The 72,089-nt window shown below is 41.4% G+C and overlaps 2 protein-coding genes and 1 long non-coding RNA gene across 8 annotated transcripts in view; 1 reads left to right on the top strand and 2 right to left on the bottom strand.

Moving 5' to 3' along the window:
- Positions 1-372: 372 nt before the first annotated feature.
- Positions 373-33,919, bottom strand: LOC124868071 (zinc finger protein 638-like). 3 transcript variants are annotated; one of them, XM_047364873.1, is made up of 26 exons: positions 33,852-33,919; positions 29,548-31,171; positions 25,429-25,490; positions 25,190-25,219; positions 24,251-24,348; positions 23,915-24,031; positions 18,435-18,613; positions 18,030-18,245; positions 17,846-17,944; positions 15,853-15,887; positions 15,732-15,778; positions 15,376-15,407; positions 15,142-15,261; positions 14,019-14,150; positions 13,878-13,919; positions 13,193-13,330; positions 11,282-11,446; positions 10,847-11,188; positions 10,308-10,769; positions 10,054-10,221; positions 9,616-9,847; positions 9,315-9,545; positions 6,479-6,541; positions 6,266-6,349; positions 6,017-6,138; positions 373-657 (listed from the first exon to the last, which is right to left on the bottom strand). In XM_047364873.1, exons 1-26 carry the CDS (start codon positions 33,902-33,904, stop codon positions 601-603), a joined length of 4,950 nt encoding a protein of 1,649 aa, XP_047220829.1. In that variant the 5' UTR covers positions 33,905-33,919; the 3' UTR covers positions 373-600. The 3 variants fall into 3 exon arrangements, with proteins under 3 accessions (XP_047220829.1, XP_047220828.1, XP_047220827.1); XM_047364872.1 differs by having other exon boundaries at positions 10,320-10,769; positions 24,251-24,441; XM_047364871.1 differs by having other exon boundaries at positions 24,251-24,441.
- A 2,772-nt stretch (positions 33,920-36,691) lies between these two features.
- On the top strand, positions 36,692-51,250 carry LOC124868963. Its single transcript, XR_007038440.1, has 3 exons — positions 36,692-36,838; positions 50,848-50,992; positions 51,096-51,250. It is a non-coding gene; the product is annotated as an uncharacterized LOC124868963 (long non-coding RNA).
- An 18,989-nt stretch (positions 51,251-70,239) lies between these two features.
- Positions 70,240-72,089, bottom strand: part of naf1 (nuclear assembly factor 1 homolog (S. cerevisiae)) — a 13,270-nt gene continuing 11,420 nt past the window's right edge. For all 4 annotated transcript variants that reach the window (XM_047364348.1, XM_047364345.1, XM_047364347.1 and 1 more), the window contains one exon: positions 70,240-71,868. In XM_047364348.1, coding sequence (XP_047220304.1) covers positions 71,428-71,868 — 441 coding nt within the window. In that variant the 3' untranslated portion in view covers positions 70,240-71,427. The remainder of the gene's footprint in view (positions 71,869-72,089) is intronic.

Here is a 72,089-nt window from a genome sequence, read left to right on the forward strand (position 1 = left end):
GGTTTGACAAATCTGCAGCATGTGTGTGATGCTATCATGTCAAGATGGACCAAACTCTGCGGAATGTTTCCAGTACCTTGTTGAATTTATGCCATGAAGGATTAAGGCAGTTCTGAAGGCAAAAGGGGGTACAACCCGGTACTAGCAAGATGTACCTAATAAAGTGGCCGGTGAGTGTATAGTAAAAGACTAAATGATTCAGCCAAACTGCTTCTGATGACTCTTTACCTCCTGAAATAAATAAAAAGTAGCATTTGACCACAAACATCCTGATTATTAGGGCCGGGGTAGATTTCTGACCACAGACAATAAATAACTTTGGCTTCCTTTAAATTTTTATTCTTACAACCTGAAATAACTGGAGGTAAACCGTTTGGTAAAAAAAAACTATTTATTATTTGTGCACAGTTCCTGCTGGAAGCAATAACACAATCTGCACATTTTCCTTTCTTCGTGTTACATAAAAGTAAAGTTAACACATTTCAATTAAGAAATAACATGGAACTACTCCATGACAAAATGTAAATCTGGACCCTAAGCATAAAATGAAACCACACAAGGAGACAAACTAAATGAAACTACAGATTTTCAGAACCATGTTCAGCTGGAGTCCGTTTTCACAGCCATGCTCGAGGATTCTGGATTCTGCAGGAATTTCTGAAAAAGAACGAAGTTAAATCAGACATGAAGATGCCAGTGTGCCTTTGTCCTGTGTTTTTGCTCGCTTCAATGTCTTATTTTACAAGACCAACTAACCAGCAACTTCCTTCCCACTGGTAGGCAAACTGTTTCAGACAAGCATGATGTGTGGGACACATTGGCTTTTTCAGCGTTTTTAAAACTTCCACGTTCTGCCACCCGAAACGCCCCAGGGAACTGTCTGCTCAGTGCAGCATCAGCAGCACAGAAATACATTCGAAGACTTAAGACAGAATTCACAACATGCTTTTGGGACTTTCAGGACAATCAATGTTTTCTTCTCTGATCAAACCAGAAAGCTTCAATGATCAGATGGATTTGTCTCCTTTAACTGGCTGCATCTAGAGGACACAGAGAAGCAGCTGATTGAACTGAAGAGCTCTACTCTGTGGGGGAGTTGGCAGAACTATGGCAGCAGCTGAAATCCACAGCTGTGCGTGATTATGGAGTGTGTATTGACCTGATAACAGAACTGGCAAACACAGAGCAGGGGCAGGGATCTCATTACCAGTTATCTCTGTGTAGTACATCATGGTGGCCCAGTTTATTTTTATATCATTAGTGTGAGGAGAGCATAAAAATGATTTGTTTTTTCTGTTGTATGGTTCCTTTGCTATTATGGGGGTCTTTATCTGCCAGCATCTGTAAGTAAATATAGTTCAATAAGTTTTCATCTATAGTGGATAACTGTTGATCTGCAGTGTAATTAAATGTATTGTTAATGTAACAATTAATATGGCTTACTGAAATATTAAATTGCACTCCTCATCACAGAGGTTGCAGAACCCTGGAATAGAAAGCCCAGGATCAAACAGAGAGTCTTTAAAAGCAGTGTTGTTTTTGGCAGCCATCTTAGTTTCAGTCTTACAATAATATTTTTTGATAGCTTATTACCACATGACTTGCATGCACCCTGTACTTAAGCCCTCTGACATTTCCCTAGTAAGTAGTGGCCAATATTAAAATGTGTCTGTACTGTTGAGTGTGAGTGTGTGTGCTGCAATACATTTGGTTTTTCTTTCAGATGAATCAAATTTAAAGTATGTCCACAGATCCTTTCATGAACTCAAGGAAAGCTCACACACGTCTCGTCATGTTTTAGTCAAAGTCACGTTTAATTCAAGCTGACTTTAAAGTTATCTAGATACCAAACAGATACTGAAAAGGCCTATTTTGTGTGTATTCAGAAAGTACAGTGGGGAGAACAAGTATTTGATACACTGCCTATTTTGCAGGTTTTCCCACTTGCAAAGCACGTAGAAGTCTTTAATTTTTATCATAAGTACTCTTCAACTGTGAGCGACGGAATCTTAAACAGAAATCCAGAAAATCACATTGTGTGATTTTTAAGTAATTAATTAGCATTTTATTGTATGAAATAAGTCTTTGATCAACCAGTAAGAATCCCTGGTCTGTTAGTTCTTCTTTAAGATCCCTGTTCTCCACTCAGTACCTGTATTAACTGTACCTGTTTGAACTCGTTATCTGTATTAAAGACAGCTGTCCACACACTTGGATCCATCTCTCTTGGTCTGGGCCTTCATGCAAGATCTCACCTTGTGGGGCATCAATGATCATGAGGAAGGTGAGGGATCAGGCCAGAACTACACAGCAGAACCTCAATGACCTGAAGAGAGCTGGGACCACAGTCTCAAAGAAGACCATTAGTAACACACTACGCCATCATGGATTGAAACCCTCCAGCGCACGCAAGGTCCCCCTGTTCAAACCAGCGCATGTCCAGGCCCGTCTGAAGTTTGCTCATGACCATCTGAATGATCCAGAGGAGGAATGGGAGAAGGCCATGTGGTCTGATGAGACATAAATAGAGCTGTTTGGTCTAAACTCAACTCACCATGTTTGGGGGAAGAAGAAGGATGAGTACAACCCCAAGAACACCATCCCTACCGTGAAGTATGGAGTAGAGGCTGACATTTTTTCGGGAATCCCAGGGGTCACGGGAATCCCGCGGGACGGGAGACAGCATTAGTAAAGATCACGTGATTGGGACGGTACAGGATAAAAAATGAACGAGAGCGGGAGCTAACCAATAGGAGGGAAAATAAACTAGGATCAATTGTTTTTGGAAATGTACAACTGAGACTTTGTTATAAACTTTAAGAAAAAAAAACTTGGATCGACGCCACCATTGTGTAGTTTTTGTCCAAAAAGCCTATACTATAATGCGAGTCAAACGAACTACACGACCCACAAGCCAACAGTGTTTCTGATCGATGTTTTCCACCTGCGTAGAGAATGGAGGGAGCAAACGCAGGTGGAGAACTGGACGTGGTAAAATTGGATTTGTAACGTAAAGTCAGAAGTAAGGACTTATCTATTAAACTCATAGAGCTGACAGGAAAGTCGCAAATATTACCGAACTTCAGGAGAGTTGAATGCAGCGGTGTTAACACGCAGTCAGCTGCTTGTAAAACGTGTTTAGTCGTAATTAAGTTCACCAGTGATTAATGCACACTTGTTTGGCAAATTCTGGATTAAATCAGACCTGCATCTCTTCATTCATCAAACCAAAAGTACCATCATGTGAAAAGTCTCATCTGACCAACAAAATTGCTCGCATGTGCACTAAAGATTTAAGAGCCTCTGCCACAGTAGAGGGGAAAGGCTTCATCAAGGGAAGATATTAAATAAATATGTTGTGAAATAGAAAAAACATTGAATGTACCATTAAATGTACAATTTATTTTAATACATCATTAAATATTAAGTGTACCACTAATTACGTCATGTCTTTAAAATTATACTTAATTATTTAGTGGCACATTTAATTGCATAATAGTCCATTTCATGATATAATGGTACATTTATTGTTTCTAATGATGTATTAAATAAATAAATGGTACCTTTAATTTAATGGCACATTTAATGTTATATTTCTTTCATGTTACATTTACTTCACTTATGGGACATTCACAACATTTATTTATTTAATGATGATTTTATTGTATTAATATTGTCCAGTTTGACCCTCCATTCTTGATGCCTGTATAGGAGGTCATGTCAGAATTTGAATCAGGTGTTCTGGAGCAGACACACATCTAAAACTTGCAGGGAAGGGGTCCCTGAGGACCAGGGCTGTGAACTATTGAGGTACAGTTTCTAAATTGTGAAGGTAATGCCTTTTTGGCCTTTTGTTCACCAAGTACAGTACTCTTGCTAGGTGCATTTTTCTTTTGTTTCAGCAATTTGAAACATAAAAGTAATGTCATTGTTCAAAGGAAACAATCACTTAATAAATGAGTAAAATACAATTATGTACATTTTATTTATTCAGCTAAGATAGGCATGGTCTGTTTCCTTGTTTGATATTTTATTATTTCTTCATAATTATTCTTTTTACTTTAACTGGCCTTTACTACAGCTAAAAACAGGGACCTAACTGGTCCTTCAAACAAAGAAATTGCCAAAAGACTAAATCAAGAAAACAAAAATGGGAGTGGCACAGGAGTGGGAGTCAATTCACCAGGAGTGGGACGGGACAGGATTTTTTTTGTTATGCTGGCCTGGGATTGGGATGGGACAGGACATTTTTCTGTGGGAGCGGGATGGGACAGGAGAGAAAATCCACTCCCGTGTCACCCTCTAGTATGGAGGTGGAAACATTATTCTTTGGGGATGCTTTTCTGCAAAGCGGACAGGACGACTGCACTGTATTGAGGGCAGGATGGACAGCGCCATGTATCAGGAGATCTTAACCAACAACCTCCTTCCCTCAGTAAAGGCATTGAAGATGAGTCGTGGCTGGGTCTTCCATCATGACAACAACCCAAAGCACACAGCCAGGAGATCGCTTACCGGACTTGCGGTGCTGCTGCCCAGGCGAGGGCAGTGTGGAGATAGTGCTGGGCCCGGGGCTGAATAGTTGGCAGAACTAGCTGAAGGCTGTCGTTGCTGAAAACTCTTCACAGCACTTAGATGCTTTTCACTCTGAACATGACTCCAACGCCCGTACACCCACCGTTCCAAGTTTAATTATTTTTTTGCATAAGAAGCAGCAGGCTTCAAATACGTTGTCCGAAACTGGTTTTAACCAAGCCTTAAATTAATTTTTTTCCAGCTAAGAATGGCTAAACTTACACTTCCCCATAGCCGACGAAGTTGTACGTCTGTGGTATAAACCCAACGAGATTCGCGCCAATTACACAAAATGCATGTTGGTCTTTGTAGTCTTAATACAGCAAAATTATATGTGGACTAGCAAAAGAAAGAACTACAACTCCACGGGGAGTAAAAAAATCTATAGCACCATCTAGAGCAATACAGGTAGTGTTACATGGATGTAGGAAAATTAAGACCTGTTTAAACATTATTTAAGACCTAGAACACAAACTTCAGTGAATTTAAGACTTTTTAAGGCCTTAAATTTCGATTTTAAAATTTAAGACTTTTTAAGACCCCGCGGAAACTCTGTTTTAGATTCCATCACTCAGTTGAAGAGAACCTATGATAAAAATTAAAGACTTCTACATGCATTGCAAGTGAGAAAACCTGCAACATCTGCAATGTATCAAATACTTGTGTCTCTCACTGTAACTTAAAAATAATTTAATCGGGCACGGCGCTGGCGGTGTAGGGGTTCAGCGCGCGACCACATATAGAGGCTATAGTCCTCGAAGCGGCCGTCCCGGGTTCGAGTCCCGGATCTGGTGACCTTTGCCAAATGTATCCCCCTCTTTGCCCCTCCTTCCTGTCTGCCTACTGTCAAAAATAAAGGCCTCTAGTGCCGAAACAAATTCTTAAAAAAAAATAAATAAATAAATTTATCCTTGTGGTAACGGAAGGAGGAAAAAAAGTCTAGAAACATTTTTCAACACCATTTTTTCTCTCCATACCTAATCAGCCCTGGAAACATAAAAGCAAATTCCAGACCTTTGCGAACTTTCAAAGACTGCACAACCCTGTATTTAAATATGAATCAATATAAAAAGACTAAGTTTATTTGATATTCAGATTTTAAACTTGTACTTCGTGAAATAAGGAAAATAATGTCTTGAAATAAACAGATTTCTGTGAAAAATCTTCTTTTTCCCAATGAATCCATCATATTTAAGCAGAGCTAAGTAAATGTTTTATAGACTTTATATTTGTACACATTTCTAACATTTACAGGTGCCTGCTGTGGACTGTATGTAATTCATAGATGACTGATACATTACCAGACAACTGGATCGATGATGTCACTGTAGTTATGGAAAATAAGCACTTTAGACTCTGATGTGTGTGTTTCTAACTGATCATCTTCGTGGGTGGTACCACCTTTACTGCTTCAACACTAACTGACGAGTTGTCAGCTCACCTGCAGGTTCTCATAGTGTTTCAGAGTTTTGCAGTGGCAGATCTCCGCAACCTTGGCTCCAGTGAAGAATCGACTGCACACCTTACAGAAGAAGCCAGTCTTTGGGAACAAGTACTCCATACCTGTAGAAAGACAAACCATGAAGTGTAAATGTTCTGCATCAGTCTCCACAGGTACTAGGTCTTTACAGTAGCATTAGTGACATGCAATCAATAACACATCGCTGGTGTATTATGGAAGGTTCCATACCAACAGCTTTACTCGGGTCATAAGGAGGCAGGAGCTTCTTCACATTCTCCCCTGTGTTGTCGGTGTTGTCTTCAGAACTTTTTTCTGTGTGAGACACAAATCTCTTTGTGAGAAAGAAAAAATAATTCCTTTTCCTCAAAAGGCAGATTTACTAACAGTAATATTTCACATGGAGGTTCAATTCACTCCAGCTGACCAGCTGAGTTCCCTTACCTGTCTGCAGGACAACTGGCAGCCCCCCCACTGCTCCACTGTGCACAGGTGAAGTCTCTGGTTCTACCAAATAAAAAAATAAATCACAAAGAATAATGACCTCAATGAGTCACTTCTAGAAAGTCTCCAAACCAGCCTGCAACTGTAGCTGTGCCACCCTATCATCCTGCATGGCCACTTGCAGAAAGAGGAGCCTCATGTACGAAAGAGTGCACAGCTTTCATACTAACATGTTTGTGGTAAGGAGAAATTCTGCAACTTGCGGCAGAGCACAAAAAAATTCAGATGTACGAAACCGTGCGTAGACATGTCACCGCACACATACATACACTTCATACATCCCAATTTGCAGAGAATTTGGTGCAGCAGCACATGGCGCTCGGACTGCCTGGTCTCCGCTCCTAAATACATTTGCAAAGTAGTATAAATAACCGGAAGACCACATGTCCAAATAACCATGGTAACGTTGCTGTGACAGTCAAAGAATCAAACCAGTTCCTTTCTGTGGAAAAAACACTAAGAGAGACTTTGTCTACATTCCATGAGGGATGTTTGTATTTAATTACAGCAAACCAACAACTTCTTGAAAGACATCTGTGACTAAAACCTGGCGGAAAATTAAACGTTTGTCGGCCTGAACCCTTTTAGTTCTACATTGTCTGCTTTAGATGCCGTCTAGCTGCTGCCCTGAGCTCAACCATAGCTCAATGCTGATCATCATGACGTGAATATGCCTCCCATATTTCTATTAGGAAAACTCACCACACCCACTATTTGAAGTATTTTAAATCTTTAAAACGATTCAGGACGTCACATAAATAATGACTTAGAAGCAGCCATTACTACACAGAGCCCGCTGAAGGTTTATTTCCAACACAACTAATATAACTGGCATAATCATAATCATTATAGCATAAAGGAATCATGAGTTAAGGACACCAATGTGCCATTGCATTAGTGAGGCACATCACACATAGGTTGCACATATATTCAATGAAAATGATTTCTATTCACTAAAGCATATTCACTTCCAGGTGGGGCCCTTATAGGAGCATGAGTGCAGTCCATTGCTCTAAATACATTCAGAAATCATTTCCTCGCTGCAAATGAGAGCCACAATTTAGGGGAACCTTCAGAGCAACATACGGATGAGGTCATCCCATATGGCTCAGGGATGACTTGAACTGGCACCAACAACACACCATATCTCTTGGTTTCCCTCCAACACTGGGGCCAGCTCTGTGCAGAGCTCTTGTTCTTGCCAGTTCCTGCCCTGGGTAATCTAAACCAGCTGATAAGCCATGCGTCATCATGTGCCAGCAGGTCACTATGATCTCAGAATTCCTTCATCGGGGATGTCCTTTAGCTCTGCCAAAGCTGCCATCGTTCCACAATTAGGAGTAACCTTACCGGGTTATGGATGTGTGACTGTCTCCATCTTGTCCACCTTAGGAATTCACAACAGGCTTGTTGGAATTATTCTGCTGATCTGACACAGTTTTCTTTATCAGTAAGAATGAAAGTGCTTAGATGATTCACATGCATTGAATGCTCATCAGCGTACAGACCGATCCGCATTTCCATCCAAGTTGGCAAAAACAGAAATGTTTTACAGTTTAGATCCGACTGAGGTTGTTGCCATTATTTTCTGACATGTGTTGCGTTATTGTATGAGGCTAGTTTCATTGCTCTGGTTTAAACCATAAAAGCAGAAACTCATGAAGAAACGCCAGGTTTGATTCTCAGTGAATGAAATAAAACTGAATGGAGTCATTTTTAAGTGGATTTAGGTGAGTTTTAGTTCTCTGTAGTTAATTATTGTCGTTATATATAGTTATTAGTTTGCGTGGCTTCCGCCCATTTTCACGAAAGGTATTTCCATATATTTCCGCAAACTTTTATGCAACATTCATTTTTGTACATCTAAAGTTGTGCTGCAAGGTTTTTGTGAATATGCACGCTTTGTACATGAGGTCTCAGAGCTCCTAATTTAACCATAAGAGGACACAATGTAGCATGAAGGCAAAACCTGAGTTCCTGTTTTCCTAAAACCATTAGTTGATCCTTACAAGTGTGAAATTAAAAAGAATATCTTTTAGAGATCTTACAAACCATAAACCTCTTAGAACCAAAACAAACAAATAAAGAAGTGGTATTTCTGACTCCTGGAGCTGCTGCTGCTTCCCCAGATGACTCTGCTAAAGTTCTTGTAGAAACCAGCTTTAACATGTTTCCATTTAAACACCTGCAGACCAGCGATTTTCAACTTGCAGTTGTATTTTCAACCACAAATGAGAAGAACTCATTACTAACAGTGACAAATATTGTGTCAGTCAACACCAGTAGTTCTCAGTACCACCATCCCTGCAAGGACATTAAAACAGTGCTAGAGCTGAACTTTTTCAATAATAAAACATTAACAATAAAAAATTAACTGACAATTTAAGCTTCACAATAAACTGAATTAAAATGGTGATCGCAATATTAATTGGAGGAATATCATAGTCACAGAGGACTGTTTGGATGTGATATTTGCCATGCAGTCAGCCAGTTAAAGGGCATTTAATGACCGAGATGCTAACTGTCAGAGAGAGTGATTTGGAGATTTTCATGATTAAAAGGAGATTAAGGAAAAATTGGGGTTAACTTGTTTGTCAGTCAGTCAGTCATTGTCTATACCGCTTCTTCCATAGTGGGTCATGGGGAAGCTGGTGCCTATCTCCAGCAGTCTATGGGCGGGAGGCAGGGTACACCCTGGACAGGTCGACAGTCCATCACAGGGCAAAAGAGATTAAGGAAAAATTGGGGTTAACTTGTTTGTTCTCATTTTTATTACCTAGAGCTTGATCTGTCTTCTCTTCATCCTGCATGGGCTGCTCCACCTGTTTGTTTGACGCCTTCATCAGCCCCTCATTCTGAGCCTCCCTGTGGTCAACAGCCCTGCTCTTCCTCTCATCACTCTCTGCAGTCGCTGCACCAGCTGGGCTATTTGAGGTGGACTGAGCTGGAACTGCAGGAGGAGAGCTGGAAATGGGCTCAGCATCTGGGTTTGAAGCCAGCAGGATGTCTGAGGAGCAACAGCAGAGGTCAAAAAACAATACGGAGCCATAATACTAACCGTGTTCCTTTAGTTGTACCTGGCTCAGCGTTTATGTTATCCTTGGATGCCTCTGGTTGTGGTTGGCCCTCTGTTTCACTCGGAGCCATGTGAATGTGTGAAGCTGCTGTAGGGGGTTCTGCAGCATTTAGGTCCTGACCAGACTCCAAGCTGTTTAAAGTCTGAGGTGTTTGACTGCTCCCATGTTTGGATTCTGGGACTTTCTCGTCAGATTCTGCCTCCTGAGTCACTGTGCTCTCCCCAGATGTGTCCTGGAGGTAGGAGAGTTGTGTTATTACAAAGAGGAAATCAAAGCCTTGCACATTTCCAGAACCATGCTGTGGCTCCGAGGCTGGAGGATTGTGACCTAAACTCGGCGATTTTTATTTAAGTTAGTAAAAACAAAATCTTTGTCTCAAGACATTCTTGTAAGCAAGGAAATTAATGAAGGTTAAAAGGTCTAAAAGCTAAGTTGTACCTTGTAGACCTCCTGTTGTTCAGTCTGGGGAGCTGCATCCCTTTTATCTGAGGTTTCCATGGGAACAGCAAGATCAGGAAGGTCAGTCACATCTCCTAGTTCATCAACTGTGACAAAGTCACTCATGTTGAAAGGGAACTCATCAGAGTGGTCCTCCTCCAGCTGATCCTGACAGGACAAAGAGCAGAGGGGTTTTTCCCAGATGAAAATGAGCTTGGAGCTTTCTGTAGCAGCTCGTCTAGGACAGCTCTAACCTTTCTTCTTACAGATGCTCCTCTGTAGCGGTCATCCCTCCAGCTCGGCCTGTGTCCTTCTTGCCTGTAGGACGATCTTGACCCAGTTGACCTCTCATCGTAACCTCTCCTCCTCTCTCTCCTCTCCCACTCCCTCCTCTCAATATCTTTCCTGGCTTTCTCATCCCTCTCCCTCCTCTCCCTCTCCCTCCTCTCCCTCTCTCTCCTCTCCCTCTCTCTCCTCTCCTCTTTCTTTGCCTCCCTTTCTTTTCTCTCTTTGTCCTGTTTTTTTGCCTCCTCGTCTTTTTCTTCCGTGGTGTTCTTAGCCAAGTCTTTTGTACTGTCTGCTGTTTTTTCCTGATCTTCCTTCTCCTGTTTTGCTTGACCCTGGTCGCCACTGGGGGGCGCTGCTGTCCTGTTGAGACTATTAGCAGTTCTTGTTCTACACTCGACCAGCAGAGCGTTAACCATAGCTTGAGTCATCTGTTTGAAACCAAAGAGAGGACGTTACTAAACCTTATTTCCACCAGACACGAAGCTACAGCTTCAGGATGTTTTACCTTGGGAAGCTCTGGCATAGCCGTCTCTGCATTGGGGCCGGGGGTTTTGGTCTCCACAACATTTCCTAATTCCGACGCACTGACATCTTTGTTTACTTCTGCAATTTCAGCATCATCTTTGTCTGGTTTATAATCTGGTGCCGGTGAAGACACAGAGACACAGAGCTCCTCCTCCTTCACACGGTCGTTTTTACTCTCCTTCTCCGTCAGATTTTCTGCCTCTGTTTTCTTTACAGTTTCTGTCTTTTCATCAGAATGTTTCTCTTCACGATAATCTTGATGTGATACCCCATCTTGTTTTAAATGTTTTGCAGCTGCACAGCTGTTATCTGCAGGTTTATTCTACAACACAAACACAGAGGAAACTACGTCAAAACAGCACATTTGTACATTTTCATCCAGAAGGATTCTTCCAGCTTCTACCAAGTTACTGACCTCAGATGAATCACAGTATGCAGGAATGACTTTGGTCTGTGTGTGAGCTTTGGGGTCGGCTTTGCGGTAGAAGAGCAGGGGATTGTTTTGGATGATGCACGGGAACATCAGGAAGCGTTTGTATACAGACAAGGCCATGGCTGTGGTGGCCATCTCACAAATGATCTAATCAGAACAACAGAACATGACATTTGTTCACCTGATCAGTCAAAAGGTTACAGATATATGGAGAGTTAAATTTTGGAAATACAGGTCCTTCTCAAAATATTAGCATATTGTGATAAAGTTCATTATTTTCCATAATGTCATGATGAAAATTTTACATTTATATATTTTAGATTCATTGCACACTAACTGAAATATTTCAGGTCTTTTATTGTCTTAATACGGATATTTTTGGCATACAGCTCATGAAAACCCAAAATTCCTATCTCACAAAATTAGCATATTTCATCCGACCAATAAAAGAAAAGTGTTTTTAATACAAAAAACGTCAACCTTCAAATAATTATGTACAGTTATGCACTCAATACTTGGTCGGGAATCCTTTGGCAGAAATGACTGATTCAATGCAGCGTGGCATGGAGGCAATCAGCCTGTGGCACTGCTGAGGTCTTATGAAGGCCCAGGATTCTTCGATAGCGGCCTTTAGCTCATCCAGAGTGTTGGGTCTTGAGTCTCTCAACGTTCTCTTCACAATATCCCACAGATTCTCTATGGGTTCAGGTCAGGAGAGTTGGCAGGCCAATTGAGCACAGTGATACCATGGTCAGTAAACCATTTACCAGTGGTTTTGGCACTGTGAGCAGGTGCCAGGTTGTGCTAAAAAATGAAATCTTCATCTCCATAAAGCTTTTCAGCAGATGGAAGCATGAAGTGCTCCAAAATCTCCTGATAGCTAGCTGCATTGACCCTGCCCTTGATAAAACACAGTGGACCAACACCAGCAACTGACACGGCACCCCAGACCATCACTGACTATGGGTACTTGACACTGGACTTCTGGCATTTTGGCATTTCCTTCTCCCCAGTCTTCCTCCAGACTCTGGCACCTTGATTTCCGAATGACATGCAGAATTTGCTTTCATCTGAAAAAAGTACTTTGGACCACTGAGCAACAGTCCAGTGCTGCTTCTCTGTAGCCCAGGTCAGGCGCTTCTGCCGCTGTTTCTGGTTCAAAAGTGGCTTGACCTGGGGAATGCGGCACCTGTAGCCCATTTCCTGCACACGCCTGTCCACGGTGGCTCTGGATGTTTCTACTCCAGACTCAGTCCACTGCTTCCGCAGGTCCCCCAAGGTCTGGAATCGGCCCTTCTCCACAATCTTCCTCAGGGTCCGGTCACCTCTTCTCGTTGTGCAGCGTTTTCTGCCACACTTTTTCCTTCCCACAGACTTCCCACTGAGGTGCCTTGATACAGCACTCTGGGAACAGCCTATTCGTTCAGAAATTTCTTTCTGTGTCTTACCCTCTTGCTTGAGGGTGTCAATAGTGGCCTTCTGGACAGCAGTCAGGTCGGCAGTCTTACCCATGATTGGGGTTTTGAGTGATGAACCAGGCTGGGAGTTTTAAAGGCCTCAGGAATCTTTTGCAGGTGTTTAGAATTAACTCGTTGATTCAGATGATTAGGTTCATAGCTCGTTTAGAGACCCTTTTAATGATATGCTAATTTAGTGAGATAGGATTTTTGGGTTTTCATGAGCTGTATGCCAAAATTATCCGTATTAAGACAATAAAAGACCTGAAATATTTCAGTTAGTGTGCAATAAATCTAAAATATATGAATGTTAAGTTTTCATCATGACATTATGGAAAATAATGAACTTTATCACAATATGCTAATATTTTGAGAAGGACCTGTATGTAGTCCCAGGAGAGGACCTGAGCGTTCTCAGGTCCTAACCAGCCCTTACCATGTTGTTGACCACAAGAGACTTGATGACTGTCCCAAAGCGACGCATCAGTTTCAGGACCTCGGTGGAGTCAGCAGGTGTGTCTGGAACATTTCTGATCACAACCAAACTGCTCCACCCGACTAGAGCTGGACTCTCCTGCGTGACAGACAGCAAGTTCATAAAAGGCTGCTCCACCTCAGTGGAACACAAACTGAGCAAGCCAGACAGTCCTTGATGGAAGACCAATGTAGTAATGATTCTGATTCTGTCAGTCAATCATTTTCTACCGCTTCTTCCATAGTGGGTCACGGGGGAGCTGGTGCCTATCTCCAGGAGTCTATGGGCGAGAGGCAGGGTACACCCTGGACAGGTTGACAGTCCATCGCAGGGCAACACACAAACAACCATGCACACACTCATTCATACACCTAAGGGCAATTTAGAGAGACCAATTAACCTAACAGGCATGTCTTTGGAATGGGGGAGGAAGCCGGAGTACCCGGTGAGAACCCACGCATGCATGAGGAGAACATGCAAACTCCATGCAGAAAGACCCCCGGCCAGGAATCGAACCCAAGACCTTCTTGCTGCAAGGCAACAGTACTACACTACCAACTGCACCACCGTGCTGGTTGGTAGTACCAGCATGGTCCATCTGATTCTCAATGGAAAAAATAATTACTTACAGCCCAACAATACTCACCAATGGATCCAGTGATCCCATAAAGAGATTATAAAGAGCCACCTGCGAAGGACAGAATTCCATTAGTTTTAGTTCACCGAAAAACACAAAAATCTCTTTAAAATGAACACAAAATCTAATAGAAAAGAACAGATTTACTACCGGAGTGTTGAGTCCGATCTGCTGTTTGACCAGGCTCATTTTCACCTCGATGTTCTTAAACATGGCCGGCTTAAAGCTGTGGACCTTCACGATCTCCTCTGCAAGTTCCAGGTCAGGAAACGACACAAGAGCCTGACATGCAAACACAACATGTAAAACATTCCTTAGGAGCAGGAATAAAAATCCCTTTTTCGATGCCGACAGCAGCATTCGGAATCCATTAAGAAAAATCAAACTTGACTATATTAATGTTTACGGTTAACCTAGTTTTAAGGAATGTAAAAAGGCAGACCTAGGAAGAATGTATCTACAGTACCCAAACAGTTTCTAGTGAACACACGTAATAGTCAAAAGGAGATGGCTGAGCAAGAAATTCAACCTGCAACTTTGGCACAACAGGGACAACACCACACCATATGCAAGCTGCGTAAAACTGAAAGGAAATATAATGAAACACAACAAACATAGACAACCATATCACACTGTTCTACCCGGAGACTGAAAGAAAACCAGCTGATTGTTCTGCTGTCATAAACCTGAGGACCATGGATCAAGCGATGTCCAAGTTCCCTACTAACTCAGAAAAGGCAAAGTTTATTGACCCCAGGGCTTTTACACTAAAGAGCACAGCATCGCATCTTGAAGATATTTCACTGACACAATGTTCTCTACCCTCCAAAACAAAGTCACATTTCTGTTAAAATCATCCACACAAAGACTCTGTCCACACTCTTATAAACGCACATTCAGTGGGATCAGCCAGTGGAATTCTTGGAACTTATGAGTCAGTTTTCAATTAATAAACACACAAAAACAACAAAAAACAAAAACAAAAAAACAAAAGCTGCCTTTTAGGTCAGTTTGAAGCATCAGAAAAAATGGCTGTCTTCTATGGAAACATTTCATTCGAAGATGTGTAAATGTAAAAGCATCCATGTGGAAGGGATGCTAAGGGTTTTAGAATCAAATGAAAATGATTTCAAAGATCCTCCATGTTGTCGATCAAGGAATTCAGAAAGTCTCTCAGTACATCTCTACTGGTTAATAATGTAGAATAATAAATATAGCTCAATTACAGACATTACTTTTGTTTTTAAGATGCAAAAGACTGCAATATGCTAACCTTTCCCATGTGAATTGCCAGGATGATGTCAGAGGGTGTCCCAAAGGACTGTACAAGGTGAATGATGTCACACTCAGACCAGCCACTGTCAGGAAGTCCGGTGATCAACACCTTCCACTTCTGCTTGGGACAGCATTAGGAGATCATGGGGGTCAGGATCAAATAGGGCTTAAAGTGATGCAAGTTTAAAATTGGACTGGTGTCCAGTCAAGAATCAGTATTTGGGTAGTGTACCTGATCCAAAATCTTCAGGTCAGTTTCACCTCCTGCAGGAAAAAGTCAGACAGTGAGGAAATGGGAAAAAGTCAGAACTGATTCATCAAAGCAATCTGCTCCAGAGACAGAAGTAGCAAATGAACCAAATTACAGAACTATTGTTTTAATGTTCACATGTGCATCAAACAAATGTGCAAAGTTGAAGGAAGAAGGGGGGTGGGGGCTAACACTCTGACTCTTAACCCAAACAAAGCTTTACACAAATGGGTTTGGGGCAGAAGCTACTTGATCACCAGTTCTATTTACTGACAAACTCAGTTGCTACTGTGTGAAGAATGGCTGATTCAAACGGAGACCATGCACAGGTTTCCCACCTGAGTTGTCCTCTGCTGCCTCTTTGTCCTTTTCTGTATCGGGCTTACTGTGAGGAGAAGAACAGTTCAGTCAATGCTGCCTGTTCAGTTTGCAAAGTTAGAAACTAAAAGGGTGCCCAACCTGTTAGCATCAGAAATCAATCCATCCTCAGGTTTCTGGGAGAACAAAAACAAAAGGGATTCTAGAATAAGTGACATTATTTCGATGTGAAATTACTGGGTTAGAAGCTTCATGGACATGGTAAAGGCTACACAGTTTCATTAACCTGTGTAGGTATTTTATAGTTAAAACCAACCAACAACCTGCTTTTAAACTCAAAACTTATTTACCCAACAAGTTCACAACACACACACATCCCCCACGCACACCCACCCACCCATACGGACATTGATAGGTAACGTGGACTAGGTGCCCTGCTCAGAAGCACATCAAAATGTGGCAAGGGAAGCTAGAGTCGAACTCACAGCTTCTTATTTGCCCGATGACTACTCTTTATATACACTGTTCAAAAAAATAAAGGGAACACTCAAATAACACATCCTAGATCTGAATGAATGAAATATTCTCATTGAATACTTTGTTCTGTAAAAAGTTGAATGTGCCGACAACAAAATCACACAAAAATCATCAATGGAAATCAAATTTATTAACCAATGGAGGCCTGGATTTGGAGTCACACACAAAATGAAAGTGGAAAAACACACTACAGGCTGATCCAACTTTGATGTAATGTCCTTAAAACAAGTCAAAATGAGGCTCAGTATTGTGTGTGGCCTCCACATTCCTGTATGACCTTCCTACAACACCTGGACATGCTCCTGATGAGACGGTGGATGGTCTCCTGAGGGATCTCCTCCCAGACCTGGACTAAAGCATCCAACTCCTGGACAGTCTGTGGTGCAACGTGACGTTGGTGGATGGAGCGAGACATGATGTCCCAGATGTTCTCAATCAGATTCAGGTCTGGGGAACGGGCGGGCCAGTCCATAGCTTCAATGTCTTCATCTTGCAGGAACCACTGACACATGAGGTCTAGCATTGTCCTGCATTAGGAGGAACCCAGGACCAACCGCTCCAGCATATGGTCTCACAAGGGGTCTGAGGATCTCATCTTGGTACCTAATGGCAGTCAGGCTACCTCTGGCGAGCACATGGACGGCCATGCGGCCCTCCAAAGAAATGCCACCCCACACCATTACTGACCCACTGTCAAACCGGTCATGGTGAAGGACACTGGACACTGAAGGGCTCTGGACACTACGCTGACAGACACTTGTATGGGTTGTAGAGTCCGTCTCATGCTACCATGAGTGTGAAAGCACCACCAACATTCAAGTGACCAAAACATCAGCCAGAAAGCATAGGTACTGAAGAGTGGTCTGTGGTCCCCACCTGCAGAACCACTCCTTTATTGAGTGTGTCTTGCTAATCGCCAAAGATTTCCCCCTGTTGTCAATTTCATTTGCACAACAGCATGTGAAATTGATTGTCAGTCAATGTTGCTTCCTAAGTGGACAGTTTAATTTCACAGACGTTTGATTTACTTGGAGTTATATTGAGTTGTTTAAGTGTTCCCTTTATTTTTTTGAGCAGTGTATATTAAGCCAGTCACATCAATAATCATATGAAAAAAAATTATAAAACAGATTTCAAAACAAGCAGACTGTAGAGTACAAAAAAACAAGTATTAGCAGGAAAAAAATCAAATCCAAAATATGACAAAATGACCTAGAGAGTGAAATCAATTAATTCTTAAAACAAGACAGTTTTAATGGGTATCAATAAAAGAAGAACTGTTCAATAAGTGAAGGGTTGCTCCAGTCTAATAAAATGGCTGTTTTTACAGCATCGTAATGGAGTAGGGGCATCTTCATAGGGCAAGCCAAGAGAAGCTTTAAAAACAAACCAAACAACTGCAAAATCACGTATAGATTTCAGAGACAGAGAGTGAGGATGTGGATTGAAACATCTGAGTTAAAAACCAAAATATTCTCTTCTCTCAGATGGCAAAGCAGGATCCACAAGAGAACATCTGATTAAAGATCAACAGAATTTCTCCCGCTGTAACTCCAACATCTCAGGTTTGTTGCCTCTTTTCCTGCTGTGTATTTACCTTGGCGGCTGAGGCAGCAACGGCATGGTCTCTGATGCCGAGCTTTGAAGCAGAAGACAGAGCCCGAGCATCCTCTGCCTTCATCATACACACAGACGCCTGCAAACAGATCAGAGTATCAGTCGGAATGTGTCAACCACAGAGTATGGCACGTTTCCTGTTTCTTTCTTACACTGAAGCTGACCTTTTGTCCTTGGCCCTTCTCACTCTCTTCCTCGGCGCACGGCAGGAGAATTACATTATTGATCTTTCCAAAAGAACTAACTAAGTCAGTCACTTCCTGCTCTGTTGCATCAACTGGAATGCCTGTCAGATAAACCAGGCGATCTGCAAAAGACGTGCTCTGAGAGGATGGAGCCAGCACCTTTTTCCTCTTCTTGACTGGTAGACTTTTAACAGCCTGGAAAAAAAATGAAATCCAGCTATGTTTGCTTTTAACATCTCTAGCTAACGGGTATACAATCATTTAAAATAAAAACTGTTGATTTAAAACAAACCGTATTTTTTCTATAAAACACAGAACATTTAGGTTTTAGTCATTTCCTTGCAGAGCAAAGTACGTTTGCATAATTAACCAGAAAGAACTTGCCATCTTGGTTGTTTTAACTGCAGGTTTTGGTGCAGCCTTGGTGCTTTTAACAGAGGCCTTTGGGGGCCCACGTTTGGATCCATGTCCCATTGCAGGGGAGGAAGGATGTTGGGTGGTGTCAGCAGAGCCTTTGGTTAAAGCATCATGAGGACGCTTAACACCGCGGTGAGAGTAACCTCCTGTACAAAAGCAGCAAAAACCATATAAGATGTAAAACTGCTAAACTTTAAAGGGAAAGGTAAAATGGTAAATGGCTTGAACTTGTATTGCGTTTTATCAAGTCCCCAGAGACCCCAAAGCGCTTTATACGACAATCAGTCATCCACCTATTCATAGCCACATTCACACACTGACAGTGGTGAGCTACAATGTAACCACAGCTGCCCTTGGGCAGCCTGACAGAAGTGAGGCTGCCATATACAGGCACCACCGACATAATTTTATAGATAAAAGAAGGCTAGCCAAAATTAAGTTATTTCCAAGTCCAGGTCAATTCTTAAGTCTTTAACCCTAATTCCAAGTCAAGTATCAAGTCTGTAATGACTGAAAGGCATTTTCCCATCAAATACATGACATGTAGGTCACCTCTAACCTTGCATCCTGTTGATTAGGATTCCAAACATGTACCGTTTCTTCTTGGGCATTAATGGCCACATGAACATTTTCTAATTATCTTTCAGTCTTGTATTATTTATTAACAGTTATTCTTTAATTATTTAACATTTCATTGGGGCCTGCCATAGCAATGCACGGAGGCCTGCAATACATTGCGAAGCAATGCGTTCCATGCCCTATGCAAAGCATAGAGGAATCTACTTTTACATACTTTCAGCTAGAAACACTATTCAACTTTTAAAATGTTCACAAGCCAATAATCTACACTGCTCAAAAAAATAAAGGGAACACTCAAATAACACATCCTAGATCTGAATGAATGAAATATTCTCATTGAATACTTTGTTCTGTAAAAAGTTGAATGTGCTGACAAGAAAATCACAAAAATCATCAATGGAAATCAGATTTATTAACCAATAGAGGCCTGGATTTGGAGTCACACACAAAATGAAAGTGGAAAAACACACTACAGGCTGATCCAACTTTGATGTAATGTCCTTAAAACAAGTCAAAATGAGGCTCAGTATTGTGTGTGGCCTCCACGTGCCTGTATGACCTCCCTACAATGCCTGGACATGCTCCTGATGAGACGCCGGATGGTCTCCTAAGGGATCTTCTCCCAGACCTGGACTAAAGCATCCACCAACTTCTGGACAGTCTGTGGATGGAGCGAGACATGATGTCCCAGATGTGCTCAATCGGATTCAGGTCTGGGGAACGGGCGGGCCAGTCCATAGCTTCAATGTCTTCATCTTGCAGGAACTGCTGACACACTCCAGTCACATGAGGTCTAGCATTGTCCTGCATTAGGAGGAACCCAGGGCCAACCGCACCAGCATATGGTCTCACAAGGGGTCTGAGGATCTCATCTTGGTACCTAATGGCAGTCAGGCTACCTCTGGCGAGCACATGGACGGCCATGCGGCCCTCCAAAGATATACCACGCCACACCATTACTGACCCACTCCCAAACTGCTCATGCAGAAGGATGTTGCAGGCAGCAGATCGCTCTCCACGGTGTCTCCAGACTCTGTCACGTCTGTCACATGTGCTCAGTGTGAACCTGCTTTCATCTGTGAAGACCACAGGGTGCCAGTGGCGAATTTGCCAATCCTGATGTTCTCTGGCAAATGCCAAGCATCCTGCACGGTGTTGGGCTGTGACCACAACCCCCATTTGTAGACGTTAGGCCCTCATACCATCCTCATGGAGTCGGTTTCTAACCATTTGTGCAGACACATGCACATTTGTGGCCTGCTGGAGGTCATTTTGCAGGGCTCTGACAGTGCTCCTCCTGTTCCTCCTTCCACAAAGGCGGAGGTAGCGGTCCTGTTGCTGGGTTGTTGCCCTCCTACGGCCTCCTCCACGTCTCCTGGTGTACTGGCCTGTCTCCTGGTAGCGCCTCCAGGCTCTGGACACTACGCTGACAGACACTTGTGTGGGTTGTAGAGTCCGTCTCATGCTACCACGAGTGTGAAAGCACCACCAACATTCAAAAGTGACCAAAACATCAGCCAGAAAGCATAGGTACTGAAGAGTGGTCGGTGGTCCCCACCTGCAGTACCACTCCTTCATTTAGTGTGTCTTGCTAATCGCCAAAGATTTCCCCCTGTTGTCTATTTCATTTGTACAACATGTGAAATTGATTGTCAATCAGTGTTGCTTCGTAAGTGGACAGTTTAATTTCACAGACGTTTGATTTACTTGGAGTTATATTGAGTTGTTTAAGTGTTCCCTTTATTTTTTTGAGCAGTGTATTTTCAAATAATTCAGCTTTTTTTTTTCTGTTACGGTTCTTCTACAAAGTCAACGTTTTTTGACGTTTTTGAGTTTATAATGTAGTCCAAAAAATCAGAGCAGAAAATCCTTAAACTCACATCTTTTCCCATCGTCGCCTCTCGTAAACCATTCGAGGCAGAGACATGAGCTTTGCACCAATTACTCTTCAGACATTGCTGGCACTTAAAGTGAAGAAATTATTTTGATACCTTTCACCGTTTTGTCATAAAATAGGGCTGTTTCAGAGTACCAAATCTGTCCTTCCTCAAAAAGCTTGAAATTTAAACATTTCTAAATCATTGACTTTTTTACACGGTCAAATCTCCTACACCTATTGGCTCCTATTGCACAAACGTGAAATTCTCCAGGACTGTTCACCGATGTCTGCTGATGTCTACGGTTCAAAAAATTATTTGGATACCTTTTACCATTAGGTAGGTTTGTTTTTAGAGTGACAAATCCACCTTCAACCAGGTTAAAAATTTACAATTATGATCCACTTTTTCACAGGCTCAACCCTCCTTGACAGATTTTTGAATAAACTTCAAAAGCCTCATGATGGTTCAGCAACACCTGCTGATTCATACGGTGCATGAATCAAATCGACAGCCCTTATATTTTCTGAGTTATTAGACGTTCGAGAGCATGTTCAGGCAGTGTTGTTTTTTTCTCCGTTTGCCTTTCTTTTCACCTAGTGTTGTGTCTTTATTATTATAGTTTCAACAGAAAATTGATGATATTATCGTTCCCCTGTCCGTTCTGATAAAAATGGTCCAAGAATGACGTAAACAGCCCCTATGGTTTCCGAGTTGCGGGATCATGCGCCTCCATGTTAAAAAGCAAGGCCAGGATGAGACACAGTGTCGTGCTGCGTGAGTGAGAAACACGAGGTGTCAAGTTACACTGACAGTCTTTGCTGATTGGCTGATTCATTCCACACAGTTCTATTTATATCTCTGTGTATCTCCCACTGTATATGTATGTCTGTGATTCTGTCTTTCTTTCTACCTCTATTCCCTCAGTGTCTCACACTGACACACACAAATGCAAACACACATTCATAGATTACTATCTTTTTGAGGACTTTGCATTGAATTCTATTCATTTTCATTCAGTCCTATGGCCTAAACCTTACCCTGCCACTAACCCTTTGACCATCTTCATAGGAGGCAACTACATGGTGGCCATTTTGTGTTAGGCACTAAAATAGCGTGTACTGCTGTTCCAACACTAAGACAACAGTAATTAATCTTATAGGGCGATTTCAGACATATAGGTTGTTGTAAGCACTATAGATGGACTACATTTATGTTAGGCAACATGCTGGTGATAGCCCATACACTATTGTTAGCATTTAAGCTAGCATCAGCATTTAGTCTAATTTTCACTTATAGACCTAAATTACCATATTAAATTGAGTACGTTAATTATAGCAAACATGCTAGTGTTAGCCAACATGCTAATGTTAACATAATGCTAACATTAGCAATTAGGATAATTTTAACTTATAATGCTGAATTAACATATTGAATATATATATATATATATATATATATATATATATATATATATATATATGTTGCCCTGTGATGGACTGGCGACCTGTCCAGGGTGTACCCCGCCTCTCGCCCATAGACTGCTGGAGATAGGCACCAGCTCCCCCGCGACCCACTATGGAATAAGCGGTAGAAAATGACTGACTGACTGACTGACTGACTATATATATATATATATATATATATATATATATATATATATATATAGTGAGATAATGTTAGCCAACATGCTAGTGTTAGCCAAAATGCTAATGTTGGCATTTAAGCTAACATCCGCATTTTGGCTAAAATACACTTACAATGCTAAATTAAAACCTGTTGATGTTGAATTTCTGAATAAATCAAACGGAGTGCTTTTTTGTCTTTGTAATGACTATCTTAACACCCGTTTAACCCTGTCTTCATATTGTCCACTCTATATGATATGATATATGATGCTCTACATATGGTTTGGAGAGCTTTTTTCTTCTCACTGTCAGCTGGAGAAGTTTTAATAATATTGGCAAACTATTTTCAACATTTAAAACTAAGTAATAGTAAAGATGTATTCAAGGTATAAACTACAACGTAATGAAAGAGTGTAAGAAGAAAATAAATGAGTGTTACACTTCTAAATGAACAGAACAGGAAGTGCTTTTATTTTAAAAAAATTCTAGAAGGAAGTATCCTCGTACAGTTGACCCTAGCTTAGCAGTGAGAGAAAGTAGGAGGCAAGTTAATGAAATTAAATCATCCAAAGCCATTTAATACAACATTCATTTTGCACAGACATTCATGTGGTCATTTTTATGAAGATACAACTGACATGAACATATTGTTATGAGTCATTAAACATCCCATAATAATCTACCTTCGTCACTGGCTAATCATCCAGCAGTTTCATGACACACATGTGGGTGTCATGAAACAGAAGTGCGAGTGTCTAAGTTGTACATTAAAATTGGGGCCCAGGCTGCCATGGGACCACGGAGATGGAAAACCCTTGAGGCACTCCAATGACATACCCGCACCCCAAGGCCCTACATGAGTGATAGTGTGATGGAATGGGAGGAGGGAGGTGTCTGGGGATGGGAAGGACTGGGGGGCAAAATGCTCTCCCAGGGAGCCAGCTTTCCACCTGACTCCAGTAGGCACCCCCGTTTGCCAAATTCCAACAAAGGAGGGAGGCACAGGCACATCCACCAAGCATAAGGCTAGGGACACGAACCAGGCCCTCAGTGTTCTTGCCAGCGCATTTCAGTGTAGAGCATGCGCTGAGCCTGCTCCCACTTCCTTTCACCCTATGCGACTGATAACGGTAAAGCTTTCTAAAATCATGTCAGCTTTCAAGGGTGGGTATAAACGGCGTTATATCATGAGGTGCCTGCAGAAGAAAATCCCTGCATGCAGCAACTAGATATTACCCCCTAAGAGCCACCAAAACCCCACTCCAGTGTCCTGCATTTTAACCCGAGAAACCACATTTTGAAGAATAGACCATGAAACAGGCTGGAGTCAGCAGCAGGAAGAAATTGAAATACAGAGACTAACCTGATGATTCCCTGTTTCTCTTGTCAGGCCAAGATTCTCTGGAAGGTGGCATTGTCCGGTGGGAGTAAGGAGGGGTGTTTGAACCAGAGTGGTGGTGGTGTTCAAACCGACCATGTTCTTAAGATTGGCAGAAACAGTCAGCGGCACATACACAACAGATCACGTGAATTCAGTGTCTTAGCAGAGGATCTTCTAGGTCCATAAGATAATATATTGCAAATCTCGTCAGTTTAGAACCTAAACAACAAATATCGAATTGCTTCACATTTACGCTTTTAATTACATACTCTATGCACAGAGTTTTTACTGACGTGTTAAACATGAAATGAGGTATACCTGTGTGGTAGTGGAGCTGTGAGGGCTGGTGAGAAGAATAAGTCCTCCCATGTGGCCGGTGGACGTAGGCCTCTCTCCGGTATTTGCCTTGAGGAGAACTTGGAGAGCGAGACAGGGATCGAGATGAGGAATCAAATGGATTGCCGTCTTTAGGATCCCACAGAGCACGGGTGCTGTATCGCCCACTCCGACTAGAAAACAATACCAGAACCTTCCCAATTATCCTGCTGAAAAGCCTCAATGCTATTCTCATTCGGGATTGGATACAAAACATAAAAATGTTTAACAGATAAATGCAATTTGACTCAACATTCTGTGACATTATTCAGAAAAAACAAACATTCTCTACATTAAAGGCTCAAGACAGAGTCATGGAAAACCAGGAATATATGCTGAATTCCACTCCAAGGTTTTATGCCATTTCATATGGTTGTGCACAAATGCACAACCATATGAAATGTGCCTGTCTGTTTATGCCGGCATCTGAATAACATGATAAAACCAGAGAAGGTTCATTTACAGCAACCAAACTGACAATAAATGAGGGACATAAACCAATAAGGTTCCACAGGTATAAAGAATAACCTTTCTGTGTCTCTTTTTCTGGTGCTATTTATGCTATGTAGTTATGACCTAAGCAGCAACACAAAATTGCAAAGAGTTTGAAGCATCTAAAGAGGTGGAAAAACTTATGTTTATCCTTTCACTACCTGGCAGCAGGAAAAATCTGAGTAAAACTTTATTTAGACAATTTGAGGTTAAGCGCCTTGCCCAGGGGCACATCGACAAGTGGCAGGAGGAAACCGGAATCGAACCCACAACCCTCAGACTGCAAGACAACCACTCTTCTCACTGAGCCACAGTTGCAACCTATACTACCCATTTTGGACTGGCTAAGCGACCCCAACAGGCTTCATGTGCAGTGGAAGCCTTACTAACCTTGGTAGATTTGGGTTCCAGTCAGGGTACCTTCAAACAAACACACACAAGATCTGTTTTTAGGATGTTGTGGGATGAATCTGAATGAAGGTACAGATTGTGAACATACAATACAATGCTATCAACTCTCAAACTGCTTAAATGATAATCACAAATACTGTTAGAACAAATCTAGTGCTTGTTGCTACTGCTTGCTGATACTACAGATATACGTCAGGGATACGTTAAAATGTCCTCACTTGTTGCGCAGGTCTCTGCAGGCGGCTGTGTGATCAACAGTGTTAATATGGCCAACCCAGTCCTGGAGGTAAAAAAACAAGGCAGATAAGAATATGACTGTTACAAACAGAGACACAGAGAAAACAGCCAAAAGTCACATATATGAAGATAAATGTTGTGTCCTCTTTACAGAATCGGACATATATCAGCACATTTCTGTCAGGTTCTAATGGATCATGTCCACAGACAAACAACAAACTTAGTTTTGCTGTTGTTGGTCACATCCATTCATCTCTCCATTTTCTGTAGTAATGTATAACATTCGGTCTATTTTCCACCTCAGCTTAGAATGATTGTGATTTGTCATCAAGGTGTCACAATTATTTCCATGCAACATTACTAGCCCACAATTGACAAGAATCACAGGAAATCCTTCTGATCCCCTGTTAAGCTTCTGACCAAATAACTTTTAACAAATAAAAAACCTTTTAACAGATAACATTTTGTATTTTCTCTGTTCTATTTTCAAGTAAGTGAGCAAGACAAAGGTCGGTTTGGCCAGCACAAATACACAACTCACAAAAAGTTACAGATTTTCAACTTCCTGATCAAATATCAGAACGCACCTAAAAACACCAGAGCTAATTTAATTAGACCTTTTAAATGGATGTGTCCAACTGTTCAATGTTTATTCGTAACACGCGGCTCCATAACAAACTTCACACTGTACACATTTAGAAATCATAAACTAAGATGACACAAAGGATCAACAGAACAGGGCCACTGGGGGGGGCTTCAAATAGGACGTTCTCAGAGGAAAGTTGCCACTGAGCAAAGAGCGTCTCAGAGTATCATCAGCAAGTTGGAACAGAGAAACAGAGACTGGAAGAGCTGCAGAAAGGCCCAGTAGTGGACGTCCTTTAGCCACATCACATGCTGATGACAACTTCATTGTGAATGGTGCCTTGCGGAATTGGATGGTGATTAACACTCAGCTCAAAGCATGCTTAAGGGAGGTAAACAGCACCCGAGTGTCCCACCAGACCATTCAAGACCGCTTACATCAGCATGATCTACGCTGGACAAGGAAGCAGGGGTTTTACTGCTGTTCTTGGTTCAAAGTAGATTCAAACTGAGCAGAAATGATGGCTGCCAATGTTGTTGGAGAGGAAGGATGATGACACTGTTCTACCCAGATGAGCTTTAGCAGGTGGTGGTGCTACAATCTGGCCAAGTTGGGTCCAGTCCATACAGAACTTCCCTAAACTTTTTGAATGGTACTGCGATAGCCAAAACCTCATGTCTTCTTCATAACCTGTGGATATTGCTTTAAGAAGAGTGAAATGCCATGCCTCAGCAGACAAGTGACACGTCAACAACATAAGTTGTGCTTATCAAGCTGTAATTGATGCTCAAGAACATAGGTTATTGAAATTTGTTGTTGCAGTTTACTCACCCAATGTTGGTGGCTTTTGTTTCAGTACATAGTTTGATGAAGAAATCAATCACCATTACATAAGTCTAAATAAATGCTTAAATTTCAAGATATAACATCACTCTAGTATGAATTGTTTTACATTTTTCAATAACCTTCCATGAAACTCAAAACCTTTAACTTTTTGTGAGTAGTGTATGTTACAGGATTGTTCTTTTCTCATGTTAGCAACTTTATCCAACATAGTCAACTGTCCATTCTACAGTCAATGTTTACATGATAACAGCATATAAAATGTAGAGGTATAAATCAGGAACCAAAACAAAATGTATTCCTTAGAGCTGGGGTTGTGTTGAGTATTTATGAGCAGTCATTTTACCAGCAATAGACAGCAGTCACAGCAATCTCCTGTTGGATAATCAGGGCAAGAGGAAGCTGCTTTGAGAAGGGCCTATTTATTTGTTTGTCTTTTTTTCTTTTAAAATGACTAACTCGAAACTGTAGCAGTAGTTTGAATGAAACCAATTTTGTAAATGTTTACATATTATGAATTTAGCATTGTGCTATTTTTTGTTGCTACATTAATTATGATTACTCTGCGTAACAATACTACCCAACTGTAGAGATATAAATCAGGAACCGAATGAAACTAGCCTAGTTTCCCCACAGAAAAAAAGTGCTTTTCACCATCACTACAATGTTCAAAGTTGTTTTAGGAATAAACAACTGTGAGCTTGGAGACTCAGTGTAGGAAATAGGCATCAATAGGCATATCAACACGTACAGTACTTAGTTAAGGAAATGAAAGCAATAAGATGTAAAAATACCCCAAAATGTGTTTGGTCAAACTTGCATAGTCTTGGTTTGACTTGTTTTAGACCATAGAAATGTACTAATATTAATAGTCTTAATACTCGTGACATTCCATGTCCCTAGAGCCAGCCTAAGCATCCGGGGATCGGGCCGCTGAGGTCTCCACCTTCGTCCGCCACCTTCGTCCGCCACCCAATCCTCTTTCCACCGGTCCCTCATGGTTCCCCCTGCAGGTGGTGGGCCCACTGGGGGATGGCCTCGCGTCTCTCGTTCGGGCTTGGCCCGGCCGGGTCCCACGAGGAGCAACCCGGCCACCAGGCGCTCTCCGACGAGTCCCGACCCCAGGCCTGGCTCCAGGGTGGGACCCCGGCTCCGCCGTATCGGGCGACGTCACGTGCCTCGATATTTTATTCTTCATGAGGGATTCTTATACCCTTATTAGGAATTTCCCATGATTCTCTAAACTTAATTTCTCACATTGCTGTCTACTGGAGGAAAGAGACTGACAGTCCATAACCATTTAACACAACCCTGATTAAACATAAAAGACAAAAGAATAAAAATATATTTTTTTAAGATTTTGAATAATTCAGATATTTCAGCTACCCATAATTCCTTAATAAACCAGACCATAAAAACACTTCTACAAAATTATGCCATGCGAACAAAGGTTTTTTTTCATGTATACCTTGATCTAACCTATTAAAAACACAACCCAGACTGTGAAATTAAATAAATCATATATTTTACATGCATGGGCCTTTAAAAAGTCACACAAAGTTAAATGCAACTAAACAGTCTCACTTTAATGATAACATGTGAAAACAATTTTAGAACACAAGAAATCATATCTTTTTTGTTATTCATTTTAAGGGCCCTTAAAATGCCAAAATAAAACAAGAACTGAATGACCAACTTAAACAAATAACAGCGTAAAATAGTAACACACCAGAACTGTCAAACATCGGAATAGGTAACATTTTCACCTTGACCTTACCTTTTTAGAACACATTAAGCCAACTGATGCTTTTTTTAATACTAAAAACATTCTTTATTATATGTCTGAAGGGAGCTTCAGACAGCCACAACGTCATTGTGACCCAGGTCAAACTCGGCTTGTTTTATTTAAAACAGAAATCCGCCAAGGCAGTCTTGGGGCAATGAAACATATTTCACCATTTAGGAAAGGACTATTTCTCTGCCTTGTCTTGATGTTTTTAACGTCTTATTTTAATTAATCATACTATTGGTATCCGAGTTAAAAACATAAGAACTAAGCACCAGAATCCATTAAAAAAGTAGAAAGTGGTTTTGTGGCTGAAAACATCCCATCTTAACTTCGGATATATCATGGCAGATTCATCAAAGGGGCCTTTTTTATTAAATTATACCTCATCCTGTCCGGATATCTAAACAGCCAAGATTGTCTACTGACAGACTTGAGAAAATTGTTTCTTGAAGTCGTATCACCTCTCATCCAAAAGGCTTCTTCAATTCTGAACATGGCTGGAAATAACAGGCTTACACGTTATAGTCAGAACAATCACACTAATATGGCCATTAAGATCATTTAAAGATTAATGGCCTGTTAAATCATGTGAGTCAATGGCCTTGCTTTATTCTGTTTAATGTTTAGCACAATGTGACTTAATGAGCCAAACACATCGCTAATCAGTCGTTTTGGTCACATGGCATAAGGTGTGAATGGCTGTTATTTAATCCCCTATCTCGCACCAAATTATTTACATAAACAAGAAAGCATTTCGTAGAACACAAATGAGATCTAGCCAAATCACTTCTGAAGAGTTTGTAAAAGAAAACCAATTGCATTTAAACTTTTTTTTAAAAAGGACTAATGTGGACATTATTATGATGACATGTTAACACTCACCTTTTCCTGGTCACATTGAATGTGACACAGGGAGCAGGTATGGGGATACACCTTTGGGAGCACCGCTGCGAAATCGCTTATCATGGTAGGGGTAGGTAACTTCTTGCTACTGCCAGGTTGTCTTGAAGCAGATGAAGAAGAGAGAGATCGTCTTGAGGAAGGCTCATTCCTGGTTTCAGATGGCGTCCTTGGTTTAGATTCCACTTGCCGATAGTCTTTGTCTAAATTACGAGATTTAGGCAATGGTGCAAATTCTCTCGCTGGTGATTGGCTATTCTTGCGTTTTTCGCAGCTTTTGTTGCGATAGTCCCTGTCTCCATGTTTGCTTGGCTCCTTGTGCTCTACACGAACTTGACGTCTTTCAGTTTTATCCACCTTTGATACTGACAAGGATGTCGCAGTTGGGAACATTTTAACAGTCCTTTCACTAGAAAGCAACTCCCTTTTAAATGTCTCTCTGGTACCACTCTCTTCGGTTCCACGACTAGCATGTCCATAGTCAATGACTTTCCCAACTGTCTGTGTAACAGTAAGAAGACTGGGTACTTCCGGTGAGTTTGAAGAATGAGAAGGAGGTACACTGTGAGAATATGAAGAAGAGGAAGCAGAAGTCACAGCTGTCTGCTTGCCTGATTTGTTGAGTTGGATGTCACGGAGTATGAATGGTAAAGTATCTGGGGTTAACTGATCATCAGGGTAATGACTCAACACCTCCAAGTCGTCATTTGAAAGTCCAAAGCTAGCCAAGATGCTTCCCGCACTCTCTGGTGTGTACAAGCCCTGACCTTCCACCCTACCTCCATCACCATGCGATTGAGTTTGAAGAGATGGTGAGTCACTTATGGGAGGATTCCAGCTTGGTATTCTGCCTCCCTCTTGGCTGCTCTGAGGCTGCTGTTGTGTTGGTGCAAAGAGTTTGGCTGGAGGTTGGTAGCCTGACCAGTCGACTCCTTGCTGGTGCCCAGGCTGAATATCAGCTGGAAGCAATAATGGGTTGGAACCATAGCCTCCATGTTGACCAATCCCTGTACCAGAACCTTGGTTTGACTGATTCATGTGATCAATCTGCCGGTGATCCATATCCCTGCTGCCCCTGATAGCCAGGGCTGACTCTAGTTCATCAGGGAGTTGGTTGGGACGAGGAAACTGGAACCCCATTGCTTGCATGTTAGGGTGATTTGAATGATGACTTGCATTTGGCTGATGATGAGGAGCCCTAGGTGCATTTGGAAAAGGCTGAGAGCCCTGATGCTGAGGTTGCTGGTGATACATTGCAGTAGACTGACTTGGCTGTGTGATAGCAGAAATCTGTCTGTTTGTGGTGACTTCTAGCCCAAACGTCGACACCTGCTGTCGAGTCAAAAGACTCAGCAGGGCAAGCAGACGAGGTAATACTGCTGCAAGATCACACTGATTGCCAAAAATGATGGATGCTAGTACAGCAATCTGCCGGAGAGCAATCTGTGTTTGAGTGTCTATCTGAGCAAGTTGAAGAGCAGCAACCGCCGGTCCAAAAATGAAATGGGTCCCTCTGGTTGGGCAGGCGATGGAGAGTGTGGCACTGTGCTCCGAGCACAGGGAGGGAGCAAGGAGTAAACCGTTACTGTCTTTGTGCACAGTGAGGCTGAGGTGGAAAGCAGAAATATACTATTATAATTATTCATATAAAGAGCAGCTATCATGCCATGTCGTCTCTGTCCCCATTAAAAAAAATTTAAAATAGTCCTCATTTTGTTTGCAGTGTCTCCATCAAAAAGAAATATGGTCATCCTACTTTCTTATAGTGAAATGTAGCATTAAAGACTCAAATACTGAGATCCTGGCCACATTAATGAGCTAATCAATAACTTGCCTCAAATGTTTAATTTTATTTATAAATCCCCACACTTCCTATGCTTCTATAATCAGTTAAGAGATGGAAACAGACCTTACTGAATAAGGCTTATTCATATTGTCTAAACACAACTTTGATAAAATGACAAAGCAACAATAGTGAAATTATTACAAGTATACAAAGCCAAACAGAAAATAATGATTAGCTAGCCAAAAATGGCTGCCACAAACAAATCTGATCTTTTGGGTCCAAAAGAACAAATTGTTCTGCACTCATAAAACTAAGCTAAAATAATGCAATGGGTATCATAAACAAAATAGTTTTACAGGTCAATTAACTTGGCCTTAACACATCTTGTAGGCCCACAGAAGGCTGTAAGTCCACTGACAGATAGAAGACTGTGGTCAGACCTAATGATAGCCAGTTACATGATCTAAATGCGCCGTGCTATCCCACTTATAAAGATCAACTTGTAAAATCATGAAAAAGATAAACTTTCTTCTGTTTTTTGTACTGCATATTTGGCACATAAGTCAAGGTAATGGTCTATATCAGTAGCGGTTCACCAATTGCAGTTTTCTGGCCAATCACAGATCTTTAAAAAGTCTGACCTGTCAATTCCGATTTTGGCCAATACCGATTTTCTTCATACCTGACTGTCAGGTGTCATAAGGTCACAACACACCTTTATTGTCTTATGATGTCAACAGTTGTGAACTGTGCACGTTGCAGACATGACCTGGTGGGTGGATTTGTCAGTCAGCCCTCTCTCATGGCAGAAGTAAAAGGGGACAGTGGGTGATTTTCAGACCTTTTGAATTTAGAAAAGATCGGTTTTGCATAAAGGTATCGGCCAATCACCACCCAAAATTAAGGAAATTGGGGCTGATCGGTCAGTGCACCCCTATATATCTGTGTCCCTAAAGTCTAGAAAATCACTAATGCCAGTCTTTAGAGGCTTCCTGGTTTTTATCCACAACCAAAACTGTAACCTGGTAATATAGTGATGCATGGCATTACTGCCTACCCCTTGGTTCCAATCAGATTTTATTACATTATTCTGAGATATGCTCCTCACACTGCACGGTCTGCCCTGCTCTGTGCATCAACTAATAACTCATATGGATAAATAAGCTTGGGAATTCAGTTTGCATCAATTCACAATGCTTGTACAACAGAAGTGTGCACCAGTAGAGCAACATGAATATAGACACATCCATTTTTACAGTACTGCACTGATACAATTTGATCTGTTCTGATGAAAATGACATCTGTGAAGTCAGCCTGGAACACCTATACAGTTCTTCTGCCATGCCTGCCTTGGAACTTTACAATATTCTTAACACCGAGGCCTACTATCTGGAAAGGTGTAACAAACAATCTGATGTCCAATGTTCATCATCAAGGACTAGTGTCCTGCATGCTTGAGATTATTCCCTAGCTCCACACACCTCATTCAAATAAATGGGACATTACAGGGCATCTGCAGAACTCCATAACATACTGAGAAGAGATGTCCAAATCTTGTATTCTGACATCAATATCCCGCAGTACAGGGTGCAACCCCCATGCTTAGTTGAAAGAAATAAAAAAACTCAGGGAAATCAAAAATAAACATTATTTTGAGCTGCCAATCTGCTACGTTTTTGCAGGTTTTACTGTTCAGGACCTTAATGCATTTACAGTGTAACGTTTGCAACTGTGCGTAGTAAAAAAAAAAAAAAAAACTGTATTCTGATGGAGAATCAGGCAGTAATCAGTCTTTCATTTTCAGTCCAATACAATTCTTGATTGGACTTGCCCCGTCTCAAAGAGGGACCACAATTTATGAGCATGGCAAAACCTGCCCAAACAGCCCAAACCTGCCATACCTTCCCTAAAACACCGGAAAACATCTGCTAGCTTTTTTTTTACAGAGTATTTATCCTGTGTTAACCCTTTATGACCGGCGGGAGCACCCATTTACCCATTTACATATCTATTTTTAAACGCCTGTAGAGTTGCGACCAAAAACGCTAGAGCAATACTACTTTTTCCAAATGAAACCGTAGAGTTAAACTTAAATATTCTACTCACGTGTCCCAGAGCACAATTTTTATTTTCCAGAAACTGCTGCAGAATCCAGGAAAAACCGCAAAAAACAAACATAAAAACCCAGACCGCAGTGTGCTTCCTACATTGGGATATCTGTTATGACATTGGAGGATGAACTATCACATGATTTTCTTGCATGACAACAAATGGAAGTGATTTCATTTCCCAGGTCTTTTTTCCCAGGAGTGGCGTTTTCTCCTGGATGTTTTAGTTTTTCTGCGGTAATCTTCGCTTGCACTTTCGCTTTCATCTCGGCTCGTCTTTTGGAATTTATTGCTCTTTTACAAATACACACATGTGACACTCAACACACATCTACATCTTGCACACACATTTAAGGAGCCGCAAAAGCAGGACGTGCCAAACGGTATTTTACCTCTCTCGAAGCTTATTACAGCGCCGGATGAAGGCAGGATTCTGTCCTCTCATCTGGTCTGGGACCGACAGTGGAGATGACGTTGATTTTATTGACGGGATCAATCTTTTCCATGACATGTATGGAAATGTTTATAAATATTACTCGTTTCTGAGTTAGAGAAAACTGAGGAAAGTATACAATTAAAAGAATTTCACCGTGTTACGCATCATTATTATATTATGGACACATCTATCACACTGTAACGTTTTCTGTGTGCAGTGTTGATGATGAGGAGGAGGAAGAAGAGACCTCCTACTCCCCTAAGGCACCCAATGCTCTGGAGAGAGGCAGAGGAAGGAGTCAGCCTTCCGGAAACAGGAGCTGCAGCAGTAGTTTCACTGGCAAGCAAGTAATCGTGAACAGGAACCGTCACAAGGTCTTTTACAGCTCCACTGATCAAATTGAAAGCTAAAGTTTGACTGTGCTTGTGATTGCATTATTGTAAATAGTTTTTTCATACTCTTGTTGTCTTTTTGCATTCAGCTTTTTTTGTATCTTGATAAAAAACAATTTGAATTTGTGTTCATCTGTTCTAAAGTTTCAACACAGTAACAAACGATTATATTTTATATAGTTTTTTGCACTTTTTATTGTTTGAAGATGGTCTTATGAACATGTATACGTGCTCATAGTTATCTGGCACATTTCGAGATTTGATTATCTTTCTGTAAGTAGTTTATTTTGATGTACATATCATCCTTTCTCAAATTGATCACAATGTACATTTTATTTCCATTTTTGTTTCCATTAATAAAATAAAAAATGAAGTTATGGACACACTCCAAATTAATTTTATGTGGTTTGAAAGGGTTGTGTGTAACTTTTTATGTTACAACTGTTGAGGGATACAGCTATGATATTTATGTACTTAGGAAAGTATGTCTAAAAGAAAACGATTTTAATTTTTTTGGTAGTTAATTGCATTTATTATATACAAATAATGGAAATTTGGGATGTAAGGGTTGTATTGATGTCTAGCAAATTAAAATGCTCCAAAAAATGGCTCTACAGCATGTAAAAATATGGTCTGGCGAACTTGTTCTATGGTAGGTCATAAAGGGTTAATGAATTCATTACAATCAAGTTATTTAGAAAAACTAATGAAGAACAATTTATGTAGTTGTCCCACTAGCTAACCACAAACACTACACAGATCTCAACTTCACAGTCTTGGACAACAAATTAATCTCCCAGAATTGCTACAGGTCAAAGTTGGAGGCCCCATTCACAGCATAAAAGACAGGAAGACTGTCCTCACTGCACACAAAGTGAATCAATGAAGTTAGCTTAAGACAATCAGCTCGCTGTTAATTTCATGCAGGCATTAAAGGTCAACAGTGAGCAAAAGAGTTCATGCACCCTAATAGTCCATGACAAGTTTACAGTCCAATAAAGCTATATTTAACTCTGTGCTGGATAAATCCACTCATAGCCCGTGAAAGCATTGACTTCGTCAATCGAACGCTGCACACATGAAGGGAAGGTGGGGTGGGGGGTTTCAATTTGATTCGAACGGTACAAATTAAGTCTTGTAACACGGATAGCTCATTTATTAACAGTTTTGTTCTTACAGTGTTTGGCCTTTGTTCATTCTTTACTATTTCCTAAACAAGAATATTTTAATATCACAGTCGATACTGATTCTTACTTCTTAAGTATGTAGTGTGTTGCGTTCAGAAGTATAGCACAGCTTCATGGCGAACATTCAACGCTCGCGAGAACAGATGTTGGTTCAGCAGGGAGCGGTCAGTAGCTGATATATGAATAACGTTGCACAAACTTTAGACTGTTAAAACTGCAAAATCCATCCACTCTTTCAATTGAAGTTTACACTAGATTACCTTTAACATATGGCATAATACAGAGCAAGACAAACGTCAATTACAGAGACTATTAACAGTACCGGACATATCTGCGCAGCCCCACACATCCCACCAGCCATTTTGTGCGGCTCCAATACCTAGCTGGGTGATGTTAGCAACAATTTAGTTCGCTACGACATAATGGACTATTGTGCCATGCGTATATGGTCTACTTATTGAATACATACCTTCCCCAATGTGATGACTTGAATCGTTGTTAATACAGAACGATCTTGACTGTTTTTAAGCCTGTAGCCATTAGCATAAAGCTTCTGTTTTCCGCCATAAACGCCGAGTCAGCTCTTTGCCGTCAGAGGTTTTCAAAATAAAACTATTTTCCGTCAGAAGTTTTCAAAATAAAACTCTTTTCCGCCAGAGTTTTAATAAATAAAACTTAACAATTCTTTTTCTTTGATTTTATTGGCGTCTCGGAACCATTTTAGGTGCATATTCTATGGAACGACAAAGTGTTTAAAATTAAATAAATAAATGAAACATTATGAAATAAGTATCTACATCAATAAATAATAGATAATGTATAGTGTGACAACGAAATTGTGAAATAATTGAACGCATATTAAATTCTCAGCTCATTATTTTGATATATATTTCTTTTGCCGTTAAAAATCATTCATAATATAAAATAATTGTTATATAAAATGTTTATCTAATAATTGAAATTATTGTTGAGGCTATTTTTATGTAATTCCAGCAGGGTTTTTTTATGTCAAAATGACATTTTTTTAAAGTCAGCTCTTGTTTTAAAAAGCCAGCTTTTATTTTATAAGGGTGATTTCTCCCCATGGTCTGTTTATTTCATAATGTCACTTTACAACTGAATGACTGTGGGCCAATCAGCATCAACGGGCTGGACCTTCATCCTCATTGGCTGACCCTTGCATAGAGGTTAGTTTCCTGGGTAACTGCTCCCTGAGCCGCTACTGCGCCAGGTCAAGGTTTAGGAAGGATGGTGGAGTTTCTTTAACTTCATTCACCTTTTCTATAAGCTTTAAGTATATACTGGGCATTGGAAGCATCGATGGAGGAACATTTCCCCATACAGTGTTTGGTCCATATTCTAAGGTATTTAAACCATATTTAGCCGCTACTGTATTAATATTCCATCCAAATCCTTTGTATTTACTTTGACGTGAATATTCCCGACATTCCCATAAAACCTTTGTTGTAGGTTGTTCTATATCCAATGACAGTTTTGAACATCCTAAATCTAATGATAACTCATCAGCTTCCATCAGCAGTGCATTTGTAGGATTTGTTTAATTTGCACCTATACTGAGTCTAAGCTCTCTGAACTGAATTCTGTCTCATTTTTTTAGAATACTCTTGGCTGTTGCTCCGTGCACCATACATCCATAAACAACACATGATCTTATCAAAGCCCTATACATTTCCAATAATAAATGTTTATCTGCTCCTCATTGATACGAAGAAACTGATCTCATGAGATTTACTACTTTATTGCATTTTGTCTCAACTTTTTTAACATGAGTCCTCCATAAACATTTCCCATCAAACCATAATCCTAGATATCAAATCCTAAACTCTTATACCCTTTCCATATTCTGACCATATACTGTTATGTAGGCAGCACATTTTCAGTTCGTATTTTTCTAGTAAACAGCATAAAGCAAGATTTTGTAATTGACATTTTAAATCCCCATTCAAATGATCATCTCCTCAATCTTCAATATAGCACACTGAATACTATTAATCACATGTTTAGCGTTTTTCCTTCTTTTCCATATAGCACCATCATCTACATAAAGTGATGATCCAATATCTACACCAGCATTTAAAAAGATATAATTTATCATCATGTTAAAGAGAATAGGACTTATGACACTCCCTTGAGAAACGCCATTTTTAATATCAAACTCAATTGAAACAGCATCACCTACTTTAAATCTGAATGTTTGACTAGAGAGACAATCCAAAACCCAAATTGTAAAGTCTACCACCAATACCCATTTTATTCATTTTAATCAGCAGCCGTTCTCTCCACATTAAATCATAAGCTTTCTGTATATCAAAATGTATAGTGTGGGCCATTTATATGCATACACGTTAATAAAATGGGAATGGTTGGTCATATTAACTTCCTGTTTGTGGCAAATTAGTATATGTGAGGGGAAACTTTTCAAGATGGGTGGTGGCCATGGCGGCCATTTTGAAGTCGGCCATTTTGAATCCAACCTTTGTTTTTTCAATAGGAAGAGGGTCATGTGACACATCAAACCTATTGGGAATTTAACAAGAAAAACAACGGTGTGCTTGGTTTTAACATAACTTTATTCTTTCATGAGTTATTTACAAGTTTCTGACCACTTATAAAATGTGTTCAATGTGCTGCCCATTGTGTTGGATTGTCAATGCAACCCTCTTCTCCCACTCTTCACACTGATTGCAACACCGCAGGAGAAATGCTAGCACAGGCTTCCAGTATCCATAGTCTCAGGTGCTGCACATCTTGTATCTTCACAGCATAGAGAATTGCCTTCAGATGACCCCAAAGATAAAAGTCTAAGGGGATCAGATCGGGAGACCTTGGGGGCCATTCAACTGGCCCACGACGACCAATCCACTTTCTAGGAAACTGTTCATCTAGAAATGCTCGGACCTGACATCCATAATGTGGTGGTGCACCATCTTGCTGGAAAAACTCAGGGAACGTGCCAGCTTCAGTGCATAAAGAGGGAAACACATCATCATGTAGCAATTTCACATATTCAGTGGCCTTGAGATTTCCATTGATGAAGAATGGCCCCACTATCTTTGTTAACCTCGGTGACATGTCAATGGCTGTAAACAAAGAGAAACTTGTAAATAACTCATGAAAAAATAAACGTATGTTAAGACCAACCACTATTGTTTTTCCAGTAAAATTCCCAATAGGTTTGATGTGTCACATGACCCTCTTCCTATTGAAAAAACAAAAGTTGGATTCAAAATGGTCACCATGGCCACCACCCATCTTGAAAAGTTTCCCCCCCCCTCACACATACTAATGTGCCACAAACAGGAAGTTAATATGACCAACCATTCCCATTTAATTAAGGTGTATCCATATAAATGGCCCACCCTGTACTACAGCCATAATCTCTTTCATGTTAATTACTTTTTCCGCCCCCTCCTTGAACCGCCACCTTAAAGTGGTGGAGGGGTTTGAGTGCTCGAATGATCCTAGAGGCTATGTTGTCTGGGGCTTAAATGCCCCTGGTAGGGTCTCCCATGGCAAACAGGCTCTAGGTGACGGGTCAGACAAAGAGCGGTTCGAGAATCCCTCATGATGACCACAGAATCGAGGCATGTGACGTCGCCCGGTACGGCGGAGCCGGGGTCCCACCCTGGAGCCAGGCCTGGGGTCGGGACTCGTCGGAGAGCGCCTGGTGGCCGGGTTGCTCCTCGCGGGACCCGGCCGGGCCAAGCCCAAATGAGAGACACGAGACCATCCCCCAGTGGGCCCACCACCTGCAGGGGGAACCGTGAGGGACCGGTGCAAAGAAGATTGGGCGGCGGACGAAGGTGGAGACCTCGGCGGCCCGATCTCCGAATGCTTAGGCTGGCCCTCGGGACGTGGAATGTCACCTCGCTGGGGGGGAAGGAGCCTGAGCTGGTGCGGGAGGTTGAGAGATATCGACTAGAAATAGTCGGGCTCGCCTCTACGCACAGCGTGGGCTCTGGAACCCATCTCCTTGAGAGGGCTGGACTCTCTTCTACTCTAGAGTGGCCTGCGGGGAGAGGCGACGGGCTGGTGTGGGTTTGCTTGTTGCCCCCCAGCTCAGCCGTCTCGTGTTGGGGTTTACACCAGTGGATGAGAGGGTCGCATCTCTGCGCCTTCGGGTTGGGGAGAGGTCTCTGACTATCATTTCGGCCTACGGGCCGAGTGGTAGTGCGGAGTACCCGGCCTTCTTGGCGTCCCTGTCGGGGGTGCTGGATAGTGCCTCTCCTGGGGACTCCATTATTCTGCTGGGGGACTTCAACGCCCACGTGGGAAACGACAGTGACACCTGGAGAGGCGTGATTGGGAGGAATGGCCTCCCCGATCTGAATCCAAGCGATGTTTTGCTATTGGACTTCTGTGCTAGTCACGGATTGTCCATAATGAATACCATGTTCAAACATAAGGGTGTCCATCAGTGCACTTGGCACCAGGATACCCTAGGCAGGAGGTCAATGATCGACTTTGTTGTCGTATCATCAGACCTTCGGCCGCATGGTTTGGACACTCGGGTGAAGAGAGGGGCTGAGCTGTCCACTGATCACCACCTGGTGGTGAGTTGGATCCGGTGGAGGAGGAGAAAGCCGGACAGAGTTGGCAGGCCCAAGCGCAAAGTGAGGGTTTGCTGGGAACGTCTGGCAGAGCCCTCGGCTAGGGATGTATTCAACTCTCACCTCCGGGAGAGCTTTGACCAGATTCCGAGGGATGTTGGAGACATAGAGTCTGAATGGACCATGTTCTCCACATCTATTGTCGATGCTGCTGCCCATAGCTGCAGCCGTAAGGTCTGCGGTGCCTGTCGCGGCGGCAATTCCTGATCCCGGTGGTGGACACCGGCAGTAAGGGACGCTGTCAAGCTGAAGAAGGAGTCCTATCGGCTGTGGTTGGCTTGTGGGACTCCTGAGGCGGCTGACGGGTACCGTGGGGCCAAGCGTGCTGCGGCCCGGGCGGTGGCAGAGGCAAAAACCCGGACCTGGGAGGAGTTCGGTGAGGCCATGGAGAAGGACTACCGGTTGGCCCCGAAGCAATTCTGGCAAACCGTCCGGCGCCTAAGGAGGGGGAAGTAGTTTCATCACCCAGGCTGAAGTCACCGAGGTGGTTAAAAAGCTCCACGGTGGCAAGGCTTCGGGGTTGGATGAGATCCGCCCTGAGTACCTCAAGTCTTTGGATGTTGTGGGGCTGTCATGGTTGACACGCCTCTTCAACATTGCGTGACGGACGGGGACAGTGCCTCTGGATTGGCAGACTGGGGTGGTGGTCCCCCTTCATAAGAAGGGTGACCGGAGGGTGTGCTACAACTACAGGGGGATCACACTCCTCAGCCTCCCTGGTAAGGCCTACGCCAGGGTATTGGAGAGGAGAGTCTGGCCGATAGTCGAACCTCGGCTTCAGAAGGAGCAGTGTGGTTTTTGTCCTGGCCGTGGAACACTGGACCAGCTCTATACCCTCTACAGGGTACTCGAGGGTTCATGGGAGTTTGCTCAACCGGTCCACATGTGTTTTGTGGACCTGGAGAAAGCATTCGACTGTGTCCCTCGTGATGCCCAGTGCTCCAGGAGTATGGAATCGGTGGCTCTTTACTAGGGGCCATCCGGTCCCAGTACAAGTGGAGCAGGAGTTTGGTTCGCATTGCCGGCACTAAGTCGGACCTGTTCCCAGTGCATGTTGGACTCCGGCAGGGCTGCCCTTTGTCACCGGTCTTGTTCATAACCTTTATGGACAGGATTTCTAGGCGTAGCCAAGGGCCAGATGGGGTCTGGTTTGGGAACCAGAGGATTTCGTCTCTTCTTTTTGCAGATGACGTGGTCCTGCTGGCCCCATCTAGCCAAGACCTACAGCATGCGCTGGGGCGGTACGCAGCCGAGTGCGAAGCGGCTGGGATGAAGACCAGCTCCTCCAAGTCCGAGGCCATGGTACTCGACTGGAAAAGGGTGGCTTGTCCTCTTCAGGTTGGAGGGGAGTTCCTGCCTCAAGTGGAGGAGTTTAAGTATCTCGGGGTCTTGTTCACGAGTGAGGGAAGAATGGAGCGGGAGATCGACAGACGGATCGGTGCGGCTGCCACAGTAATGGGGGCGCTGTGCCGGTCCGTTGTGGTGAAGAGAGAGCTGAGCCGAAAAGCGAAGCTCTCGATTTACCGGTCGGTCTACGTTCCTACCCTCACCTATGGCCATGAACTTTGGGTCATGACCGAAAGAACGAGATCCCGGATACAAGCGGTTGAAATGAGCTTCCTCCGTAGGGTGGCCAGGCACTCCCTTAGAAATAGGGTGAGGAGCTCGGAGCTCGGAGTAGAGCCGCTGCTTCTCCACATCGAGAGGAGCCAGTTGAGGTGGCTTGGGCATCTATACCGGGGCAAGGTGAAGCTCAGAGAAAAAGCCACTAACCTTCTCAGAATCCGTGGGAAAGCGGGGATGCTGATTTTCGGCTCCTCAGTGTAGTTAGTTGGTGACAGTGTTATGAAGTCACAGTGGGTATGAGGGACTGTAAACGAGACTCCGTGGCTTGACTTTATGATCAGGTCCAGCACAGCCATAATAATTTTACACAGGGAAGGAACTTCAGGTTCAACCTATGTATCTGAGCAAACTCCTCCTACAGCTTTTGACTTACAGACTTCGAAATCAATGAGTATACTTTCAATGCATTGGGGATCAAAAGTTATCAAAAGGTTTTTGATACATGAAAGCGTGTGGGCGTGGCTAAGCCTCAAAATCTGACTTCTCGCCATAAAAGACGAAATTGATATAACTCCTACAAGGAAAGTCACAAAGACCTGAAACCTTCTGAGATTGATCTGTCTGTGGCCCTGAACAATATTCACTGATCACATGCTGACATCATTGAAGCCCCGCCCCCTGAGAACAGGAAGTGTCACGTTTTCCTTAGAGAGTCAATTTTTGATGTTCTTCACCTAATCAATGTGAAAATGTCCCAAGTAACAGATAACATGATGGTCTTAGACAGTCGCCAGTACTGATTGCTTTAACTGGAGGGTGTGGCTATGATGGCGTGGCGATTTTGATGTCATGCCACGGCCATACGTGTGGCTGTAAATTACACATGCATGGTCCGATACACTCCAAAATAAATATGGTTGATCTTTGTCAGCCCCCAAACACCTCTATTGGAATACATTGCAATTTGGATCAACAACCCCCTTGAACCTTTCAACCTCTTGCCACATTTCAGGCTTCAAACATAAAGATATAAAATTCAAACTTTTTGTGAAGAATCAACAATAAGTGGGACACAATCGTGAAGTGGAATGAAATTTATTCAATGTGTCAAACTTTTTAACAAATAAAAAAATGAAAAGTGGGGCGTGCAATATTATTCGGCCCCTTTATTTTCAGTGCAGCAAACTCACTTCAGAAGTTCAGTGAGGATCTCTGAATGATCCAATGTTGTCCCAAAGGACTGATGATGATAGATAGAATCCACCTGTGTGTAATCAAGTCTCCTTATAAATGCACCTGCTCTGTGATAGTCTCAGGGTTCTGTTCAAAGCACAGAGAGCATCATGAAGACCAAGGAACACACCAGGCAGGTCAGAGATACTGTTGTGGAGAAGTTTAAAGCCGGATTTGGACACAAAAAGATTTCCCAAGCTTTAAACATCCCAAGGAGCACTGTGCAAGCAATCATATTGAAATGGAAGGAGTATCAGACTACTGCAAATCTACCAAGACCCGGCTGTCCCTCTAAACTCTCATCTCAAACAAGGAGAAGAGTGATCAGAGATGCAGCCAAGAGGACCATGATCACTCTGGATGAACTGCAGAGATCTACAGCTGAGGTGGGAGAGTCTGTCCATAGGACAACAATCAGTCGTACACTGCACAAATCTGGCCTTTATGGAAGAGTGGCAAGAAGAAAGCCATTTCTCAAAGATATCCATAAAAAGTCTCGTTTAAAGTTTGCCACAAGCCACCTGGGAGACACCAAACATGTGGAAGTAAGTGCTCTGGTCAGATGAAACCAAAAGCGAACTGTTTGGCCACAATGCAAAACGATATGTTTGGTGTAAAAGCAACACAGCTCATCACCCTGAACACACCATCCCCACTGTCAAACATGGTGGTGGCAGCATCATGGTTTGGGCCTGCTTTTCGTCAGCAGAGACAGGGAAGATGGTCAAAATTGATGAGAAGATGGATGGGGGCAAATACAGGACCATTCTGGAAGAAAACCTGTTTGAGTCTGCAAGAGTCCTGAGACTGGAATGGAGATTTATCTTCCAACAAGACAATGATCCAAAACATAAAGCCAAATCTACAATGGAATGGTTCACAAATAAACGTATCCAGGTGTTGGAATGGCCAAATCAAAGTCCAGACCTGAATCCAATCGACTCTGTGGAAAGAGCTGAAGATTGCTGTTCACGAACGCTCTCCATCCAACCTCACTGAGCTCGAGCTCTTTTGCAAGGAAGAATGGGCAAGAATTTCAGTGTCTCGACGTGCAAAACTGATAGACACATACCCCAAGCGACTTGCAGCTGTAATTGCAGAAAAGGGTGGCGCTACAAAGTATTAACGCAAGGGGGCCGAATAATATTGCATGCCCCACTTTTCAGTTTTTTATTTGTTAAACAAGTTTGACACATCCAATAAATTGCATTCCACTTCACGACTGTGTCCCACTTGTTGTTGATTCTTCACAAAAAATTTGAATTTTATATCTTTATGTTTGAAGCCTGAAATGTGGCAAGAGGTTGAAAAGTTCAAGGGGGCCGAATACTTTCGCAAGGCACTGTACATGATCATGAGTTAATGATGGACATGTTGACACAGTGAACTGATGACAGCATTTTAGCCCCGCCCACAAACAAACAAGTGACTGCAGCTTCCTTTAGGAATGTCCGATTTACTCCAAACTGATTATGGTTGATCTTTGTCATTCCCCAAACAGCTCTATTGGATTACATTGGAATTTGGATCTACAGCGCCCCCTAGGACATGTCAAGTGGTTTATCTCCCTCATACATCATTGGATCCACTTCAAATGTAGTATACATAATTATGAGTTAATGATGGACATGTTGCTCAAAGTCCCCCTTATTGGCAACATTTGCAATTGAACAGCGGCGTCTTTGGTGGCGTGCAGCCGGCGAAGCCAGGCTCCCGCGGTGGCTGCACAGGCTGAGTTGTGCTGAGGTGCGAGGGCCTTCAAGGCTGCTTGCAGCTTTAATTATGTTTGAATCTTAACCTTCAACACCACAGACTGTATTTCAAGTATCTGGTTACAATATTTTTAGATGTGATAGGAAACAAGGAAAGGGTGGTGGAGTAATTATTTATGTCAAGGACAGGTTTCAATGTAAATTGATTGAAAATCTTAGTGACTCATTGGAAAATGTTGGAGTATCTATTAGACTCTCAACTGAAATGTGTTTTATTGTTAATGTGTTGGATAGACTGCCATCAGCAAAGGATATTTATTTCAAACAACTCACAAAAGTGCATAAAAAATTTGATAAAAAGGAAATAATTTCACTGGCCAATTTTAACATCAATTGGCTGGATAAGAGGAACATAGAAACTAAAACAAATTACTAATAGGTTTCACATAACACAAATGATTGAAAATCCAACCCGAATAACTATAATATAATATACTAAACAATCTTGTTCAAAGAACAAAACAAAAAATCTGCACCTTGGATAAATGAGTCAGTGTGGAATTTAATGAAGTTAAGAGATGGTGCATCCATGGTGTCTCCAGACTCTGTCATGTCTGTCACGTGCTCAGTGTGAACCTGCTTTCATCTGTGAAGAGCACCGGGCGCTAGTGGCGAATTTGTCAATTCTGGTGTTCTCTGGCAAAGGCCAAGCGTCCTGCACGGTGTTGGACTGTGAGCACAACCTCCATTTGTGGACGTCGGGCCCTCATACTATCCTCATGGAGTCGGTTTCTAACCGTTTGTGCAGACACATGCACATTTGTGGCCTGCTGGAGGTCATTTTGCAGGGCTCTGGCAGTGTTCCTCCTGTTCCTCCTTGCACAAAGGCGGAGGTAGTGGTCCTGCTGCTGGGTTGTTGCCTTCCTACGGCCTCCTCCACGTCTCCTGGTGTACTGGCCTGTCTCCTGGTAGCGCCTCCAGGCTCTGGACACTACGCTGACAGACAAAGCAAACCTTCTTGCCACAGCTCACATTGATGTGCCATCCTGGAAGAGCTGCACTACCTGAGCCAGTTGTGTGGGTTTTAGAGTCCGTCTCATGCTACCATGAGTGTGAAAGCACCACCAACATTCAAAAGTGACCCAAACATCAGCCAGAAAGCATCGGTACTGAAGAGTGGTCTGTGGTCCCCACCTGCAGAACCACTACTTTATTGAGTGTGTCTTGCTAATCGCTAAAGATTTCTCCCTGTTGTGTATTCCATTTGCACAACACCATGTGAAATTGATTGTCAGTCAGTATTGCTTCCTAAGTGGACAGTTTAATTTCACAGACGTTTGATTTACTTGGAGTCATATTGTGTTGTTTAAGTGTTCCCTTTATTTTTTTGAGCAGTGTAACTAAAGTAATGGAGAATTTGGCAGACTGGCTTACCTCACCCTGTCTCACACAGAATGTTAAAAAAAACTGTTGCAGTGTATTTTACCAAGTCTAGGAAACAAAAGTTTGTGTCTCATTGTCATAGTTTGGTTTCTTGTTGGACCAATGTGCGGGCAAGAACTCCTGAAGCTCGAGATTTTCAGGTAAGATGAGTCTTTATTATCCATGGCAGGACACAGACAGGGTAGCCAACACACAAGATCGCACATACACATACAATAAGAAACCAGCGGGGAACAACGGAAACAAACGGGCTTAAATACAAAACTGAACAGCAGGGGGAACCAATGACAAAAGTGACAAGACAATCAGGGGAAAACACAGAACAGGTGTGGGCTTGGGGTGCAGGGAGACAGAGAACAAAAGACTAGACCAGGTAATTTAACAAAAACACAAGCTCAAGAACTCAAAACACAAGCGGGTATGACACTCATATTTTTGTAAAACATCAAAAAATTGAAATTATGGAAGAATTCAAATATCTTGATGTTGTTTTAGATCTAACATTTGGATTTAAAAAACATGTTAAGAAATTGTGTAATACTGTGAAATACTGTCAGTTTATTGGCACATCAGAAAAATGCTCACTTATGAGGCTGCACAAATTTATTTACATTCAATGATCATTTCTCATATTATATTAGACTGTAGACTACCTCAAAGAAGCTCAACCTTTGCGCAGACCGCCATTTCATATAGAGCCATCAAAGATTGAAACAAACTCCCCAATATTCTGAAATTATGCTCTGACCTGCATGATTTCTCACGAAAGGTTAGAGAGGAACTACTGGGAAACCAGCAATGTCAACATTAACTATGATCATGTTTAAGATAAATGTATGTACTTATTTTAAATTGTAGACTTAAGTTTTACGTAAATAGCGGGAAATGGAATAGATTGTTTTGTGTGAATGGCTGTAGATGCAGTATATGGCTGGATGTACTGTATGCATCAGAATGTATTTTATTGTTGTGACCTGGCCAGGGAGTGCAGATAGAAATTAGCTGTAGCTAAATCTGGTATAAAACATATTTTCTTTTATTAAGATTAATGTGCTTACACATTGTCCCTGTGAAATTAAATTTAAAACAAAGTATGGCCAGCGCGTGGTGAAGTGATGCCGCCACACCCACACCCTTCACAGTACACTTTCCAGGACCTTTCCAAGCCAAAAAAGTGACGTTGCCCATTTTTAATTTAATTAAAATTCCAAAACATTAGTTGGGGGACAATTGTGGGTAAAGCTTGGTGAGTTTTCAGATATGTTTAGGCCCCCTAAAAGCTGCTTTTAAGGGGCAAAAAATAATAATAAGAAATCCTGCGATTACAATAGGTCTTTGCAGCGCTTAGTTGTTGGACATAACTAAAATAACAGCAAACAGAAGAATGTAAGAGGAAACAGCCTAGGAACTCAAACTAAAAATCCCCAAACAGACAGATCATGACAAAATCCCAGCTGATTAATTTTATTTATGTAAGAGAAAACAGCACCTAAAATATTTACAAATAAATCTAAAATAAGAAATCCTCTGATAAATTTTTTAAATTTATACTAAGGTGACCAGATTTCTGAAATTAAATCCGGGGACATTTCTAGCTCGGAGATTAAAATTAAATACATTTTATTTAATCAAGATATAATGAAAACATTGGTACAGTTACAGCTTCATTTATTTTAAAAATATGTATTCATAATTAAACAATAAAAATCAAGTGTAATAGCAGTAAAATGTCTATCCACACTGTTGTTAGCATTTGTTGTTAGCAAATGACTAAAGAAATAGCAGTAGTAATGTCTGTCTTTCTTCTCCTCCTTTTTCTGTTTAACACTCTTTCTTTCCCTCCTCTTAGCTTTACTCTTGTTTCTATCATTTTATTTTCATCATCTCTCTTTAGCTCTTCCCATTTTCCTCTGCCCTTTCACTTTTTCTCTGTCTTTCTGCTGTCTTCCTCTCTCAGTCTTTTACTACTCTTTAAAACAGACATAATATAATAATAATAACCCCCCAAAACATTACAAAGTATAACATGCTGAAAATTTGAAATTAAACAAATAAAATAAGAGTTTTGTTTCAGATACCCTTTAGAAGTTGGTTATTTTTAGATGAGACACTAGGGTAATCCCAATATAACCTTATAAATATTAATGTTTCTTTAATTATTTGATTAGTTTCTTCAGCGGATGAGACGACAAAAATTGCTATATTTAGCAAAGAAAGCAACTATTTTTACTTGGAGATACAAGCTTACACAACAGAGGAACTGCACATTTAACCAAGTGATTCTCTCCCTCCTTATCATTCTCAGTTCATGCAGTTCTTGCCTCATTCAGTTTCCCTGAATGTTCTAAAACATCTTTGGACGAACCCTTGTTGAAACTGTAGCTCCACTTTCTTAATTCAGGCAGTGCTTAAAAAGTGATTTCTCCCTCTCTCCTTCACTCAGCTGCAGCTAATCCATGGGCTTTTGTCCTCCTATTTGTTGTTCTGTTCGTTCATAAAAGCTGGGTTTATTTGCATTTGGGTCCTCACCTTTAATAAAACAAAACACATCCAAGCCTTTTTTTTTACCTGGGTACAGTGAATGTTGAAAACACTAGTGACATTTCCTACCGCGGACCAAACCTTCATCGCGGCCAGGACCAACCCAGTCCAAGGAGGTGTGCTCAGCTCTTCTACTCTGTCTGTAACGTAGCGCGACCAGTTACCGAAACAAACAGCTGTTGTTGCGTGCAACATGCTCACTGGCGTTTTCTCGGTAACCGTTATAACAGTCTACACGCAACAATTTTTTTCTCATTCACAAAACGCTAAAAACGGGGACATTTCAGTTTTAGCCAGGGACATGTCGTCTAAATTGGGGACGTCGGTCACCCTGATTTATACCCTCTTCATCAGTGACTATGAAGTGAACAAACCAGACACAATAAGTTTGTCAGGGTGTGATGGCAGTTTGTCATGGTAAAAAGAAAGTTCACCCTCTTTCACGTACAGGTTTGCAGTACTGACTAAAACCTATCTGGTCTTGACCAGGTTCCAAAACAATTTAAATGGCCTTCACTGCACTTGCATTGCGTTTTATCAAGTATGAGGACCCAGAAGCGCTTTACACTATAATCAGTCATACACACATTCACACATTGACAGTGGTAGGTTACATTGTAGCCACAGCTGCCCTGGGGCAGACTGACAGAAGTGAGGCTGCCATACAATCGGTGCCTCCGAGCCCTCTAACCACCAGTAGGCAAGCAACAACTGAGACGGATGGAGCAGGGGTTTTGAACCGGAAACTCACCAGTTACCGGACGAACCCCTACCACCGTTGCCCCCAATCAAGCAGTTCAGTTAAGTCTTATGAAAAGTACAAAGCTTCAAGGATGTATCCATCTGTTCTGAGATGAAAAGTTGCTACAAGGTGCGGTTAGTTAAATTATTTCTTCAAATGATCACTGCCTCTATCTCTATAAAAGCAGGAATTTTGCCAGTTCGCTAGTCTTAAGCATGCAGGTATATATAATAATAACCAGAGGTGGATTATAGCTAGTTACATTTACTCAGTTATATTTAGTTGAGTAAATATTTAGATGACTACTTCTTTACTTCTACTTGAGTAATAATATATTGAAGTAATGCTACCCTTTCTGGAGCACAATTTTCAGCTGCTCTACCCACCTCTGATGATAACACAATGCCAAGGAGAAAAGACAGCGGTGAGTTTAAGTAGCTGTAGCTTTTCATCAGCCTGGGAAGGGGTATGGGCCTTCTCAGATTTCACAGAACTTGCTAAATTGTAAAGTTTATGACAGGTCAATTAGAAAAAAGATACTTTTGGCCAGCCTTTTGTTTGAAAAGGCTGTTTCTGAATAAACATTATACTTACACAGAACTATGTTTTGAGAAAACCAAATGCAATGTATCAACACAAAAAAGTTTTAATCATGGTGGTGGAGATATTATGTTGCAGCAATCTAGGCATCTTGCAGTTTTTTAGTCAACCATAAACTGCTGAGTACCAACATATTCTGAAATGAAATGTGAGGCTTTCTGTTCGATAGCTAGAACTTTGACCAATCTGGGTCATACAACGAGATGATCATCCCAGATACAGCTGCATATCTACAACAGAACAGCTAAAAAGAAAAGAATCAAGTTGCTGGAAAGACCTAGTCCAGACATCGATCGACTGAAATGAAGTGGCACGATCTGAAAGAGGCCTTTAAAAAAAATAAAAATACAAAACATAATTTACAAAAGCTATGTTTAAAAAATATTTGTCTTAAATTCTTTTACAATCCTATAATGGAGTCATAGTGGTAATAACTACGTTAAGGTGTTGTTGCTAAAGTTGTTTCTATATAGTCATGGAGTTTTGAACATTATCTTTGTTTAATATAGCTGGTATAGAATCAGTTGGTGTTTTTGTGCACTTGAAATCAGAGTGAAATAATTTTAGAACTTGATAAAGACCAGGTCGGTTTTATCATGTCCTGAAACATGAACAGGTAGAAATTTCTTTTTATAATCACTGCAGGCTATGGTACAAATAAATGTTCAATACTTCCACCTTCACTGAATTAAGTATAGGTTTCCATCAAAAAGGGTGAACCAGACAAAACCACCTAAAGCGGATGAGTATATTGTACAACACAATGTAACAACCACCATTATTCCCTCTGCAAACACATGAAAACTGTAAGAGGCAATGTCATGGTGGAAAAACATTATGCAACTTCCCTCAGCAGCAAGGTGGTGATAATCTGATGATCAACCTTCTGTTGTCCTCCTCAACAGGACCTTCATGGTTCTTGGTGCCTCCATCTTGCCCATCTCCTCCTTAACATTCATGTGGACACACCGTGAATATGATTATCTTCACATGGGCAGTTTTTGAGTTTGGCTCCTCAAAGTAAACAGTCAGATCCTTTCTGCATTTAAGGTCAGGCTCCTGCTATGATTTGTGTCTTATGACATCTAAGAACACCTCAGCAGGACACCCCTCAGTGGCTGCTCATCATAAAGCTGTCTGTGATTTGTGGCAGGTGAATTGAGGGGACACTCTGCAGGACATCATATACCACCGCCATGCCTCTGGAGTCGATGAATATTTGGCTTGAGACATTATCCAGCAGTCATCGAAGGCTTTGGTAATGCCACACGGCCTGATGCTGCCAAAAACGCCATGTTAAAAAAGTTGAGAGCTGCTGCTATGTTCATTAATGCTACTAGCACATGCCAAAACACTCACATGCTGAAATATCAGGTCATCATAGCAGGAGCATCACTGTCAAAGAGCTATTTTCATTTTATTTATACATTTTGGGGGATTTTTAGTAGATGCCAATTACAATATTTTAGTTTTAAGTCTTTGTGTCTGAAAAATACAGACTGAGATAGCATGCTATAATTTGGCCATTAACTGTCCTATAAAAACAGCAAACAGCAATCTGATAAAATACTTTTCACACCATGTAACCAATCTACGATAGATCCACCTACCAGGAACGTGCAAACAGACAGACACAAGTTAATTTTTCTCCTGATGTCTAGCCTTTAGCATCAAGTGAAAAGATTTAATTATACATTTTTAATGATTTAATGAATGCTCAAACTTCTGCCTTCAGTCAGCTGAGATCCCAATTCTGAGTTTTCCAGATAGAGCTTGCAGATGGAGTTATACATTTATTTTACCAAAACGTTTGTTCCGGATAGGAAATTAGACAGACATCTCTCAAAATATAACAAAAATAAGTAAATGGAACATTAGCTTTGAAAAAAAAAATAGCATTTTATTAAAAAAGAAGGCATGCCAAAAAATGGACACCACTCATGAATCAATGGAAAAATCTTTACTGGTTTCACAACATTCAAACCCTTCTTATAAGGAAAGCAGCTTTTAATGTTTTTTTTTTTGCAGCACTAGTGGCCATTTATTTTTCTTATTTTTTGACAGTAAGTTGACAGGAAAGGGGTGGAGAGACGGGGAATACATGCAGCAAAGGTCACATGGGCAGTCAAATCTGCGACAGCTGTGCTGAGGATCGAAGACTCTGAACATGGGTCATACGTTTCACCCCTGTGACAGCGCCACGCCCCAAGAGCAGCTTTTTACCTGCTTTTGACTGTTTATCTTTGGTTTTGAGCTTCAAGACTTAAGGGCAGGACATAGTCAGGTTTACTGTAAGCAGCGTGGACTCCACGCATGCGTCCGCGGAGTCAAGTTCACCCAACTATGTTCTGCCCTTTAGAGGATGGAAGGCCTCCGTGCCATTACCCTAATCTTTACTCTTCAGTCCACAGATTATTTATTCAAGTTGGGACTCCGGTTGGGCCACTCCAGAACATTAATATTACTTTTCAGAAGAAAAATGTTTGTAATATTAAAAGATGACTTTATTTATAAATCTGCCAGAGGTGACAACAACTTTGGGCTTAAATGTAGAAATGAAACTATTTTCAGATTAATGTAAATAGGTGGCTATGTAACTGAGCAAAAAGCTCTCATTCCTTGAATGTGTATCTGTGCAGGAATCACACACACACAAATACACATTGCACCGTCGAGAATAGAAATGATTGCACATTTGAAGGACTGCAAGGGTAATTTGATCAAATCATCATGATCTCACAGCAAATCGCATATACATGCAAAGCCACACAAAATCAGCATCTGGAAACTGTATTTAGACACACTGTTATGTGGAAGTCATGTCAGGATGGCTGATGGAATATTCATAGACCTGCTGTAGCTCAGTTTTCCCTGCTTTCTCTAACATAAACAGATCAGCTATGGGGGTATTCCCACTCAGAGACAGCTGAAGAACACATGTCATCACATGTGCACCTATCATGACTTCAGTGAGCATGGTGCCGCAACATCTACCTGATGTGATGGAAATTCTTGTATTAAGTGTTCCAAAGTGTATGACCTTTAGGTTACCTCTCAACTCAGAACATCTGTGTTGGAAGCTGTAAAAGCCAGTATCAGAAGTTTAGTGGTTAAAACCCATCCTTTGGGGTGATGTCTCAGGAAGAGCAGATGGTCTGCTCGTAGATAACTTTGTTACCTCTGACCCGAGGAGGGTCTAGGGCCATAAAACACAGACTCTTTGAAGTTGAGATAACACTGTCATGTTTGGCATAAATACATGTGTGGGACTGGTGTTCGGAGCTCTGCTTCACTGACTAACCTCAGTGACAGGGTCTTCAAACGCTGAATGCCTTTGAATAAAACTTATAAAGACAAAGTCCGTATTTTCTCTTGTTGTGAATCAACTTCTCTCACACTTTGATAAGAAAATTCCACTACAATTTTAGTGTCACGAACAGGATCTAATGTGCCAGAGGAAACTGCAGGAGGGGACACGGACACCTGGCCAGCCTGGAGACTACGTTGTCCTCAGTCCACCTCCATTTTACGGAGGGGAGTGCCTGCCTGCGGCTTCTGGCCGATTGGATCCGAACTATTTGTCTTCAAATATATCTGGGTGAGAAGTTGCTCTGTATGATATAATGTATATTATTTTTTATTACACATTAACCATCATCTCCTAACTAATTAATTAGGTTCCGGAGTTGCGAGAGGGAGGACATCAGCTGAGGGCCAGGTCACCCTGTTAGGAATACAGGGAGGTACTTATTGGTAACAATAACATAAAGCAAAACACAGGGTTTTGCGGGTGGTTTTTTGCAATTTTTTACACCTCATAAAGGAGAAAAGCCAGACGGCAGACGTGCCGCTGAACGGGTAAAGGAAAAAAAAAGGGTTCCGGAACCTCAAAGGCATCAGGGATGCCTCCTTCTCCAGACTCTGTGATTTATAAAATAACGAAAGAAAAAGGTGGGGATGATTGTGTTAAATGTGCTTTAATTTAGGAGGATAAGTTTGGATTTCCACAAGGTGGAAGTTTGAGTGTAAATCAGTTGAATAAAATAAAACAGTTGATGGATGGTGATTGGGAGAAACTAAAAAATAAAAAAAGGATTAAAAAACAAGATTTAGATCAGAGAGAAATATGGGTAAAGTGTTGGAATGAATGGATTATGCAGGCTATGCGTAGGGAAAGAAAGTCCGAATTGAAACAGATGGCAGGGGGAAAAGATTTGTCCGTGTACGTGGGAAACAGGTATGACAATGCTGGTCGTGCCGTTGATGACCCCACGTTTCCACCCCCATATAGACCTAGTGATGGTTCACCCTCCTGTCAATATCCATCTTTACAGACAGAGTTGCGGGCCCTCCAGATGGCAGACCTCGATCTAGACTCCTGTCCTCCTCCAGCAGCAGGTCAACCAGCAAATCTGCCCGCAAGTAAGCCAAGACAACTCGCCAGTCCGCTTCAGCATCAGGCCGTGAGTCAACCCACACATCCACCTGCAGTGCAGGCTGACCTCACTGAGCACAGCGGCCCCAGCGGAGCGGAAGGTGTGATCATGCACCAGCCTACAGATGAGCAGCGACCGGGATCATCGAAGGACCAGAAAATACCTTTCCTCTCCTCTCCTGTTAGCTTTCATGAGTTTACGTGGCTACAAAGTGGAAGACAACGAGGAAAAGATAAAAAAGAGGAAGAAGAGTATCAATGCCCTATGTTGGAAGTAGCTGGAATGAATGAGCCTCAGTTGGTGTTTCGACCGTGGACTGCAGCAGACATCCAAGCAAGCACTGCGTTACTTCCGGATCCCGTAGAAGACCGAAGAAAGTTTTCTACAAAATTTAAAGCTTTATGCCATGAAATGAGACCCACCGGCACAGAAATTCGCCGGCTCCTTGCAGCAAAAATCAAACCTGGAGATTTAGTTGTTCTGAGATTGCCAGATTCTGCAGTGCGTCTTGTTGTGACAACCGGTGGTGAAAATGGTGATTTAAATCATCGTAATGGGCCATAGTATAATGCCATAGAACATTTGTGCACTGCCTTGATCACAAAATGTCCACAGAGGAGTGATTGTGCCGTGCTACAACAAGTCAAACAACGTCCTGATGAGACTGTCGCTGATTTTCTTTACCAGATGGAATTCAATTCAATTCAATTCAAAGATACTTTATTGATCCCCAAGGGGAAATTAGAATTCCAGTAGAACCCATCCAAACATACATCATGACACAAGACAAGGGGGGGACGGGTCACCGAGGCTTTGCTGCCCACTCACAGGCGCTGCCCTTGCTAGATGAGAAAAGAGGCCACATTAGGTAAGTAGAGGGGAAAAAAAAAATCATATTTCACACTTTATCCTTAGCAAGATACAGTTTGAGATTGCAAAAAACCTCAGCACAAAGAAGCAACAAGTTTACAAAACAACATCATGCCGGGAACGGTGGAGGTGGTGTGAGGGGGTGCATATGTTTATCTTGAGCATGTGTGTGTGTGCAAGTGAGTGTGTGCAAGTAAGTCCATGAAGCACTGTCCTTGATGGTATGTTGGAATGTTCATCAACCGGCCACAAAATTCTGAGCACGTCCACAGATGTCCTCAGGGAAGGGAGGGGGCAGAGGGAGCAGAGCGTCATGTTTACATAACTTCCAGGAGAAGTTGAAGATAGCCAAGGCCGTGCAGGGGAGCCAGATTCAGAAAAACAATAATTATTTGGGTTAGGCTGACTCTTAATTTTCCGTCAGCCTTGAGAGTCTCGCTGGTGCTTCTCAAAGGCGAATCCAAACAGCCAAATTCCTGGTCTTTCGCCTGATCTGAGCAAACAACTTTCTCCAAGATTTATCCCATTTCACCCGAGTCCAGGAACCGCAACCTGCCTGCGATCCTGTGTAAGGATCACATCCAGTCTGCGATTCAGCTCACGTAACATCTCAGTCTGAGTGCTGATCGCCCTGAAGATCCCATCATACATGCCAGGCAGCCTCACAATTGCCAGAACAGCTGCTGACATTCTCCGAATTTCTCGATATGCCAGGTAACCGCTGACTCCAAAAAGCAGAAATCCTGATATTAAACATCCAATTATATACACATCTTCCACATCCTCGACTGACATTATCGACAGACACACAATCCTCCACTTCTGCCAGGAGTACATTGTGTATCCAGAGAAAAACGTCCCGTCCGGGCAAGTGGGCTCTCCTTCACCCTGTCTTCTCGTCGAGAAAATTTTATCAATTGCATTGAGAGACCAGCTGACCAAATCCATATTTTGTAAGAATTTGGAAGATATGCAAAAAGAGGCTCCCAAAAAAAGACAAGACAGAACTGAAGCAGGGCAGATATGGGAGGGGTGCGGGAGACAGAAAAAAGTGTCCTCCTCCACCAAGAGCAGAAAGAATAAGAAGAAGCGTTCAATAAACATTCAGGTATGGAACACCCCGCTGACTTTACTGTTTTGGGCCCCTGGGAAAAGATGCTGTGTGGATATATTATGGATGGACTTCTCCCTGATATCGCAGCACAAACTAAGACTCTTTATGTTGGTTGGAGACATGGGGTGCGTTTTGAGGAGCTGAAAAGACATGCTTTACACAGCGATGATGTCATCAACGACAGGAAGAAGAAAAAAGTGGACAAAAGAGAGACTGATTTGCATAACGCTGCCTTGACCCTGTACTGGAGTACAAATCAACGTGGTTCTTTTCCTCGAGGACGAGGCTGGGAACGCCGGGGCAGAGGTCGGGGAAGGAGACAGTGGTCCCGCTCCGTTGCTTGCCATAACTGTGGAAAGTTGGGGCACTGGAGGAATGAATGTCCAGAGAAACTGCAGCGGCCCGACAGCGGTAAGTGACGGGGGGATGACGGGACCCTGGATCTGGCTGTCACTCGCATTGAGGAGGGGTCTCTTAAGGAGCGTGAGGTTTCACAAACACACACACAATTGCATGAAAATACTGATTCACATAGGTTGCTTACAGAGCCCATAATCCACTTAGAAGCTGCCTCCGTAGTTTTACCAGGCACGTATCTCCATACACAGAACCCTGCTTTTAAAAGAATGCCTATGTTTTCTATGATGGTGATGGGTGAAGAAATGTCTTTTGTTGTAGATTCAGGAGCGACACACTCTGTTTTATCAGCTAAATGTATCAAAGAGCAGCTAAAACTGAGTGATCGATATGTTCATTCTGACTCTGCTTCGGGTGAAAGTTAGGGAAAGTTTTTCGGTTCCTCTAAAGTGTTCCACTCCACAGGGAGTGCAGTTAAAACACTCTTTTTCGGTGTCTCCTTTGTGTCCTTTAAATTTGATGGGTAGATATTTGATGTGCAGATTAAATATTGCTATTATTTCAAACCCTAATGGACTGACAGTTCACACTCAGAATGACTTTGACTATGACTACACTGCAGTACATTGGGCCCCAGATCAACCCTTATATGCATATCAGTGGAAGCTTCCAGTTGGTCCTGTACCTCAACATTTTGTCACATTGGCAGTAAATGCTGTGACACCTGACAGTGATATAATGGATGCAGAGGATCTGCATTGTACTTCACATGTATCTGAAGGACCTGATTTTGATTATGAGGACAGTTGGTACAAAATTACAAATGAGAAATTGTACATCTCTAACATGTACTGGAATGATCACACAGCAGCTTTATCTGTGACTTTGACCTCTGAACAGCTGCATTTCTTTCAAGTTTCTGGTTCGGCGCCGCATGTATCGTTGGCCAAGTCTGAAAATATGGAATGGAAAGATGTGGGGTTTTTTGTTAGGTGTTGTCTCCTTGCCACAGATTGAAGGGAGACAGATGTCCCATATGTGTTTGTGTCTCCTTCTCAAAATGCTTTTAAATGACATTGTCCCACTGTTGTTGCCTGTAATCGTACAGTGCAACTGATTTCACGTTCACATCTGTTTTTAGCTACTGCTTCTTCTGCGGATGCAGATCTTGCAGAGCTGCCTGATTCATTGTGGGCTGCTCACAAATATGATGTTGGTCTTATTACAGATTGTGAGCCAATTGTTATTACTCCTAAATCAAACTACCGGCCATGTCAGAAACAATACTTATAGAAAAAGGAGGCTTTGGAGGGGATTCGTCCTGTTTTTGATTTCCTCCTTAAAGCTGGGGTGATTGTACCATGTCCAAATTCAGGTGTGAGAACACCGTTGTTCCCTGTAAAAAACAATTAGGCCCCCTGGAGAGCCTGACAAATGGAGATTTGTCATGGACCTTCAGGCTGTCAACCAGTCTGTTGTGGCCCACGCACCATCAGTTCCAAATCCTTCTACGATTCTGTCACAAATTCCACCAGAAGCTAAATATTTTTCAGTGATAGACCTGGCAAATGCATTTTTTTCTGTCCCGGTACACAAGGACAGTGAGTATTGGTTTGCTTTTGAGTTTGATGGGAAGCCATATTGTTTTACCTGTCTTTGTCAGGGCTACACTGAGAGTCCAACTATTTTTAACACAGCTCTGAAGGACTTCTTGGCTGATCTGACTCTGTCTCCTGGAACTGTCCTTACACAGTATGTTGATTATTTATTATTATCAGCAGGATCAGCGGATCAGTGTAGGAAAGACACCTTAAAACTGCTTCAACATCTTCATAAAAAGGGTCACAAAGTTTCAAAATCTAAAATGCAGTTTGTACAGGAAGAAGTGACATTTCTTGGTCATGTTCTCTCACATAAAAACAGAAAACTGTCCCCTCAGCGCATTGAAACAGTTCTAAAAATCCCAAAACCTGTCACCAAGAAACAAATGATGTAATTTTTGGGTATGACAAGCTATTGCAGAGCTCACATTCTGAATTACTCTGAGCTGGAAGCGCCTTAGGCCAGTTTAATATATGGAAGGAACTTGGCAGCTGCAGACAAAATTAAATGGACAGATGAGGCAGAACTGGCTTTCATTGATTTAAAAACAGCCCTGTCTTCTGCGCCTGCATTGATTTTACCAAAGTCTGACAAGCCATTTATTCAAATGGTGGATGAAAAATCTGGTTTCATGTCATCTGTGTTGTTGCAATCCCATGGTGATAAATTGCGACCTGTGCCTTATTATTCCAGTAAGCTCGATGCAGTTGCAGCTGGGCTGCCTGGTTGTTTGCGAGCTATTGCTTCAGCTGAGAAAGCAGTGTTAGCGTCACGTGACATTGTTGGATATAATCCACTGATAGTTTTTGTTCCACATTCTGTTTCCATCATCGTCCTGGAACAAAAGACGTCTCATCTATCAGCAGCAAGGTGGCTGAAGTATTCCTCAATATTACTGGACATGCCTAACATTACAATTAAACGTTGTAACACTTTAAACCCAGCCACACTTCTGCCTACTGAGGAGGATGATGAGAGTCATGACTGCACAGCTGTCTTAACTGTTGTTTGTACCCCTCGTCCTGACTTCCAAGACACCCCTTTGACTAACCCTGATCTTATCTTGTATGTAGATGGGTCTTCCTCCCGTTCTGCGGTGGGTCTGAACCAAGTAGGGTTTGCAGTGTGCTCTGACTCAGCTGTTTTGTGCTCAGGTCCTTTGCCAGCGCACTACTCTGCTCAAACAGCTGAATTAATTGCTCTAACTGAAGTTTGCAAGTTGGCAGAAGGAAAGACTGTGACTATTTACACAGTTTCAAGATATTGTTTTGGAGTGGTGCAAGATTTTGGGGCCTTGTGGAAACATCGCTCCTTTTTGAAATCGGATGGAAAACCTATTTTGAATGCTAGACAAGTGTCTGATCTTTTGGATGCTATTATGTTACCCGCACGTTTGGCTGTGGTTAAGTGTGCTGCGCACACAGGACAGTTTCTAGGGGTAATGCAGCCGCGGACTCGGCAGCAAAAACCGCGGCTTTGAGTCCTTACCCCTCAGATGAAACTTTTCTTTCTCTGACTGATCTGCATGCTGTCACTGTTCCTGAAATGCAATCTTTTGTTACTCCACAGGTAAAAGAAAAATGGCGAAAAGCTGGCTGTATCTTTAACAGCAGTTCTGGCTGGCATTTCTCTGATGGTAGACCATGCCTGCCTAAACATTTTTTTCCCTGGTTTGCTAAATGGACGCACGGATTGGATCATGTGTCCAAAGGGGGAATGCTGGATATGGTTAAAAAATATTGGTATACAAATGGGTTTTCAGTGGTAGCTGAAAATTATTGTAAAAGATGTTTGATTTGTGCTTCTCACAACCCCTTGAGGGTTCCTGCACAATCACAAGCAGCACATCCGCCTCCACAGTTCTCATTTCAGCATTTGATGATGGATTTCATTGAGTTGACACCTGCTGAAGGGAAGAAATATTGTTTGGTGGTCGTGGACATGTTTTCTAAATATGTTGAAGCGTTTTCAACAAAACACGCAGACAGCAGTGCTGTTGCGAAGTCTTTGTTGACAGAGATTCTTCCCCGTTGGAGGGTCCCAGAGGTGATTTCCTGTGATAACGGGATACATTTTGTTACCAAAGCTTTGCAGGAAATTAGTAAGCTTTTAGGTTTTCAGTTGAAGACACATTGTGCTTACCACCCACAATCAGGTGGAGCAGTAGAACGAGAGAATGGAAGAATAAAGAACATGTAAGAAGTTTGCTAAATGCTGTGAAGAAACAGGGTTGTCCTGGCCAAAAGCTCTCCCTCTGGTTCTTATGTATATGCGGATGAGAAATAGATCTAGAGCTAATTTGAGTCCTTTTGAAATCCTTTTTGGGAGACCTGCAAATATAGGGGGAAGACCGAGTACTAACCTAAGTACACTAACAACTGCTCATTTTGAACATTCCTTGTTGGAATATTGTAAGGTTCTGTTACGTTCTCTCTCTCTCTCTCTCCCATCAGATGGCGAATGCTGCCTTACCCCCAGTAGCTGACAGACCCCTGCACCAGTTCCAGCCAGGACAGTGGGTGCTGATTAGAGATACCAGGAGACGTCCCTGGAGAGGCAAACTGTGGAGAGGTCCGTTTCAAATTCTGCTGGTGACTCACACTGCCGTGAAGGTCCAGGGAGGTGACATTTTACGCACTGCAAGGTGTTCACTGGAACACCATCTGAGCAGCATCCTGGTTCTGAACCTCCTACCTAGAGGAGCTTCCGACGACCGCCCACCTGTACCAGCGTGGTAACAGGGCAGCTTGAAGCGCAGAAGCCACTCAGGAGAGGCAGTAGGATTTTTTAAAAGTTGTGTTTATAATTTATTTTCTTTGGAAAAAAACTGTTTGCTTTCAGTACCAGAAGAAAGGACATTCCACTTCAAGGTCACAATGCAGTTAAATGGAAAATGGTCTGTTCTGATGCTGATGATTGGTATTTCAAGTATTTTTATTACTCTTGTGTTAATTTGGGAAACGGTACAGCAAAGACAATTTGTGGCTAATCTGAGTAATTATGCTAATAATACTCATCAGTGGATTCAAAGAGAAATTCATCACTTTTCTGACTACTATGATCATGCTGATAATGTCTGGTGGCAACTGATGCATCAAACTGTGAGGAAGATAAGAAATGATAGTTGCTATGTTTGTTGTTTGATTCCAAGTGCTATTAATGATCAACCATTCCTGGTACCTGTTCCTGTTGATACTGCTTATACTCTAGCTACTTTCTTTCCAGATAACCAGTTGGTGGAGGTAATTTTTCCTTGGGTGAGGAATTATACTGTGAGGGAAAGCAGAAATGTTAGTAGATTTTCTAGTGAGACTAATTTAACATGTGCTAATACAGGAACTCTTTATAGATTTCAGGGTAATAGAAAATCCGATTAAAGATCCAGATATTTGTATTGCTCAGGAAGACAACATACCTTATTTCCTTGGAAAGACAGAGGGTTGCAAAACTATTATACCAGTTTCATATGCATTGACCCACAGAAATACATCTGGACCATGTCCTATCAGAACTGATCCTTATACCATTTCAGAATCTTTGGCTCCAGAGCCTTTTGTGTTAACTCTTAATCTTACAGCCTTACCGAATGGAAGTAAATTGTATGGCCAGGCAGGTAAATTAACCAGGGTTCTTGTTACTTTTCTTAGTAGAGATGGGTACTCATGTCCTAAGAACATGGTTTGGATGTGTGGAAATAGATCATATCTGTATCTGCCTGCTAATTGGTCTGGAGTATGTTATCTAGCTCACTTACTACCTACAGTTACAACTTATAATTCAATCACCCCATTATTAGAAAGGAAGACAATGCTCAAACGGCAAAAGAGAGCTAGGATTCCACATTGGAAAGGGATTTTGGGTACACTTATTCCTAGTTATGGTGCTGCTAACGCCGCCCATAGGATTAATGAGTTGTCAGTTGAGTTGGAAAATCTTACTGTTTTAACTGAGGAAGGTTTCACTGTTCTGACCAAGGAGCAGCAGGCTATTAGAACGATGAGTTTGCAAAATACAATGGCTTTGGATTACCTGTTAGCTGAGAGGGGTGGTGTTTGTCATTTAATTGGAGAACAATGTTGCACTTTTATTCCTGATGTGTCTAATAACATGACAAGTATCCATGATAAATTTTAGGAATTGCTGACGACCCAACAGAAGGAAAATATGAGTTCCTCTTGGAATCATTGGTCCTGGTTCATTACTGGTGGTTGGACATCCTGGTTAATAAAGATTGGAGTAATTATTTTCTTTTTCTTTTTGATGTTTCTTTCATGTTGCATTATTCCAATGGTTAAAGGGATGGTAAGTAGACTGATAAATTTTTCCATGTTAAAAGTTGATAAGGATGTAGACTTAATTTCTGTTTGTAATGACTGTGATGATTCTGCATTTGAGATAACAGATGGTATGGATAATGATGGATTTTATGTTGCTTAAGATGCTATAATGATGTGATGACTCTAAACTGTTTGGGGAGTTGATACTGATGTTCAGCATTTTAGTGGTATACATAGAGCTTTGGTGGTTTATTCTTTTGAAGTGTTGTTATCCTTGTTATTTCAGTTTTGTTTTACTAGTGATTTGCGAACCTTAGATCTTACTGAAGGCCATGAGCATAACACGTCTGTTTGTTATATATCCTTTTCTTTTTTAGTTTTATTTTGATTATTTTCCTGGGTGATGGTTTTGTAGATTTCTTTTTATATATTTTTGTCTTGTAATCACAAGAGGGGAGTGTGATGGAAATTCTTGTATTAAGTGTTCCAAAGTGTATGACCTTTAGGTTACCTCTCAACTCAGAACATCTGTGTTGGAAGCTGTAAAAGCCAGTATCAGACGTTTAATGGTTAAAACCCATCCTTTAGGGTGATGTCTCAGGAAGAGCAGATGGTCTGCTCGTAGATAACTTTGTTACCTCTGACCCGAGGAGGGTCTAGGGCCATAAAACACAGACTCTTTGAAGTTGAGATAACACTGTCATGTTTGGTATAAATACATGTGTGGGACTGGTGTTCGGGGCTCTGCTTCACTGACTAACCTCAGTGACAAGGTCTTCAAACGCTGAATGCCTTTGAATAAAACTTATAAAGACAAAGTCCGGATTTTCTCTTGTTGTGAGTCAACTTTTCCGCAAATTTGATAAGAAAATTCCACAACACTGACTATGCACCTTGAGAGAAATTTATGATTTTAACTCTGAAGCACATCCACAGACCAGAGACAGACTTAGCTTTGTATACACACTTAGTCTCAATCCAAAATATTTGATTGCTAACTTGCCAACAAGTTCTGATTACTACTGCACTCTCAAAGGTCATCCACAGCATTTGCCAGCAATAGTAATTTTCTGTCACTATGTTGGGATTAAGAACTGACATTAGATAACATCTTGCTTAGGTGACAAATGGTTTAAACATCTGTTGACAGTCACTATTAAGGAATGTGTCGTTGTGGTGACAAGCTGAACAAAACAAAAACAGTTTCACGCTGATCTGTTACCGAACTGGTGAATGAAGTTCAAGAGAAACAAGCTTCCATGTGATGCATGGAAATGAGCTGTCATCTTTCTCAGCCCTGTGTTGCATCTATCTACAAGTGTTTAAAAAAAAATAAAACAAAATGATTCCCCTGGTCCATCATCCCTGGACCAAAGGAATGGTTCATTAGCAATAATCCAACTGTGTTGGAGCAGAAACACATCTAAAATATTTGGCATGTCCAAAAAGATTAACAGCCTGGCTTAGCTGAAGATTGAATTTTGCATCCTATTGTATCAGATTCACTGAAAGACAAACTACATTGTATTCACCTAAAGCAGCTTATTGTTACAGGCCATAGAAATCGTAAAGCCAATGCAATCAAATGATGAGTTTCATAATGGTTTTGGCTGACTAAATAAGTGAGAACAGTGGTATTAAAAAGCAACAAACAAGTTGTCAGCTTTCTTAAAGCAAATTCACAAAAGCTTGATTAAAAAATACCAAAGACTAAAAGAAAAAAAAATTAAAGACATTTCCCTAATACTAATATTTAGTGTTTTATTTAACACCTTACCTTATTGTTTTCATGGCTGTTTTTTCTCTCAAAAACATTGTCAGATTGATCTTCAGTCTGTGCGCATTAAAATAGTTTAATAAAATATCAATGTATTTAATAACAAAGTATAATGTTTTTTGAAAGAAAACGCTTAGGGCTACATCATATTGTGAAATCCTTTGATGAAGACATGAGGACAATTTTAATGCCACTTTTTCCTAAAAAAGGAATAGATTTGAACCACTTGATCACCTCATTACTCACCGATGAGTTGCTCTTTTCAGATTAGTTCTGGTCTCAAGAGACAGCTTCTTTTTGTGCATCTTCCACATCTCTAGATCACTCTGGAAACCTGAATCATAAGCTTTCAAAGATACACTGATAATGTCTCAGAAACCTGCCTTTATCACATGTAAGGTCGAAGAAAAAACTTGACTGGGGATGTTTGCTCAGTAAGTGCTCCTCTGTGTACAGCCAGTCCAGTGTGCAATGATGTGTCCTTGCTGGCTGTTTTCTCTCCTCTCCCTCCCCTCTCTGGCATTTCACATATTCTCTCTTTTACCCTTTCTGCTTTTATGTCAGGACTTATTATGACCCTCTAAAGTGAGAGAAAAAAATACCAAAGAGAATGTTTTTCCTTACCTGAAACTGAAATGTGTTTCATTGTGATATATTGAAAAACTGGCCAACATATGTTGTATGTTTTATCTGTTCAGTTAATGAGAACACAAGCTTTTGAAAATACTGGACTTATATTTATTCCAAACACTTATGTTGCAGTTTACCTTTGGAATCATCTGTTTCAGTCGGTCAGTCAGGAAACATCCAGGGATAGCCCCGTTTTTTACAGAGTTGTAGGAAACGAGTCACAGGTTCAGGGTCTCCAGTTACAGGAGACCGCTGATTCAGGGGGCAAATGGTGAGTCTAAATGGAGGCACATGATAGGGAAGAACTGATGTAAGGCAATAGAGCGACATGTGAGAGGACTGGTTGAAGGTTTAAGGGGTATGTGTTCTGCTGTGGATTTACATATGAGAGTCGAGGTGGTGGTGTGCAGGAGGTTGTCTGGGGGTCTGTACTAGAAGGAAAGATGGCAATACCAACCTTTAATGACAGTGCCTTCAGGACTGTCCATATTAGACCAAACCTGTCCCATTTCCATAGCTCACAGAAAACTTCAACAGACTTGTCCGTATAGTTGGTACAGAATAAACCAGCCTTTCTCCAAGTCCAGATTCTGTTGGGGATCTGGAACAGCTGGAAAGGCAATCCAGACCCTTTCAGTGGGGAAGAAAAATTGTGGAAGTTGGACATATAAAAATGAAGAAAATCATAGAATTTGGTACTTTTTTTTCATTAGAGCTAACAAATCTGAGGGTTTTCAAATATTGAAGTGTCATGTATAGTAAGTTTATATTTAACACAGACATTCATAGTGAAAGAGCAGTGATAGAAGGTGTGTTCTAAATCAGATTTTTTTTTTCAGTTGAACTGTTAACATTTTACATATGACCCATCTAGCCATATGATTGGATACTTGGATAAAACTATTTTTACTTTATTAAACATTGAATTCTGAAAAACAGAAAAAAAACTAATTCATTTCCCCAGGCCTTAGATTTTGGAGGTACAGTAAAGGGACATAGTGTCATTTTTACACAAAGTTACTATACACTGTAACTGTATTTGGGTGTATGTTTTGCATCATTTGTTGTCACATTAGTGCACTTTATCAATTTTATCTTGTTTTTTCTTTTATGTATAAAAAGGAAATTTATATAATAAACAAGAACAGTACAAACATCATGTGTTATTACATCGGTCTGCTGAATTTTAATGGCAGTATAAAAATTCCTGGCTTGCAAGTGACAAATTAGTAACCATGTGCCTGAGGAAATGTCAGGGCTATAGTCTGTTTCAACCCCTGGTGCCAATGAAAGTCACAGCAGAAAAGAGCCGGGCCTTGTTAATTATGGCCTCAAGCTGTAAACTGAGAAACATGCCAGTGCTTAAGCTGTCTTACAGCATCATAACAGCTCCCTGGTAAGCATGCTTGGTTTTGTGTAAAGTGTTAATTTGAGAACTGCAGTACCGGTGTTTGGTTTCAACAATGCCATACCTAACTTATGTTCACCATTTCATGTCCTGATGTTAGTTAGATCTGTGTTTTAAAAGCATGTCTTGAAATATTAGACCATTAGGTAATTGTTGGGTAGTGACTAGAGCATTTCAGTGTGGAAGTTCTGTTCTTATAATAAAAAGCATGGGGAGATAATATCATCCCCTAAATAAAGACAGGTGACAGAGGAGAACCATGCAAGGGAAGTCTACAAAACACTCAGATGTCATTAATTATTTACCGTTTTGTTTTTAATACAGTCTGAAAAACCGTAAAAACCCCAACTTATGAGCTCATAAGAATTAGACACAATTTTGTTCACATGAGGATCAACAATGAGCGTGTAAAAGATTTGATTTGCGAGAAGCTGGAATAGCTTCAACATTGCTAAAGGGCACAAATGAAGAGTGAAGTGATAGTGTCAAAGGCAGCTGTCGAAGTGAGTAAGGGTGAGCAAGCACAGAGGATGTTCCATAGATGCATTAGACAGCCTTTGCTAACACTTATAGTTTAAAAAGGTGTCGTACTCTGGGTCTACGGAGCCTGCATGAACATTTTGTGCAATTAACTGGCATGCGAGGTGTACACTTCACATCATGGTGTGGGACAACATGATGCATGCAGGTGTCTCTATGTACCTGCTGGTTCCACTGGGACACTGTGGCATCTTCCCTAGTTAGGAAGCTACTCCACGGCTTCATTTTGAACCCAGAAAGTCAGTCCTTTAAATTCTATCAGTACTGGAAATGCTGTAAGGTAACTTCTGATTTTCTATCACTCAGTATTTAGTAATTCATTTAACACTCAAGCAACTGTTGACACCTATCCTCTGAGGATACCACCACTTATGTTCCTGGTGCCATTCTAAACATTCCTGCTCATTGCAAATTAAACCATTACATCCCAGTCAGTAATCCTGCTTTATATGATTACATGTTCTATCTACTAGCAGTTAAAGCATGCGCTAAAACAATTGTACAAAGTGTCAAATCTTTATATAAATGTTTTGTTTGTATGGATTCTTGGGAAGCATCAATAAGTTGTTGATTAGTAAATAAAGTTGATTGTACAGCACCTTTCACAGACAACATGAAAGGCTGAAGGAATTATTTAAGATAGTTGCTTCCCTATGATCATCACATTGCCCATTAGATAGACCCCCTCCATTTAGCTAAATCAAATTTTTGACACTGCTTGGCCCTTTATTCATAGATTAATTACTATTTCTCTCGCTGTGTTACAACATCATCCTCTCCTAAAAAACATAGCCTGGACCCAATTGTTCTGGTTAATTATAGGCCTATCTCAAAGGTTATTTTTCTTACGACCCACCTTGATTTTAATGGAATATCTGAAAAATTCCAATCTGTTTTATAATCACGTCATAGCACTGAAACTGCATTGTTTTAATGACATTCTGTTAACTTCTGGGAGCTCTGCTGCCCTCTTGTTGTTGGACCTGTCAGCAGCTTTTGACACAGTTGCTCATTGCACGGCTGGATCATGTGTTGGGCTCAAAAGGATCTGTTCTTCAGTGGTTTCAGTCATACCTATCTGAAAGGAAGTTTTATGTGAGCATGGATCCCTTCAGTATGGAAACTGCCCCTCTTAGCAATGGTGTGCCCAAGGCCCAATTTTAGGTCCAGATTTTTTCGCGCTGTATATGTTGCATCGGGGTCAATTTTTTCATGGTATAACCTTTCGTTCAGCCATTTTGCCGGTGACGTACAGATTTATCTGCCCTAGAAAGGAGGGAAAGACTCATTTTAGCTTTGATCGTGTTGTCTTGAAGACGTCCAACAGTGGTTGTCCCTAAATTGTCATGTTTGGGAACCCTGTTACAGTGCGTTGAGTCCTTTATCCTCATATTGTAAGGATAATGTCAAAAACCTTGTTGTTCATCTTGATGCTTCCCTGAAACTATGTAAGCAGTGAGTGCAGTGGTCCAATCCAGTGTTTTACATCTCTGACCGCAAGCTAAGGTAAAGCCATACCTTCCAGCTGACGTCTTTGAGTATGTAATTTATCTGTTTGTTACTTGCATATTTAACTTCTATAACCCTCTATACTTTGGCTTGTCCTCTATTCATCTTATCTAGTTAGTCCAAAACACTGCTGCCCGTCTGCTGACTGGTACGAAGTGCATGGAGCATATTACCCCAGTGAGGTCTTCCCTAGACTGGCTTCCTGTCTATTAAAGGATCCAATTAAATTTTTTACTCTTCGTTTTTATGTCATTAAGTGGTCAGGCCCCCTCCTACATGTCTGAGCTGTTTTTTATTCATGCTCCAGAAAGAACCATGAGGTCTAGCACACAATTAATGCTGTCCATTACAAGGTCTAAACTAATTTCTCGAGGAGAAAAAACATTTGCTGTGGCAGGTTCCATATTTTGGAATAGCCTTCCTCTTAATATTAAATCTGTGCAAATCTGGAGCATTTTAAATCACTATTAAAGACTAATTTTTTTAACTGGCTTTCAGCACACCTTGACTCAAACATTTTCTTCTTACAGTTATCTTAAATTGTTTAATTGTCTTTCGTTTTCCTTGTCATTTTCTTTTACCTGAATTGCTTCACCCGTATGCCTTTTTAACTTTCTGCCTGCTATAGGTTGTTTAAACAGCTATTTCAAACTGTTTTTATCACCTTATGTTTTGTGTTGATTCTTCTTTTTTCAATTGCCTCACAGTCATGCCTTTAACCATTTCTGTCTGATTTCTGCTTATAAGGCATGAGTTGTTGGAAACCCTGGAAACCCAGCAGATTGCATCGAGTCAGTGACTTGTAGCAATTAACATTTTTTACTTTATTACCAGAGGTCAATTTAATGCCATCCACATTAATTGATTGACTAAGCAGTTTCTTTTTTAAAGACTCCGGTCCAAAGACGACAACTTCTGTCTTGTCTGAATTTAGAAGCAGAACATTTAAAGTCATCCAAGTTTTTATGTCTTCAAGACATGCTTGTAGTCTATCTAACTGGTTGGGCTCATCAGGATTTATGGATAAGTAAAGCTGAGTATCATCAGCATAACAGTTAAATTGTATCCCATGCTGCCTGATAATTTTACCTGTTGGAAGCACATATAAAGAGAACTGGCCCAAGTACTGAACCCTGTGGTACTCCACAAGTAACCCTGGAGTTTGAAGATGATTTACTATTTACACGAACAAACTAGAATCTGTCAGACAAATGAGATTTAAACCAGCCTAGTGCTGTTACCCTGGTATCAACTGTATATAGACACACGTATCTGTGTTTTACTATCTTTATGAGGACTTTTCAGTTACTTCCATTGACTTCCATTCATTTTCCTTGATTTTTAGTGCCTAACCCTGACCCTAACACTAACCAGTTAATACCTAACCCTAACAATAACTCAATTCATACCCTAGTCCTAAACCTAACCCCTGTCCCAAGAACGGAATTTGAAAAAGTGAGGACCAGGAAAATGTCCTCACTTTGTCAAAATGTCCTCACTTTGCAATGAAAATACGAAAAATGGTTCTCACTCAGCAACAAGTACAAGAACACACACACACACACACACACACACACACACACACACACACACAGAGTGGACCCTTTTCTTTTTATCTAGACAACCTGGGTATTACAAGAAACATTAAATCTAGTTTCCAATGTCAGTCATAACATTAGGTCAATTCTTCAATGTAACATTACGCGTTAGCAAGTTAATGAGACATATGGTTGACAAGAGACTAGTTAAAAGAAATACAAACAGCTCCAACAGAAACTTGGAAATAGAAACCTTTATTTCTCCCTGTTTACCAAACAAAAGCAAAGGAGTAGCAGAGCTATATCCTCACTGACCTCTTTTAGATCTCAAAAAAAAAAAAAAAAATTTGAACTTAGAAATGTTATTTTAGACATCTGGTGTAACATGTTAGGTGACAGAATAATGGCTACAATAGAGAAACTGCAGAGCATGTTAAAAAGGTCACATTTTAACATCACAGTAGAGAACAGTGACTAACTACACTGAAATCAGCAAAAACAAAAAAACAGCATTGTTGTCTCCAGAATGAACACATCTCCGGATGCCATTCTGTTTGGTCACAATAAGTAAATTAGAACTGACTGAAACTGAGCTCAGCATGGCATGCCAGGGTTAATTTACTTACACAATTGAATTTAGCTAGAATGTTTCCATTAAGAATGTTTCGAAACCATAGTGTTACACTCAGGAATATGAAAAAATGATTTAATGTTTCTACATAACCCTGTACATGCTCAGTGCACATGTAAAGGTTTAGATTAGAAAATGTGACTGAAGGTGTTAAAATAGAGGAAGTTCAAGGTTTCCAGGATTCCAAGTGAACACATACAGAGTTCAATCATTTCAAAACGTGTAATTATCTCAAACAAGCTGCTTGGTTTTCAAACAAATATTACAATGGCTATTTACTATACCTCTACTATGTGATATCTACCTGCAAGGGGGTTCCTTTAAGACTTATACCAGTTTGATCAGGGGCATAATGGAAACAGGTTGCAATCTTCAGTAAATGTGAGCTTTTTTTAATTAATATTGATCTGCATAATTATCTCCAGAATGAACTAAAACAGAATAATGGACAAAGGTTTAAGAGCAACCGAAATTCATTTCTTCTTCTGGGTATGAAGAGATCAAAAGGGTTGACTTGACCTGCAATATGAAGTCAGTTTAAAGCTGGTTGATGCCTCTAACCTGTCAGTCACAGTGGGTGTTGGCATCTTCTGCTTACTTAAAACAATTTCAATACTGTGACCAAATATATGGGGAAAAAAATCAACAAAAACAATGCAATATCAAAGCAAAAGGCTGCCCACAGCTTCATCAGCTGTTACAAGTGAATGGCTGATTTTCTTATAAATACACATCAGAAACGAACAGCTTACCAGGCACTGCAGTGAAAGGTCCCACAAGCCTGTTCAACAGTAGATTACATATGCAATAAGAATGAACAAAAATTGCTTAATCTACTTGAGGAACTTAGGGAAGCGTGTTTGTGTGTGTTAGTGAGGTGGTGAGGGAGGAAGAGGGGGAGGAGGCGGGGGGAAGTCAACAAATGGAACAGAGTTTGGAGGCCAGAAAGTATGGGAGAATGATGGATTGAAAAAAGCTGGAGGCGGAAAAGGAGGAGGACGGTAGAGAGGGAAGCTTGGTGGGGAGAAAGGGTAATGAGGGGGAGGAAGAGGAGGAGGTGGGAGATAAGGGGAGTGGGGAGGGATGTATGTGGGAGGAACCTCTGTGTGTCCAGGTGGACAGTATGAGTGTGTGTATTGGGGTGGTACTTTTCTTGGGTGCTGATGCCGTACTCGAGGCCCAGTATGTCTTGATTGGAAACCCCGCCGATCATGGCCCTGTTGCTGACTGGATTTATCTAAAAGAGAGAAAAGAACAAGCCTTTTACTTTTAGTACTTTTTAATATAGCTCTATGAAAGTTATTTCTGTTTTTGTCATTTTAATATTTTAATTTATATTCTTTTGTATATGTGTATGTGTATACCACAACAAATGATGTAACATGTCAAGTGCCCTTGGGCATCAATTCCAGCTCAACAACAGCGTCTCCTGCTGTTCACAAGTCAACTTATTGTCTG

The sequence above is a fragment of the Girardinichthys multiradiatus genome, chromosome 5 (genome assembly GCF_021462225.1).
Source record: "Girardinichthys multiradiatus isolate DD_20200921_A chromosome 5, DD_fGirMul_XY1, whole genome shotgun sequence".
NCBI lineage: Eukaryota > Metazoa > Chordata > Actinopteri > Cyprinodontiformes > Goodeidae > Girardinichthys > Girardinichthys multiradiatus.

Bases quoted from the DNA above. Each gene is read 5' to 3' on its own strand.
- LOC124868071 (XM_047364871.1), bottom strand. From the start codon at position 33,904: ATGAGAGGACAGAATCCTGCCTTCATCCGGCGCTGTAATAAGCTTCGA. The intron at 18,614-23,914 runs GTTAGTCTCTGT...GCTTTTGTACAG, and splicing joins GAGAAACAGGGAATCATCAG to GAGGTTACTCTCACCGCGGT. The intron at 11,189-11,281 runs GTCAGTAACTTG...TTTGTGTTGTAG, and splicing joins CATACTGTGATTCATCTGAG to AATAAACCTGCAGATAACAG.